Genomic DNA, 72,089 nt, shown 5'->3' with positions numbered 1-72,089 from the left:
ATGGTAGGCAACATTTTCCAACCGTGATAGTGTATACACTATTAGTGTATATAAGATTTACTCTTATTTTATTAGTAGAGGTAAATAAATCTAAAATGTTGTAATCCCACGTCCTACTTATTTTGAAATAACTAATACCATTTCTCCTCATTGGATATTTCCTTGTATCCAGAATTAATTTGGTTAGGTGGGAATGCCTAATCCTATGTATAAAAGCACCCAAACATAGGATGGCATAGGATTAGTAATCTAATCACGTATTGTTCCATGAACCAAATAAACCTTCTTTATTGATTGAAGTTTTTTTTTTTTTTTTTTTGCTTTTTTGCGGATTGAAGACTTATATAGGGGAATGGAGAAATGTGAGGGATTGAGAGTCAAGCCAAGGACCTCAAGATTGTCTACTCTATATCTCTATCAATTAAATTGCATCTTAGAACTATATTTCTCCATTTGCTTATTGGATTTTTTTAATGGGTGTCTATTGGGCACTCGTTAATATATATATAATTTATTTAACCTACCATATATATACGTATACTAACAATTATTACCCTTCCTTGTATTTATATACTTTTGGGTTAAATACCAAAAACCTCCCTGTGGTTTGACTAATATTCACTTTACCTCCTTATGGTTTAGAAATCTACAATTTAACTCCCTGTCGTTTCAACTAAAGTGAAAGTCTAACAGAAAACATCTACAATAACGGTATTTCTGTCAGACTTTCACTTTAGGTGAAACGACAGGAAGTTAAATTGTAGATTTCCAAACCATAGGGAGGTAAAGTGTACATTTGGCAAACCACAGGGGAGTTTTTGGTATTTTACCCATTCTCAAATGCACGAAACATTCTTCCAAGGGTTTGACTTATAGAGGGGCAATTTTGACATTTTTCTTTCAGACGTTAGTTTAGATGTTTTCCGTCAGACTTTTACTTTAGTTGAAATGACGGGGAGTCAAATTATAGGTTTCCAAAACATAGCGAGGTACAGTGAACATTAGTCAAACCACAGGGGGTTTTTGGTATTTAACTCTATACTTTTTTTATTTAATCTTACCTACCATCTCTTGTATTTATTTTTTCTCTAATTAATCTTACATTTCTAAAACTATGACACCTAAAATATATCTTAACGAATGTCCAATGGGCATCCATTAAATAGACCTCTACTTATAACTTATATAGCACCAACATTGACGATTAGTCAAGGAAATTAGGTGCTTTAATAATAATGTTAGGAGACAATTAATGCAAATCAAAGAAAACCATGAAAAAATTGAAGTTTGGAAAAATGCTTGATTTTTAAGGGTGTCAGGGACTTTTCACCAATTAACCATTTCATTTAGAAATCCATGAAATTGGAGAAAATGCAAAAGCAAAATAATGAAAGTGTTGAAAACTCCAAATTCAAAATATTATAGTAAAGTGAAAGGAAATGCAACAAGTTAAAGTTCGCGCTTTGTCCAAATTTTTGTGACAACTAAAACACCAATTTACAAGACCAAAATTTCTAGGCATTTATGTGCACCTGTTTTTAAGTGTCTTAGAGTTTAAGAATCATTGTGTCGCTTCCAATGCAAATAAGATTAAGATCACCTATACATTTAATACTTTGGTTCACCAAATCTTGTCCATGTAAGGTATTATCCAAATTTTTTGATTTTGGACTAAAAGAAATAAACTTTTCCTTCATTTAATTTTGAGCAAAAACGTATTTTATAAATAATTTGCAAGAACTAATATATAAGGGAAAATACACACACATATACATATTTATACTAGGTTAGTTCTTCCCACACGAGGTGTGGGATCTTTAGACCTGTTGTATAAGATCCCACGTGGGATTTTTTGAATGTAGATGTGAAAGTAGTTCACGTGTATATAGTGTGAAAGCAGTTCACATGTATGCAGTATGTTTCTATATAAGGATCTGCTTTTGGGTTAATTTGTGGATATGCGGCGTGTGTTTACTATGGAGCGTGGGAGTAGAATTTTTTGTGGGGTTCATGAAGATTATTCGGAGCTAGAAGCTAGTTTTACGGGTCTGGGTATGAGTAATGGTGACGTTGAAGCTTAGATTGCTGCTAATTATGTGATGTTAAAGAATGAGATTTGTTTGTTGTTTAAGTGGTTTTATAGGTATGATAATTGGAAATGCGTTTTAGAGGATGTTTTGAATGTGCATGAGCCAATGCCTCTTCTTCAAGTTATTGCCAGTAGGATGAAGTTGGAGGTTGAGGAGGAAAGAGATGTCAGACAGAACTCTGTGCCTTTTTAGTAGCGTAAGGGTTGGAGATTTTTTTTTATTTTAATTTTGAGATTGTTAATTTGTTGTGTTTTATATAGATGCTAATTATTTTATTGTGTTTATTGTTTTGTAGGTTTTGGTTGGAGTCGAGATTGGGGAGTTATCTATTTGTTGTATGGCATTACTCATTTATTAGCATTGTGTTTGTAATCATTGTGTTTGTACTAAATATTTGTGTTTTTCATTTTCTAATAGTTGTTGTAAAGGTTTGTAGTGAATGGTTGTTGTGAAGGTTAAGTGATGTGAATATATTTAATGAAGAATGAGATCTATTGTAAATTTAGTATATAAATTTATTGTTCGAACTATTTACTAACTTACAACTACTTAGTAGTGCATAAAGAACTATTTACAAACTTAGTGATACATTAGGTTTACATATAGATGATGCATAAAGAACGATTTACTAACTTAGTCATGTATTAAATTTGAGAAGCTATTTACATATAAATGATTCAAAAGAGATGCCATAATTTAACCATAGTATAAGTTAAACTAATTCAAAAGAGATGGCATAACATGATAGGTATTTGGTACTAATTCAAAAGAGCTAGCTAGCTATTTCGCAGCATGAAAGCTGATTCAGTCTTCTTTCTTGGATGTTGTAGCCCACTGTTTTTTGTGGGGCTTTTTGCTATTTTGGGCGAACTAAGGAGGCTATTGCGAAGTGTTTCTGATGTTGCCTTAAGTTGTGTGGCAGCCTGAGCAGATGGACCAGAAAATGTCAACTATCAATTCGTTTTGTGCAAGAATTGGCTAGCTACATCTTGTTGGTAGCTCTAGGATATGGAGGGATGAGATTTATGAGTTATGATGGTAGTGCATCTGTCATTGTTGAGCATGGTATAGTTTGTTAGTGCCATTTTATTGAAGCAAGTGATGATAGTGATGTTGATTGATTCCTCAATAGTGTCATAGAGGATAATATTCTATATGATCAGGAAAGGAGTTAGCTTGTACAGTAATGGGTGTATGCATATACTGGTTTTATTATTGCTGCAGTTTTGGTATGATGAATGGAAGTTGTTGTTTTGCATCTTCTCCATAAGGTCGAGTGTCAAGCTTCTTGTGTTGTCTGTGAGCTATATTGTTAACTTGCACCTGTAATTAAGGATTTAAATTGTAGCTGAGTTGGGTGATGACATTGATGTGTTTTTGACAAGATATGCAGATAATTGGCCAGTTAGGCTGTGATCTAAGGGATTTGTGACATTGGAGACAAGCATAGTACCAAAGTCTTTGGCTTTTATCAAGTAGTGTTGCCCTTCCTTGTACCCGATCGGCTTTTTGCTATGAAAGACTAAGAAAATCCTTGATTGTAGTTATATTTTTTTAGGGTCAGGAATAGGAAGCAACTTTGTTCTATTAAGAAAAGCTTTTTTTGCTGTAAGATTTTCTATTGCATCCTAATTATTTTCAACCTTGTTGATTGCGAATGTTAGTGATAGAATGAAGGGAATAATGGTTGTGATTTAGTATTTATTTATAAGATTTGAAGATTTGTGCTGATAAGGTGCTTACTTACTATTCATTTAGTGGAACAGATTCTTCAAGTGGAGAATTGATAAGAATTGTTGTTGCAAATTTAGTGGGCATGTTCATTGCTATAAGTTTTATTTGTTAGTAGAATTATTACAAATATACTAATTAGTTATAAATTGAATGCAGTAGAGTAAAGAGTGAAGCAAATACTATGACAAGAAGTGACTTTAACTCTGATGGCTGCTACTATTGGGTGAGTGTGGACTTTTTTAGCTAGTATCTGTCCTTCTTCTGCTTCATAATCACCCCACATGGTTAGTGTTGCAACTGCCATGGAGCTGCACATAAATTTGTTGGGTGATAGATAGAGAGTTTGTTGTTATTATTGCTAATAGATGATGAATATGTGGTAATTCTTACTTGTGATCAAGCAGAACGATTTCTCTAGTAGAGATTGGTCCCCTACTGTTCTTTGGTTCAACGTGAATAACAATGCATATGACATTTTTTTGAAAATTAATATACATGTTAGTGTATATATAACGAATAGCTGGTTAATAGAAGTGGTTAAAGTATTTAGTTACTTACTTATCTCAGAATTGTCATCTATATTGGCAGTGAAGTTTCTTAAAACTTGTGAATATGAAAATTAGTTGTAAGACTGGTGGCTCTAGTTCATTCAGTACCTGAACAACTGATGAGTTGTCTATTATCCATGTGCATTCATTTTCTTTAGTGGAGTACTGATGGTTAGTGTATTGGATTCTGGCATTGGAGATGATGTATCTTTTTCCTGGCGTGAAAAATCTCTTGAAAAAGTTGATATCAGAGCTATAAATGAGGGCATTCAATGTGTTTCCCTATTTCAAAGTATTATGATTATGTTATGTGTGTTTTTGTTTAATGCAGTTGTATGCATTCAAATTTTTCATACCTCAGTGTCAAGCAATGTCATCTTCTGATATGGGTTCCTTATTTTTGACGTTTGGTGTTTTAGCTTTTAATAACTTGTATTATTGCTGTCCAGTTTTGTGTTCCTGGTTTGAGGTTGTTGAGGATTTTAATTAGGATTGTAAATTTACGATCCAGTTTTCTACCGAATTTCCCTAAAAAAGATTGGTTTAATACTTAGCATATTTTGGAGTTGAAAAAGATATAGTAGAATGCTTGAGATATAGTTCCCGTACCTAGTGCAGAGAGAAAGTATAGAAAGTGGTGAGTAGATAGTGTTCGTAGAGAGAAGGCATAGAAAGTGATGAGTGGATGGTGTTGGGTTAATGGCAGCGGTTGATATTAAGGGGGTATTAACGTCAGTATGAGGTGAGGTAGAAGATCTAGTGCTTATTTATTGAGTGGCGGTGTCAGATGTAAAATTTAAAGTCATGATTGAGTCAGAAGTAATAATTTTGTCACATGCTTTCACGTTAGTGCTTGATTTGGATTTAGTTCAAAATTATATCTATGTAGATAAGGATATTTGTTATTAAAGGACTTTAGTTGTATTTAAACATTTTGCCTAAGGTAAGTTATCAGTAAGCATATTTGCTAAGGATGAAGTTTAGTTGTATTTGAAGTCTTTTTGTTGTAATCTTATGCTTTTACTTTATAGGGCCTTGGTTCTAGAGTTTCACGTACATCCAGAACTTTCTCTTGCTTTGAGGATCTTTTGTCGCAGAGTTTCACGTGTATTTACTATTCATTAGTGCTATTATTCTAAGTCTATAATCTATAGTCTTGAGAGGCATATATTTGGGTAGTTGCCTATAACTGTTTAGTGTATTAAGATAGCTAGTGCAAATCGCAAATTTCCAACTGTTCAGCCGTATTATCCAGAGATGGAGAAAAAGATAAATCAATTGGTAGTTGTTCATGAAACAACTTATCCCATGGGGAATGGATGTCGAAATCGTGCGATTGACCCTGTAGGTCAAGCTTAGGTCGCAAATGTTTTGTTGAAAAATGAAATATACGACTTGCTTAAAGAATTTTATAGGCATGCTGATTGGTGTTCAATTTTGGAGGCTGCCTTGAGAACTGGGAGAGGTTATCCGATTTTGGGGTTGATAGCTGGAAAAATGAGGTTCGAAATGTTAGAAGAAAAGTTTTATTTCCCTAGTCCACCATCTTCTGATAGCTTTGGTAGCTAAAGAGATTAAGATGAATTATCTGTTTTTAGTATGGGTTGAAGAAATTATATGTATCTATTTTTGGTATAAACTAAAAATCTTGGTATTGTAGATATCATCGCTGTCTTTGTGTGTTTGCGAAGAATATCATGAGGTGGTTGGATTTTTTGTGTTGTAGATGATGGTTATTTTGTATATGCTGTATAATGTAGTAGAAGTTTTGTTTGTATCAATACTATTAAAAAAGTCTTCAAATAGCTCTTGCTTTGAGATGTTAACTATTTTTTCATGATTGATATATTTTTTAGGCTAACTTAGAAAATTGTCGATTAAAAAATTATTCAATTCATCAACAAACTAGTTCTTTGTAGTTAGGATTGTTCGATTTACTGATGAAAAATTATTGCTAGAAAAAGCATTGAAACCTGGATATAAAGTTTTGATGAGTTCAAAAATTGATTCTATTTCATTTTTGTATGGTATAAGTGGTGAAGAAGGAATTCTTACCTTTAGTCCTTGTATTGTTGGTTCTAATCCATTTCTGATGTAGAGAAGGTAATATGTGAAGTTTGTATATGATATTACCTTCATATTATATGAGAGGTGTAATTTATGGAGTTGAGACCAAATGTATGAAGCTACTAAATTAGCTTGTACAAAATTCTCTTTTGAACCTTTTGTGACAATAGGGAGTACTTTCCTAAAATCACCGTCAAATACCGCAACTTTAGAACCAAATAATTCAGAGGAATCCATCAAATTTTTTAACAATGCATCTACTCCTTCTATATTGGTCTTGTGTGCCAATGGAGTTTCATCCCATTAATAAGTTTTGCTTCTTGGAAAAGAGTTGCAAGTACACTCTGTTTGCTCATCTTACACATGTTGGTTGAGTTCATATCAATTGAAATCTTAAATCGTGAGTGTGTTGTCCTGCCTCCTAGTAATATCGATGCCGCGACACTGCAAGAAGCTGTTACTAATGCTATATAACCTTTTGATAGTACTTCAACTAATAATTCTCGATAAAGATTTGTCTTTCCTGTTCCACCTTGTCCATCTATAAAGAAACATCCATTTCCTTCAATATATAGGGCTTGCATTATGGTATTAAAAGCTACTTTTTTACCAGAATTAAGTTTAGTAATTGATATTAGGTCAACTTCTGATATGTTAATGTTTGTTTCACTAATTGTATCTCTTGTATCTTTGTTGAAATTGTGGAATATTAAAACTCTCAGCACCAGCCCATTACTGTTATTATTGTGACCCATAGATTCTAAAAAATCACTTATTTGGTGTAGTACATTAAATTGAATATCATTCTTGCTCAAGTTTGAAATTTTGCTATAATCTTCAGACAATGATTCTTTAAATTTCAGTCAAAGGTTTGTTGGATTTGATGGAGTAAACTGTACTAATAGAGCTGTAAATAGTCTCCTTCAGTTATAAGACATATGATATAAGCTAGCTTCTTCTAGACACTGTTCTTATGAATTATTTGATTTTAGATATCCTTTAAATATTATTGTTTCTTGGAATGTACTAATATAAATTCCATTGACAGTTTTTAAGTTATCGTATGAAGTTGAAACTCTAACATGCAATAAGAGAAATCTTAAGAAATGTTGTTAACTTTCAAGTGGATTTGCTACAACAATCCTCCCTATTGAATCATTTTACTTTCTAGACTGTCAAGATCTAGAATTTGGATACCACACAAAGTGTTCAGGGAATTCCTTATAGGTGCACTTGAGGCTTGCAAGATCATCTGTAACATTTATTCGAAAAAATTTTGTATGCATAGTTTTTTGGTGAAATTTTTATTTAGTATACTGTCGAGACTATTATTTGGTCGAAAGAATATTGATTGGAAGTTTTCTAAGTGAAATTGAATCTATATTACAGTTGGTTGCATTTTATAGAAATGAAATCGATATATGTTCCACGTCACTTCAACTAGACATATCCATCGTGCTGACTAGTACTCTTTGATTTCATCAACAACATTTTAGCCATCATTTGTGTTTATTTAAAAATGTATCCTTATGTGGCTTTTGTGTATCTGTGTGTGTGTGTATATATATATATATATATTTGTAGACATACTTGACAGTCTTGATTGTGGAGTATATTTCTATATTTACATGACAGTTGAATTTAGTTAATAGATAAGTATTGTACAGCACCGTCCATTTGTTGTCTATTTCATGGCCACGGACCAATATCTTTTTCCTATAGTATTTTCGTCCGTATGCTGGGTATGAGTTTTCATAATGAGTAGTTTTTTCGCCCATACCTTTGAATACTTATTCTTGCAAGTTTTCTTGACTGTTTCTTGCATATATATATTATCAGGTTTTTTATCACCACATGGACCATGCATCATGTGCTTCTTGTCCATTTTGAATAAATGCTAATTTTCTACTTCATCAGGTATCTCTGCAGAAACTATTCGATCGTAATCTTCTGTTGTATATAATTTGAAAGCTGGCTTGAGGATAATCAAAAAGTGAGTGTGAGGTAAACCATGTTTTTTAAATTCTATAACATAAGTATATGCTGCCAACTCTCTGAATATTTATTTTTTGAATAGCACTTCTTTCATAAGTTATAACTTTGCATGAAATACACAAGCAATGAGATCAGATTTTCTGTGCTTCGTCTGATTATAATAGATTTTCTTTAATTTCAAAACATGATTGGTTGCACGTCATAGTTATAAAGAGATCTTATTTTTTGAATTTTTAAACCAAAGTCATAGCATCAAGATATCTCTTTTTCATATTTCTAGGACCACCGATGAATGATGCAGGTAGTATTACTTGTTGTCCAATTTGAGATCCATTTTGTTGTCCCTACATAACACTATCCATAATTCCTTGCAGCTGCTCTCGGTGAATTTGTTGTTGCTTGCTTTTGTAAAAATTTGGTCTCTATGTTTTTATTTTTACATACAGATCAATTGAATATTGTTGCAAAGCTCTTCTGCAGTTTAAACTATTTGGTCTAATTTTTTTCTCATTTGGAATCTATATGCTTAATACTTTCTCATAGATACATATTCTTTGGAGTCTTCATATACTTTATAAATTATAAAATGCAAGTGTATTTGTTAGATAGTAAATGCACATAATAGGATGTAATCATACAGAGTAAGTGGTACACATTTGTTACCTTCTTTTTCAAGATTTATCATTTCCTCTGCTGATTTAAAACTTGATAATGAAGCTATACATGCATCCCTGGTAGTCTTTCTCTTGCGCTTTTTTGGATTACCCTTTGCTGATCGCTTTATACCTAGGTGCCATCCAATTTCTCCGTATGGAAAGAGTAATGGATATTGAAGAGGATCATAGCAGCCGTAGTAATACTAGACTCGGTGACTACGCCCTTTGTTAGTATAAACCTATACATGTCTTGAATAGCTTTGAGCACTATTTTTTCTTCCACCCATAATGCTGCAACCTGTGATACCATGGGTTTATTAAATAATCTTTGGTCATTGTCGTCGTGAGACTTTAGCGCTATTTGATACGAGTCCAAGTTTGATACATTTCTCAAGCTTCTGAAAAAGCAAGCATATGGATTCTGTTTTATTACTTCCATTAGCTTGACTACAATACTCTGTTAATTTTTTTGATATTGCTAGTCGATTTTGAACTTCATGTTCTGTATCATGGAAATAAAGTTGAAAACACATTCTTGATCCTCCCTGGGGGATTAACTCATTGATGAAGTGGTAAGTTTGGTCTTGTATCTTGAATGTATAGATTCCATTTGTTCTCTTGCAAAGGGATTTGTCGTAATGAACTCCAAAGGAACTGAATTCAAACATGTTGTTATAAGTTTGACATAGGTTCTGAAATGTATAACCTCTTCAGTCTGAGTAGTAAATAATTCAATGAACACATCAAGGAACTCATTTTCATGAAGAAGAACTTCACCATTAGAGTAACAAAAGTTGGCTATTTTTGAGTAAAATTTTTTAGCGCCACAATATTTACAATCCTATACATCAGGCAGATAATCTAGTCTGCGACTAATAAAGTTTAGAGTCTCTAAACCAGTTACACTTTCAGATGTTGTAGCACCTTTCTTTCACATCTGTGTTTTTCTTATTCACATATAAAGTCTCCTTGCTGAGGTTTTGGCTATTAAGTAAAAAATTGATTCGTCAGAAGGCAAAGCAAGTAATTTTCATAATAAGAAACATATATCCTTTGCAATAATTTCAGATCATTTTTTTGATATGCATACCTTTTGCAGTTTTCTCTACATTATGAGATGCAATGGCTACTGTTGGCTAAGAAGAGAGTACTATGGAGATATCTTATTGCAGAAAAAATAAAGTGTAAAAACTCAAAGAAGACTTGTCGAGTATACTATAGTCACTATATTTGTAAACATACTATATGCAACTCTAACCTGTTAGATCATTAATAGTTTGGTGCAGAAAGTTACAGCAATTGTCACACATGAGAAGGGTACCTAATAGATTAAAGCATATAAATTGTTAGATAATGTGTATATATATATATATGTACATGTATTTATTTAGCATCTATACCTAGGACGGTTCCACAGCTGTAGCTTGAAGGTATATTTTAGAACATAAAGTTCTTAGACAGGAGCCTACGTAGATGTTAGAAAATATATTGATAAGCAAAAACAAGCAATAAAATTTTGTAGAGGAATTTATAAGAGTAATCAATAAATATCAATAAACCTTCTTCAAACGTCGAGGGCAACGATACATGTTCATTTATTCTGGCTTCTGATTGAGGTTCAATTGGTGTAGCAACTAACAAGAAAAGCGTGTAGAGAAGAATATAATTTTATCCGACTCGATGAAATGCAAACTAAGGGTTACCTTTGCTATTTTAAAATCCAACTGGTTTTATAGAAATAGGTCGCTGGCTATTAACCTCAGCTTCTTTAATTTGGTGCACAAATGGCTCAGTGAGACTAGGATGCTGCTCAATACGATTACTGCTATCTTGTTGATTATTACCGTGAGCTATGCATCATTGCATACTTGTTACAGTTGTTGGTACATGTGTTGGAGAAACATGCATCTGCCGAGGAATTTGGCCTGAAAATAATATGGGCAAAGCAATAAATAACTACAAAAATGAGAATAAAGTTGACTGTTCATAGAAAAAGTACATAGCAGAACATTACTTTGCTATCCATTCATGCAACAAGCTGATGTAGTCACTTTTGCAGCTTTTCTTTTTTTGATAAGCATCCCTTTGCTTAGCTCGACAAGCTTCTTTATCCTCCATTGAAAAAGAAGCATATTTTCCCTTAACTTATAATTGCGCAAAATCTTCTTAACCGCTATATTTTCTAAGGTACCAATCGTAGACAATGGATGGCAGCTATCGGTAGCTAGCATGAATCAGCAGAATAAGGGAGCAATTGAATTCCAAAATGTAAGACAATTTTTTTATTATAACATCCTCCGTATTTTTATTTTCAAATATGGCTTGAATTCATATACCAAATAATTCCAACAACTGTTGAAACAAGCAAGTTATAAAACTGATAGAGACTAAATTGCATACTGTTAGTTTGCTGTTCATTTACACAGCAGGTTAATGTAGCAGCTTTCATCACCTTCCTTTTTTGATAAGCCTCCTTCTGCTTAACTGCAGGAGCCTCTTTCTCTTCTATTGATAACGAAGCATATCTTTCTCTCATTTTCTGATTTCGAAGAATATTCTTGTTTGCTAAATTTCTCAAGGTATCACTTGCAGACATTATGCATTGGATAGAGAAGCCAACATTAATAGCTATGAATTAAGCAAAAAGCTAACACCAAATTGCAACACAAATAATCAAGTAAAATTTGCATAATGTTCAATCAATTAACAAAAAAAAAAATGCAATAGAACCAAATGAAGCTAAATCTGCAAACATAAAGGCAAACTTGATAATAAAGTTGCATAAGGCAATAGGATAAGCGGCAGAATAAAGCAGAAACATATAGATGTAGAGAAGACAAATAAAAAAGAAGAGCAGCTATGAATACACGCAGAAGTGCTCCAATAGCAGAAGTGAGAGTCCGGGGGTGAAATAACTGTCTTGGACAACAATCACAAATCACCAATCCGTTCAAAAAGCATCTCTGAGGGTAAATACGTAATTAAATAACACAAAACACTATTTGCTGATTGAACATGAGCATCAAATCTCATTAATGTTATATAAGCACAAATGGGCAACTAATGTCAGCGGTAAGCCAATAAGGAAAATATATAAAATTATATATATAGTATAACAATAGATAGTTGTATACAGGGCATAGAATCCAGTACAATGATATATAGTAGCTTCATATGAAGGGCACAAAGGACATATTGCCCAATACGCAAGCACAAGGTAGATGTATTACTCGCAAAAGAAGCACCAAGCAGCAGGATACAACGACGGAAATAACTCCTGCAGGAAGCAGATAAAAAAGGTATGAACAGTCCCCGAAACATCTTCTTATAATGCATAAGGATGTATCCACTTAGTTCATATCTAAAATTGAATATTCTACTTGATATCACTATGGAAGAACTCATAGTCTCTCGCATTTTACATGTATATATATATTTTTTTTCACCCTCAATTTTAAAACAATGTAAATTCATTCAGTACATACACACATAATGCAACAAGTTGGTCCTAAAACCTATCTCAAAACATCTTTTGGTTTCAAAAAGTCATGTGCCCGTTACATGATAATAATTTCAAGAATAGGAAAAGGCATTATGCAATCATTCCCATCCAAATACATCACATCCAATCACATGTCAAATTTAACTAAACAATATAAAAATGTATTTTTTTAAAGAAAATAATATGATAATAGGGGTACAATATATTGTACTGTAATCCTTAAAAACAAGATTCAAAGAATCTTCAAATGTGAGAAAACTTACAACAATTGGAAATTTTAATGAATAAATTGATTAATAGTTGATAAAATATATAAAAGATTCTAGACATGTCTTTTTAGAGGCTATAAATTTGTAAACTAAAAAGGAAACAAAAATATCATAGAAAACCCTAAATGAACTAAAACATCATATCCGCCATAAGGATCTACCCACAAATCTAGTTGGAATGGTACAGAATTACGGAATAGATTCAAAATCTCTACTCCTGAGATCCGTGAACAAATCTGTTTGATCAATAAGAAAAATATCTGCGCAACTTTTCTTCTTCCTTTGTCCTTTTCTACATATAATTACAATTGATAACAAAAACAATAATAAACTTAATAAAAATAATCTAATTTAGAACCCAAATATCTTCTTAGGAAATTTTATTGATATAGATGATAGGAACTTGAAACTAGGGTTCCTTATTCTATATATAGACATGTTTATCAATATGCCAATTCAGGTCAAAATTGATTTTATTAAAATTTGGGACAGCTTTGATGAAAAGCTTAGATAAATAATAGTGGATGTAATCTACAAGAAGGGTACTATTTATGTTTCCAATATTAAATTAGATCTCATTTGAAACCTCACAAGCAATAGCTAGTTCAAAACTCTATTTACTAGTCATATGAACAATTTCATTACACTCAACAACAAGATCATACCTCTTATTATGAGCTTGTACACATTTTTTCTAAAATTATTTAATTTGCTACAAAAACTATTGCATTATACGAAAGATGTCCCAAAGTTCTTCCATTGAATTGCAATATCTCTTTAATTACTTGAGATTTGGGAACATTTAGGAGATTCCTTAAAAAATATCTAGGAAACTATGTAGGGATTTTCAACCCATTTTAGTTGAAAAACATTATATCTTGGTGACTCTAATTCGAGGATTTTGAATATTTGTTTCCTAAAATATCATAGATAAAAATTAGAATGTTCATAGATTTCCTCAATAGTATGTAACAAAAGGAATATGGGGCCTATTTGGAACCTCAATTTTTTTACAAGTTTGTTTGTTACTAGTTTTTTTAACAACTTTTGGTACAGGAACCCCAAAAAATTTATCAAAATTTTTAATCTACACACTTCAAATCTAATACACAAAAAACTTTCCCTTCAACTTTTCTTCTTTTTCCTCCCCAACCCAACCCACCACGTCCTCCGTCGCCGGCCACCACCTCCACCACCGCTTCCGGCGCCGGTCATTATTCCGGCCGCCAGTGCAGGCCTTCCTCTTTTTTTTTTCTCTCCCTCTCCCTCACCCTCTTTCCTCGTCCTCTCGCGCGACCGATCTGTTGGTGCTTCTTTTTTTTTTCTCCCTCCCCCCTCCCTTCTTCCTCTCTACCTTCCCTCTCCCGCTAGTTGCGATCTGGTCAAAGGGGGAGGGGGAGGAGGGTTGCGATCTGGTCGCGCTAGGGGAGGGGAGGAGAAGGGGAGGGAAAAAGCAAAAAAAAAATTCCATGGCTGCAGAGAAGGAGAGGGAGGAGAGGGCAGAGGTGCAGGGGAGGGGAAAGGGAAAGGTGCCGGGGGAGAGCAAAAGAGGGGCAGAGAGGGAGAGGGAGGAGAAGGCAGAAGTGCCGAGGGAGAGAGAAGGGAGAGGTGCCGGGGGAGAGAAAAAAAGGGACAGAGGTGCTGGTTCTTCAAAGCAGGGGGCAGAAGTGGCGGGGAAGGGGGAAGGAAGAAGAAGAAGAAGAAGAGAGGAAAGAAAAGAGAAAGGAAAGAAAGAAAAAGAAAAAGAAAAAGAAAGAAGAGGAAAAAAAATGGTGACCATCTGCTGGTTCTTCAATGGCGGGACAGAGGTGATGAGGAAGGGAAGGGGGAGAGGAAGGAAGAAAAAGGAAAAGAAAAGAAAAGGAAAGAAAAGAAAAGGAAAGAAAGAAAAAAAAAGTTTTTTATCTTAAAAAAATTTTTCAAAAACTTCTACAGTGTACTATAGTAAAGTTTTAAACAAAATATCAAAAAACTCAGGTTCCAAACAGGCCCATGGTTTTGATGTCTTTTTAACCGTTGAAAATATCATCATACTTTTTTAGGTTAAAAATGGCTTGCGATGGGTTTTTACGACCAAAGTCATACATACCTTGTATATATGTCAGACACATTGTATCATCTCCAAATTAAAGGTTAGGAAATTAATAAATGAAAAATATAGGGTACTATTTGCACAATTTCTTCAATCATCATTAGTCTTCTTATCTTTCTCTAAATACAATTATACTTTTCCTTTCATTAGAACTAACTATTCACCCGCGCATTTTCACGGAAGCTTATTTATCTTCAAAACAAGGTTTGTTCTTAAATGGATATCAAGAAAACACTAAAGTAATATATATTTAAAATTTAAAATACTATATATACGACGAAACCAAAACAAAATAGAATCACATATTAGCTTTTAATAAATCTATCTGATAGGTGTAAAGTAATGTAGCAAAAAAAAAATATTAGGAAATCTATCAACATGTGATTACATTTTAAAAAAGAAATGATAAGAGAAGAATTCAATAACCAAAAATCTATAATTTGAAAGAGAACCAAAAACTATCCAAATTAAAGCCATGTGCACATGATTATAGAGATAGTTAAAGGATTTTGCAGTTCTTAATTACAAGGAAAAAATGTTTTTTTCATAATTTCTTGAATTGGAGAATTACTGATATTGTTGATAATGTGATTGATTTATAATTGACTTATTATAAGGAAAAAGGTATATTTCTTTTAGCTTTCTTTTATTGGAAAATAGACAGCCTTAAATTTTGTTAGGGATCGATTACAGAAAAATAAAAAAAAGAGACAAAATTTCAAAATTTGTATGTGAAAGGAACAAGTAATAGAATGTAACTGCACTTAAAATTTGGTGTGTGTAAAGAACAAAAAATTTTAAACTAAATAAAGGAATTTTCACTACTCAAATAATAAAAATAAAAAAGGAAACTAATTGCCAATCCACTTTCAGGCGTATTGAGAGTGGAAATTTGGGCAGCAATTTATAATTGGGTTATTATCACTTTACTCTCTTAAACTATATCACTACTACAGTTTACTTCCTAACGTTATCTTTTAGTCACTTTACCTCAATAAGTAATTAAACTCAACATGTGATCGATCTGTTGGTGCTTCTTCTTTTTTTTCTCCCTCCCCCCTCACTTCTTCCTCTCTACCTTCCCTCTCCCGCTAGTTGCGATCTGGTCAAAGGGGGAGGGGGAGGAGGGTTGCGATCTGGTCGCGCTAGGGGAGGGGAGGAGAAGGGGAGGGAAAAAGCAAAAAAAAAATTCCATGGCTGCAGAGAAGGAGAGGGAGGAGAGGGCAGAGGTGCAGGGGAGGGGAAAGGGAAAGGTGCCGGGGGAGAGAAAAGAGGGGCAGAGAGGGAGAGGGAGGAGAAGGCAGAGTGCCGAGGGAGAGAGAAGGGAGAGGTGCCGGGGGAGAGAAAAAAAGGGACAGAGGTGCTGGTTCTTCAAAGCAGGGGGCAGAAGTGGCGGGGAAGGGGGAAGGAAGAAGAAGAAGAAGAAGAGAGGAAAGAAAAGAGAAAGGAAAGAAAGAAAAAGAAAAAGAAAAAGAAAGAAGAGGAAAAAAAATGGTGACCATCTGCTGGTTCTTCAATGGCGGGACAGAGGTGATGAGGAAGGGAAGGGGGAGAGGAAGGAAGAAAAAGGAAAAGAAAAGAAAAGGAAAGAAAAAAAAAGTTTTTTATCTTAAAAAAATTTTTCAAAAACTTCTACAGTGTACTATAGTAAAGTTTTAAACAAAATATCAAAAAACTCAGGTTCCAAACAGGCCCATGGTTTTGATGTCTTTTTAACCGTTGAAAATATCATCATACTTTTTTAGGTTAAAAATGGCTTGCGATGGGTTTTTACGACCAAAGTCATACATACCTTGTATATATGTCAGACACATTGTATCATCTCCAAATTAAAGGTTAGGAAATTAATAAATGAAAAATATAGGGTACTATTTGCACAATTTCTTCAATCATCATTAGTCTTCTTATCTTTCTCTAAATACAATTATACTTTTCCTTTCATTAGAACTAACTATTCACCCGCGCATTTTCACGGAAGCTTATTTATCTTCAAAACAAGGTTTGTTCTTAAATGGATATCAAGAAAACACTAAAGTAATATATATTTAAAATTTAAAATACTATATATACGACGAAACCAAAACAAAATAGAATCACATATTAGCTTTTAATAAATCTATCTGATAGGTGTAAAGTAATGTAGCAAAAAAAAAATATTAGGAAATCTATCAACATGTGATTACATTTTAAAAAAGAAATGATAAGAGAAGAATTCAATAACCAAAAATCTATAATTTGAAAGAGAACCAAAAACTATCCAAATTAAAGCCATGTGCACATGATTATAGAGATAGTTAAAGGATTTTGCAGTTCTTAATTACAAGGAAAAAATGTTTTTTTCATAATTTCTTGAATTGGAGAATTACTGATATTGTTGATAATGTGATTGATTTATAATTGACTTATTATAAGGAAAAAGGTATATTTCTTTTAGCTTTCTTTTATTGGAAAATAGACAGCCTTAAATTTTGTTAGGGATCGATTACAGAAAAATAAAAAAAAGAGACAAAATTTCAAAATTTGTATGTGAAAGGAACAAGTAATAGAATGTAACTGCACTTAAAATTTGATGTGTGTAAAGAACAAAAAAATTTTAAACTAAATAAAGGAATTTTCACTACTCAAATAATAAAAATAAAAAAGGAAACTAATTGCCAATCCACTTTCAGGCGTATTGAGAGTGGAAATTTGGGCAGCAATTTATAATTGGGTTATTATCACTTTACTCTCTTAAACTATATCACTACTACAGTTTACTTCCTAACGTTATCTTTTAGTCACTTTACCCCAATAAGTAATTAAACTCAACATGTTAAGAAATTTTGAACAAAAATACCCTTTTATTTTATAGCATTACTACATTGTTATTATCACTTTATTCGTTTGGATTATAGTGATATAAACACTTTAGTTTCTAACATTATTTTCTAGGCATTTTACTTCATCATTAATCTAACTAGTATGGTCAAAAAATTTTAAATATATTTACCCTTTTTTTATATATAATTGAAATGAAAAAGTCGAAATGGTTATCCTACCCTTTTTTTTCACTTTAAAAGATCGAAAAATATAAAATAAAAGAGTTTTCTCAAATTTCTTTTTTCACACTTATTTATACTAGGAAAAGAAAAAGAGATAGGAAAGAAGGAGACAAAAAATTAGATTTTGCCAAAAAAAAGTCTAACATTATCGTATTGTTTTAAGGTTGTCGGGATTAGAATTGGAATTTGGTGATAAACAAAAAAGTGAAATAATTTTAAAATAATAAAATTATTTAATTCTTTCTTATTTGTAATTTTTAAAAAAAGAAATGATCTCTCTCTCTCTCTCTCTCCCCCTCTCCATCTTTCTATTTTTTTTCAATATTAATAAGATTGTTAAGAAGAAAGAAATTAATACTTTGACTTTTTTTCTTGATACTAAAAAGGAGAAAAATCACTCTAAATTTTTTATTATTTTTATTATGCAAAGAGGAGGGTATTTTCTTCTAAAGTTTTTTAACTTGTTAAATTGATTTAATGGTAGGATAAAGTGCCTACAAAATAACTCCAAGGGATAAATTGATAATAAAATTATATTTTATGGGAGTAAAGTGATAATAATTTTAAGAGTTAAACATGTCTTTTCATTTTAATTAACAAATTCCGTTAAATTTAATCGTTAGTCTTGGGAGTAAAGTGACTAAAAGATAACGTTAAAGGGGAAATTGATAATAATATCAAACGTTAAGGGGGTAAAGTGATAATAACCCTTTATAATTTGTTTAAAAGGTTTAATAATGAAAAGAGAACTTGTTCAAATCAATGTGAACAAAACTTTTGCCCATAACAAGATGCAAAAACAACAGATTTCAACTCACCATTTGCAAGTAACAAACTAACATAATTTCAACTAACCATTATCCTAAAAAATCTTAACAAACTTCTACTAGTAAATCTTAACTAAATCTTCTACTAGCAAAATCTTAACTAAATTATTTGTTAATAAATCAACATCAATCGGTTAACACATATCATAACAACAACAACAAAAGTAACAAAAAGATTTATTTACCTGGTAACTAAATTACCCTAATATAAAAAATAATCTACTATATAAAAGATAATTTAAAAACATGTGTAGAAAAAGTTAGCATATCTAAAAAAAACAAAAAACTTAAAGTTAGCATATCTCAAAAAAAAAAAAAAATTAAAGTTGATATATCTCAACAATAAATTTGTCTAGTTTCTCATAGGGTTTGAAAATGTCAACTTCCCCTTCTTGCCCCTAGCCCTTGAGTTATTTTTTGGCTCTCATCTTGTCAATTCATCAATGAGATTCTTGGTGAAATTTGAAACAAGGTTTATATCTTTTCTTGGGGCAGAAACAAACATTCTCAAATAAAAAATTGCAAGGAGAAAAATCAACTTTTCTGTGAGTTTAGTGTGTTGATAAAAGTTGAGCTTCCATTTGGGAGAGTTTGTGTTTTTGATCCATCCAAGCAAAGGAGATCAGTAAAGCCCTTTGAGTTCTGTGAAGGTTAGTTTTGTTTTATTTATGGGTTCTCAATTAAATTTTGGCATGTTTTTAGATGAATTTTGGTTTCTGGGTTCTGGGTTTTTTTGGTTTTAGGATAAAATGGAAAAATTTTAACAATTTGTCAGCCTAATTCTATGTTTTAACAGATTAGCAAAACCTTGAGTCCTGTGGAGTTTAGTTTTTTTTTCCTTGCTTTATTTATACGTTCTTGAATTAAGTTTTGGCATGTTTTTAGCTGAAATTTGGTTTCTGAGTTCTGGGTTTTGTTTGGTTTTTGGGGAAATATTGAAAAATTTTAAAATTTTCATTCTAATTCTGATTTTTGAAGGTTTTGGCCCCCCTTCATAACAATGTGGCTCCGCCATTGAGTCTTCACTCTGAGCCTTTCTAGAGCTTCATTGAATGTGCTTGTAGTTGTTTTCTTTCTGAGAAAGTCTTTGGCTAGTAATATTGGTGCAGTTCCACCTAGTCCTGACACAAATTGAGATGAGGTTGTCTTGCCTCAATGAAAAGAAATTTCTTGTGCTTTGGTGGGGTCGCATGTGGTGATTGCAGTATATGTCAAGACTGTTGATATGTGTAGATTGCTTAATTGGTTTATAGGTTTGGATTTAGTTAAAGTTTTCCTTAAGCATTTGGTCTGATAGGCTTCATGAAGTTGCTGGGCAATTGCCTTGCCTAGTTCTTTGCAGAAATGGATTCATTAGTTTGGCTTCACTACTTGACACTTTGCACTTCACTGAATTATTTTTTCAGTGACTTAGGTATTATTTTGATTGTCCTTGATTGTGATTTTGTATGTCTACTCTTGTCAATTGAAGAGTCTTATCATCAAATTTCTGGATGTCGAGCTTAATATTAGTATTTAGGTGAAGTAGGAGATCCATTTTGAAAGATATGGAACCTATGTGTGGTAATACTTGAATGATCATATTTTTATACCTTGATATTGAATATACATATACTTACTATATCATTGTTGGTCTACATAACAAAAACATTGACATCTGTTTAGTGTAAGTTTTCCCGAGGTTACTTAGGCTGTGGATCATTTTCGATTGCTTTCTGAAATTGGGAGCTTAGAATGCTGCTTAGATGGAAACTGAAACACTAGAAGTAGGCTTCTTTGGGATACTGAGAAGGAGCAGAGTTCAATACATTGGAAAGTTACTTTGGTTAATGTTAACAAGTTTTTTCCCCCTTCTTATTCCTACAATTTATGTGAAACAATGTAGTGAAGCAACAAATAAGATATAAATAGTCATTTGCACGAGTTAGTTTCCGACCTCAGAATGCCAAAAGTAGCAATAAAATTGGCAGTTATTCACGTTTCAGGTTGTCTGATCAATCCCAAATTTGCTGGGTGTCTAGCGATTTATGGTAATACATTGATGCAAACAAATGCATATATATATATGTGTGTGTGTGTGTGTGTGTAACATGCTGCGGGTTCAGATTTGGATAAATTAAACCAATATATATGTGCCAGTGTTTGTCTTTGCATGAATTTTAAGTTAATGAGTGAGAATTTTATGATCAGTTTCCTTCTTCTTTTGGAAATCTTTACTACTTGCTAGTTTCTCAATAGATACATGACTTTTATGTTTACCTCATGCTTTTATACAACAATCCATTTAATTACCCTCCTAAACATTTATGTACGCCTAATGAAACACAATTACATTCGAACATTGTTTCTTATTTAAGTGAAATAAATTTTTATTAAAATAAAGCAAGGAAGTTTACATAAACAAGGCACGAAACAACAGCAAAATCAAACTCACGCTAAAACGCAAAACTACACTGAAAGAAAACTAGGCAGTAGAAAAGATAATAATATTAAACTTCCAATCCAATTCTAGCTCCCAATTAATTTGAGTGCATGGATGTTTCTCCATCCAGCCTCCGTTCCACAAACCACTTCCACAGTACAATTAATCGAAACTTCAGCTGGCCTAGATTTACACTTGAACTGCCTGAAATTTCTCTCCTGCCACAAAGTATAAACTGCATCAGCAAATGCCATCTTTCTAACAAGGTTCAAAAAGGTATTCTGTTGGAAATGGGCAGCCAACCATTGTACCTCATCTTTCCAACAAATATACCCCTAAAATAACAGATATTTACTCTGGATTTGGGACCAGGCGTTAGGCCAAATAGACACATTCAAAAAATAAATTATCTATAGTTTCCAGTTCAGAGCAACATAAATTACATAAATGATACATTATTGAATGTGATGCTTGCCGTTTTTGAGTCTTGCTGCAACCCTTTTCGCATTCAATTTTGTTAATCGTCTTTCTTTGGAACTTTTCAATTTTCAGAATTATATCAAAACATTCTGATTAATTGTGGTGATCAGAATATTCCAGGCAGCAGGTGTAAAAGTAATTGATTTGGAGCAGAAGATCAATGCGAGAAGAGTGTGTTGATTTAGTCCCTCAAACATTCAGGCTCCATTGTGTAGGGAAAGAATCTGAAGAAAACAAAAATTCAAGTGCTTTAAGTGCTGGAAATTCTGGCACAAGTGCCGTGGATGAAGAACAATCATTAGTTGATGACTCAAGCCTTTGTTCAACATCACCAATAGGTTCGGCGCCACTTTGTCGCCAGTTCTGGAAAGCTGGAAGCTATGATGACACACTTTCTACTAAGCCCAGCCTTCAAAGTATTTCTGCTTCAAAACTCTCTCTCCTACTTTCTTCTCTTTATCACTCCGTCTAGGTGAAATGGTGGAGATGGATATATTTAGGTTTGATTTGACATATTTTCAGCTCTAAGCAGACTGATTCTGAAGCTTAGACTTGTTTGTAGCTCTTTCTTTGTAATACCCTTGTTCTAATGCTCAAAGACATGCCTTCTAACATGCAAATTACAAAACTAACACTTTTTTTGGGTGGTGAACAGAAGGTGCAAATTACCTGCATATACACCCCAAGTTCCTCCACTCCAATGCTACTTCACATAAATGGGCCTTTGGTGGTATGTGCATCTTTTGTTATTTAGTAGTCAATATGGTAATAAGAAGTTTAGATTTTTCTCTGTACATCACCTTTTTTCCCTAATTTCTGATATTACTTTTATCGTTGGCTCATGTCAACAGCAATAGCAGAGCTGCTTGACAATGCTATTGATGAGGTAAGTTTCCATGAATGGTTCCAAATTTTCATGCCTCTTCTTGTTTCCTCTTTCATAGATATGTGCAAAAGTATCATGATAAGTGTTATTTCAGGTTTTTATGATGTTTTATGCTTCACACTGTTGTATGTCAATCATGAAGTGATGATAAGGATTTCCTGCTCTGCATAGCTTTCTATGACAGCAGTTATAGATGCTCTGTGTTGTTGACTTCATATTCCTTTTTAGATTGGAGTCTCTTCCATCCAGCTGTTGTGTAGTTTTTGAAAGGGTTTTCACTGCTTTTTGGGTAAAAAAAAAAAAACAAAAGTCTATGATGTTCTATTTTGCCAAAACTGCGGACCATAAATTTGGAAAGGTCTATATCCCGAATAACTGAATAAAAAGAAAAGAAAGCATAGTGTTGACGGAGGATGGAGAATGCTGTGCTCTAGGATTTCTGGATGTTTAGTTGTTTTACTGCCCTATGAAAATAGAATGCCAAAAAGGTGTGAGGATGAAGTTTTGTATTACAACTTGAGTTCATTAGAAACCAAGCCGTCGTAGTTATCTCATGCAACATGCTGATGCATTTACTTGTGTTTGTCCTTCCTGTCACATCTATTGGTTAGATCGAAAATGGGGCGACTGTGGTCATTGTAGATAAAATATTGAATCCAAGAGATGGAAGTTCAGCTCTGTGCATACAAGGTATTCCATATTTTCCATTAAGTACTTCACTGTTGTTCCTATATAAGTTGCGCCATTGATATAAAATTGGTTTCTATTTCAGATGATGGTGGAGGAATGGATCCCGAAGCTATGCGGCGTTGCCTGAGTTTTGGCTTTTCAGATAAGAAGTCAGACTCAGCTATTGGCCAGTGTATGGATGTCCAGCTATCATCTTGCAATTTCTACGTTACACTTGTGATTTATAATTTTGCAATGGAGATGGCTTGATAGCTATCGTCTGGCAGTCTGTTCCTTTCAACTTATGTTTAATAACAAGTTGTTGACTTTCAGATGGAAATGGGTTTAAAACCAGCTCTATGAGACTTGGGGCAGATGTTATCGTGTTCAGCCGTTGTAAGAAAAACAGGTTCGTTGAGATGTGCATTCTTTACATTTTCAAACTACCCAAGTGGTGCTTGATAAATTTATATTGTCGACTTCTTGGTGTCCAAGATATGCAATACCTAATCTATGTTATGATGTTGCTTAAATACATGCACAGCAACAAAATATGTTGAATTCTTCACATTGGACAACAGAAAGACAATATACAGGATTGATTACCTAGTTGTATCCATCAGCTGAGTTCCACCCCCCACAAAAAAAAAAAAGAGATATGCATCAGAGTAACGGTGGAAGGGAAGATACATTTGAGGGGGTATAAGTTTGAGTAAATCAGTGGAATTTCTCCTCTTGTAATCTCTCCTTGTGTTTCTTTTCAAGGCTTATAGGCCAGAAAAAAGTAACTTTTGTGTCTCTGCTGGGTGAATAATAATTTGACTTTCAATTTTCGGTCCTTTTTCTCACTTATCTTTCATTTGACTTGATACAAGGGACTTGCAATGTCATTTGTCAATTATCCATTATCCAAAACTTTCTGTGGTACATGCTATTTGTTACCGGAAATTGCAAAAGTGACACCACTGGGTCTTCTTGAATATGACCTTCTCTTAAGTTGTGCAATTTAATAATGCTATGAATGCTTATATAGGATTGTTTGCATTATTGATATACTTCATGTGTATTATCTGGAATTTGGTCATTATTTCAATCAAAATATCTGGAGTTTTGGTTATTATCTCAATCACATTGTGTAGATTAAACTATTTCTTGTATTTTTGTATAGTTCAGTCCTTCCATCTCATAATCTTGTTTTATCATGTCCAGGAAATTGACACAAAGCGTTGGGCTTCTATCTTATACATTCTTGACACAAACTGGCCATGACCGAATAGTGGTGCCAATGGTTCGCTTTACGATTCTGTCATCTGCTGCCAAATTTTGATCTACACACTTGAATTGTTTTTCTTTCCTTCGTCTTACCTATGGTAGATGTGAATGGCGCCCGAAGTTTATTATTTGATATTGAAGTTCATAGTCTTGAATTTTCACATACCAAAAGTATATTTCCTTGCAATTTTTTTATAAATTTCCTTGCATTTCTTAAAACCCTAAAGCAATTGTTTTGCATTAACTCATGAATTACATTGACATCTTTTAAGCCTTGGCTCACCAAAATCTAGATATGAGATAAGCTCATACTGATTCCATAGTCCGTGAAATATTTTGTTTCAATGGTTCTGCCCTCCCATGTCCTATTTTGAACAAATGTAATAGATGCTTGCTTTTCTGTTATATGGAATTTATGGTGATTCTCCACTCATCAATTACGTAATTGTATATGTGCATATAATGTTTCTGGAGGCTCCTATCATAGGGACACATGTCTGCCGGGTGTTTTAATTGTTTAAGGAAACTAAGTATTAGAAATGTACGACTTCCTCCAGAGAATCTGTCAAGTTTGTGCATTTGATACTGTGAAAGTTATTAGTTACTCCAATTGTTAATTTTTACATGAAGGAGGGAATAGAATATGGGGAGGAGAGACAAAGATATCAGGTTCGTGAATGTTTAAGTGATAAGAGTAAAACGTCTGGTAGCAATGTAGCTTTATTAATTTAGTGATAACTTGCAAATTGCCCTTGAGTACTATAACATGTGTATTTGCACTAATAGCACATTTGACGATGAGGCTATCACTTGGTGTTGATAACTTGTTAAATGCAGGTAGATTATGAGTTTAACACGCAAAGCAACGTGTGGGACAAATTAAGCAATACACAATGTATCAATAATCTTCCATTGTTGCTGCGCTGGTCTCCATATTCAACAGAAGCAGAGCTTCTGAAGCAAGTGAGTGGAAAATTTAGGCAGTATGTTTTTTTGTCATTGTTCTTTCTCGGTAATTCCTGTTCAAGCTTCCCCTTTTGTCTTTCTAGTTGATGCCTTATTACTTTTTGTCTATGTTTAGTTCTTCCTGGGATTGTGCTGTTCCATGCCAGGAAATTTTCTTTTAAACTTATAGTTGATATTCTAATTTTGAAAGAAAGGTGTTGATCATTTTTAAGTTTTTACCCTTTTATCTCCTCCATTTCCTTGGCCAGTTTGATGACGTTGGCCAACATGGCACAAAGGTCATAATCTTTAGCTTATGGTATACAGATGATGGCCAAATGGAGCTCGATTTTGAATCAGATCCTGAGGTACTGTGCACAATTCTAAACTGTCATTACTATATCAATTGCAGTCTTTCCAGTATCATGACTTCTTTTTAACTAACTCTGATCACAGGATATTCGTATTTCTGAAGTAGCAAATACAAACAAAATAAGTGCAAGAATGATGGTAGCAAGTGAGCAGCATCTTGCTAACCGTCTTCGCTTTTCACTCCGTGTAAGTTTTAATGTTTACTGATGAGTAATTAATTTTTCTTACTCTCCCCCTGAACTAATAATTAGTAAGTTTTTTCTGACCTTTCCCAGCCCTCACTGTTCTAGCATCCTTATAATGCTAATGTGTCTAAGACATCAATGCTTGCTTTATTTTAATGCAACAGGCATACCTGTCCATCTTGTATTTGCGAGTCCCAGAAAACTTCTGCATGATGTTGCGTGGAAAATGTGTTCAATATCATAGTATTGCTAATGATTTGAAGTTTCCAGAATTCATCTTATACAAACCTCAAAGTGGTGGATGTAAAGAGGTACAAAATTATTTTTCAATCTCCTTTCTATTCCTGTGAAAATATGATGACCATATTCAACTAATTCCATTTGTACGAAGACTTTGACATGCTTCCTGGAGCTACCACAATTTCTTCGATTCTTTAAACACTTCCTTTCAATGACACAGCTGTTATGTTTGGTGCATTGGATCATGTGGGGATATTTCAAAAATGTGATATTCAGATGTCTTGCTACTACTACTATCTCAGATTTTATTCTGAATGCTTCTGCAGAATCTTTAAGTCACCCCATTTTGACTCCTGTGGTTTCTACCTATATTTTTGTTGCATACTCATCTCAAATTATAAAACACTTTTAATCTCTAATATTTGGTCTTTCAGACAAAGTCATTATTTAACCTGTTTGAAATGTCACTATCAGTCAAAGAATTGTAAACCTTATATGTATTACACGTGGACAATTACCATTTTACTTTGCTGAATACAGGGAACGGTTGTTACTGCAATTGGCTTTCTTAAGGAAGCTCCACTGGTCAACATTCATGGTTTCAATGTCTACCATAAGAATCGGTTAATATTGGTGAGTCTCACTGAATTGATTCATTTGATAATTTGTAGGCGTAACATATATCTGCTTTTAACGTTGTCTAAAAGTTTTGTTAAACAGTACACTCATTTATGGGTTCTGGAGTGGGCCTTGATCTGTTTGATAAATAAAATACTGAAAATATTAGAGGGATCCAATTGATTTGTTCCTTGAAAATATTTGAAGATATAGAGGGTATGTGAAACTTTTTTTTTTCTTTTAAAGGAATCCAAATTGCAAGAGGGACGGGATCCACTACCTTTTCATACATGCTATTGAATATAAGAAATTAGAAGAGCACAAACTAGCTGATTAATTTTTTTTCTAAATGTTTTAATGAATAAGTTTGTCTGAATTGACCTGAATTTGAAGATGAAATCACTGAAGCTTTCTGGTCATGGGCACGTACATGTAAACACACAAACACGAAGGGTAAGCTGTATTTGCCACACTCTTCTTTCTTGTCATCATTCCACGTGGTCAAAAGGTTAAAGGAACATCGTCAATTGCTTATCTGAAGTTATATCCTTTTATTCATCTTAAAGTGCAACTTTAGCCCGGGTTTGCATTATTCAGATTTGTTTCACTGGCATTCTATAAAAGCATGTTTCTTTTCATTAGAAGATGATTCTGGTTCATGTGTCAGAAGTTTGCTTTTATATATAATGTGATGCTTTTTTGGCATAAGTTTCTCAGAGTGATCTTTGGTACATCCATTTCCATTTCTGTCACAATGTCTGGGCAAGGAGGGCTACTCACTTTATATTTTACTGCTTAGAGCTTAATAATTGTTCATTGAAATACCTTGAAATGTTTGATTATGAGGTAAACTACAGTTTGAATAACTAAATTGATCCCTTGCACATTGCATGGGTAAAATCAGTATTTTGAATTACAGTCAAGCATAAATGATATTGTCTTTTCTTGTTCTGGTGTCTATAAATGATATTGTCTTATGATCTTTGCAGCCATTTTGGCATGTGGTTAGCTACTCTGACAGTAGAGGCAGGGGTGTTGTTGGTAAGAATCCTCTATATATCTTGGCATGTTGGAAGGCTTATATTCTCAGGATTCTATGAATTAGGTGCTAAATTACAATGTTCCTTCTCAGGCGTTCTAGAAGCAAATTTTATTCAGCCAACACACAATAAACAGGACTTTGAGAAGACTCCTGTCTTTCAGAAGCTTGAAAGCCGTTTAAAAGAAATGACACGGGAATACTGGTAAGCTATTTTATTGACTTATGTGCTTGTAAGTTGTTAGTTCAATAGTGGCAAGTAGGCAATTTATCTAGCTCGCTGCTATGTTATCTTACTTTTTTCTGAGAGCATTTTCTGTTAGAATTGGTAGAGATGGCACTTATGCTTTCTCTGCATTTGTTTCCTAAAAGGTGATAGGCTTGGCCTGTAGAAACTTTTCTTACAATTTGTGTATCTGCAGCTGTAACCTAGACCACTGGAGCATCCCTTTGGTTTTTTGTTTTTATTTGGTTCAGTATCTATTCCTCATATTATGTAAAGGTTATTAAAGATTACTTCAATGGAATTTTGCATCCATCTTCTTGCATGGAGCCATTACATAATACTTTCTGTGTGCATGAGGGATGGTTAGCATTGACCAACCAAGTTCTTTTGTCTTGCAGGGACTATCATTGTCAACTCATTGGCTATCAGCCAAGAAGAGCTAGGGCAATGACCTTTCAGGCTTCATCTGATTCAGGAAAGCATCATGGAATTTATCAACCTGTACAGTTAACCAGAGATGACTTAGCTAGTGATTGTAACTTACAAAAAGGTGAGGGTTCTTAAGACATGCAATTTGGGTTTCCAGTTTTGACCTGTTAATGGGTAAATATCATGCCTTGTAATTCTGTAGGAGCACCCTCTAAAAGGAAAGAGAGCAATCATCATGTGGAACCTGACAGGGTGAGAAGAAAGGTTGGTATAGGAGCCAATGCAACAGTATGCAATCAGGAAAATCTGGTAAATACTATATCTTTAATTTTTCTTTTTGGTGGAAATTATGTGCGTCTTGGCTTAATCAGAAGGAGATGATTGGCTTCGTATGTATATTGAAAAAAATTGCAATATCATACTTGGTTTTATAGTGCTAAGATATCAGAAGAAACTAACTGAGAAATTAAAATTATAGACTTGTTTCATGTAGCCTCTGCCAAGAAATTGGATGGATGATACCTTTAAATATACTGTATAAAGATGACATTATGATAGTGTTGACAGGTTTGACAAATTTGGGTTGTCTGTGTTTTCAAGTTGTTTTGGGAGTCTCTAAATCTCTCTCTCCCTTTAGCATATCGGTGAAGGTTAGAAGTGGTTCCAGACTCTAAGAATCATACACTGAACTTTTGTAGCGTATTAGAACTCGGTAAGGTGTAAAGATATGGTCTTCTAGAGTATTATAAAGATAGGGCTCTCTTTTGGATATGTTTAAGAGTACACTTGAAAAAATGCCTCGTGAAACAAATCCTAATTACTAAAAGCTTACGAGGACAAACAATATTTTGGGCTTTAAATTTTTAAGTTGTGCTGCAGAGATAAATTGAGTAAAAAGGCCGTTTCATTTTTAGATTAATGAGTTATGAGTCTTTAAAGAATGGTGAATAAATGCGTGAAATGGTTCCTAGATTGGCATCCTGAACTTGATTCTAAACTGGAGTTAATTATGCAATCAAGAAGGTGAAATTTTTTGCAAGGTCATAGTGATCATTCGCTGCAGCATAGTATTATGAAGTGAATACTGTTCTTGGTTTCTTTGTTACATTGAGTGTGCAAGTTTATGCAGCGTCCTCAAAGTACTATGTACTTGCAACCTTCACTTGAAATAAGTATCTTATGCTGTCCATATCTCCACCTTCTGGAGGACAGCTTTTGTAGAGGCTTTAGTGCTGTCTTTATTAAATTTAGTGCATGCATCAGGAATACAATGGTCTGTGGTGCACTGGAACTTTTTCTTTCCTTGGCTTTCTTTATCTGTAGCATAGACATCATGTTCTCCTGTACTTCTATGAGCACTTATTCATGCTTCTATTCCACATTCCCTTTGAACGCTGTCACACCCACGCTCTCTCTCTCTCTCTCTGCTGCTTTTCTCTTCCCCCTTTATATTTATTTTTTTGCCTCTGGAAGACCACTTGGACTTGGATGACAGGTGATCTGACCTTTATCTGCCATTGTTACCATTTTTTTGTTGTTTAAATCCATATGTAATATGTGTGATTAGCTGCTAATATTTATCTTTGTTTTGTGTAGCGTGCTGGTGCTGCAACAGATGAGTTAAAAAGCGGGGAGGCTGCTAACTTGATTCAAGAAAACAGAAAGCTCCAGGCTCAGTAAGTCTGTTATTGATGAATTTCCATGGTGTCTTGCTCTTGTTTGATCTCTTCCTCTATTCTACTACCCCCCCCCCCCGGCCCGGGGGTGGGTCCCTTGGTAGCCCTTCCTTTTTCCACACTCCCCTTTGAGCGGACGTTTTCTGATTTCATCTTGTGCTGTTTGCAACTCTTCCTTGTACCTTTGTAAATGGACAATACGAATTATGGCTCTCATTTCCATTGTTGAGGGGCAAAAGAGCATGTGTGACAATCTATAGTTGTTTCTTCCTTGGAGCCCTGTATTTCTTGAAATTATGGAACTTATTAAGCATGCACACTGGAGGGCATATCTTATTTGGGATATTTAGCTTTCGCATCTTTTTCTATGCAGATGCTTGGAGTTTGAGAAAACGGTGGAAGAACTTAATCTCAAGGTAATTCAAATGACTAAATGTCCCTTTCAAACTTATATTCTCCATTTATAGTTCATTATGAGTAAGAAAATTGAGCCTTTATTACATTTAATACTCAGGTTGCCTCAATCCAGCATGATCCATTTAGGAATAACTAACCTAAATAACGTCGTTTTTGTTCTCAAAGTGTCTTGACGCTTTTAAAATCTTGTTTTGAAGTCGGGGAAGATTGGAAGCCCATATGCAACTGTACACTGTTCTGCATTTTGGATCACATTAACCAACAATACTTGAATGGATGAATCACAAGTTTTCTTTCTTATTATGTAGTTATTTGCCACAAGCTATATCATGGATCCACCTGCTCATTTGTTCTTATGTGTGACAGGCGGCTCGCCTTAGGGTAGATTTGGGAGAGGCGCGGCGCGAGCATTCTCGCTTGCTGGCTGAATTTAAGTTGGTAGAGAAAGTCAAGGAAGAAAAATCTAATGCACATTAGTTAGCTCGTGATTTCTTTGTAAGTATAACTGGTATTTTGAGCTTCCGGCCTTAAGTTTGTTGGGATCTTGTTGTAACATGTATAGAGGCTGTTGATCAAGGATGCAAATGTTGTTAAATTTTTACCGCTTTGAGCAAACTGGAGATTGTTGCAAGCCATGACTCCAGTGTGTTCAGACTTCAGATTGTTATGAGAATTTTTTGTATCTGATTGTTTTGCGACTGATGTAGATAGGGACGTCAACTCAAAAGAGTCTACATTAAAATCTCTATAAATTAATACTCAATAAATTAATAATTTTTTTCGGTCTCGATTTGGATTAATGAGTTAAATTAATAATTTTGATAAAATAATAAGATAATAATTTTTTAAAAATCTTTACATAACATGTGGGTTCGATTCATATCATAAATTAATAATTCATTAAAATTACATACTATATTTTTTTTTAATGTATCAGTCTATTGTTGTTTGTTTTTTCAGAAACCAATTACTGTAATTATTTTTGAGTGCGCGTGGGATGGTTTCTACTATGTTCACATAATGTAACCACATAATGTGTTACTCATTTGATTCTAATCATGGTTAATTTATGAACACTTTGTAGATGGGAAGCCATAATTTAACAATGAGATATGTAAGAAAACTTTGTGTTTGTTTATTATAAATTTCCTAATACCCCTAAATTTTGGATAAAAAATTTCCTAATACTTTCTAAATTTTGGATCAAACCTCATGTTGGCCTTTGAAGTATGAATTCAAGTAATTTTGAAGTCTTCAGTTAGACACTTCTATTTTCTTTTGATAAAATTGTTCAAAATTTATTTTCCAAAAAAAAAAAGACAGCAAAATGTATGTTTATTGATAAATATCCAAACATGGGAAATGAAAAGAAAAGTTGATCCTGGATTCCTGGATACCTATCAACACAAATTGAGGTGCATCTTTGCAAGAAAAAATTTGTAGATGGATGGACTTGAAATGTTTACCATAAATTAGTGGAAACTAATGCACCAAAGACAAGGCCATCACCAAGAAAGATGAGCAATATACTATGAGAAGCCTTTCCTATATATATACTGCTTTTATCATTTTAAAGTACCATACATGTTGTTTCGAGTTATGATCTTCATGTAATCAACAATCTTCCCAATGATGCCCCCTCTTCTGAGAGTTAGTTGCCAATTCTAAAGATAATGATATTGAATATCATGACCTTATAGTTTATGATGACTTTCATTGGCATTTTCATAATAATTTTTAAACACAACTCTATTCTTCTGTTAACTGTAATGAGATGAGCAAATTTTCCATGATAGTTTACTCTTGGAGAATTTTTCCTTTTAATTGTGATAGTGATGGCTTGTGCTTTTGGAGCACAAGGGAAAATGGCTTGTATATGAGCCATGTTGATTTTGATGGAAACAATATAATCGTTATGATATTAAAAAAAAAAGAGTGAAAGTGGTAAGAAACAAGGGAAAATTTGTGTTTCCTTGTATTGCTATATAATCTATGTTCTTTTACGAAGTAGATAATTGAAATTGAAAATCAATATCTATGAGATTTTTAATGGACAAAAATTTTACCTTTTAATTTCTTGAAAACACAGCTAAAAATTTCATTAAGAATACTTAGAAACATGAGTCAATAACAACTGTTGTAAGCAAGATTTTTTTTTTCAATCCTCTTCCCCCTCCCCTATTCCCTCCCTAAACACGCCCACCCCAAACCTACTCGGCTAGGAGTTGAACTCTTGATTTGACAGGCGGGTGTGTAGCTCCCTGGCCAGCAGCCTGTTGGGCTCATAGTTAACTATTGTAAGGAAGTTCAAACTTCCTACTGCTAAAACGGTGTTTTGGCAAAAATAAGTGTTAACCTCAACTCATTAGAGGAGGATTGGGTTAGATAGCAAAATGAGAGAGATTGTAAATAAGAGTTTCTATATTCAAGACCTTCCGCCCACAAAAAAGGAAAAAATTTAACTCATCAAAATTTAAAAAGATATATGCAACAATTTGTAAGTTGGATATAAGAAAGTAAGTGTAGAAAATCCATGTCTCTGGAGCTTTTATATTTGTCTAGTTTTGACCCTACAACTATTGCATTTCAGCCATTAAAGCTGATTGAAATACTAATTGTGCAATGCACAGTTTAAATGAAAAAAAAAATACTATATGTTTTGCTATTAAAAAATGGGCAACTACAGGACCTAAAAATTGCAACTTTAGTAGAGAATATCTATATATAGGCTGTATTTCAGTTTCATTTAGTACCCTTGAAGTTTTAAAACTGTCACATGCCTCCCCTATTTTCAAATTTTTGTAACATTCTAAACCCAAATTCAAATTATATGATTAAAATACTCATTTTAGGAAAGAGAAAATGATTTCTTTCCAACAGTACCTTTTAATAGCCTTACTTTTTTAAAAAAAATTGTAAGCACTATAATCAAAATTTAAAAATAAGGCTGAAGGTATACGTTTTTTTAAAAGGACCAAATATAGTAACCGCAACCATAAGCAATATGTTTTTCTCAATTACAAACAAATAATAAGAGCTTATTTAACATGTTTTGAAATTACAAAAGAATTTTGTTTTCCTTTAGAGTTTGTTTATTTGGAACTCTAAGGTTACATAATAAGAAGTAAATCCAATATTATTGTTAATTTTTTTTTTGTCAAAAGCATAGATTTCTTCTGCAAAAGTGTTGCAATTCAGAAGGTAGCAATGATTTTAGAACTTCAATATTGGGCTATATACATATTGTATGCCCTTAGATTACCAGATGAAAAATCCCTTTCTTCTTATGTACAATGTTTTGAGCGAATCTAATAAATTTTATAAATTGTTTAGAATCTTCATTTTTTATTTATCTAGATAAATGGCTTGAAAAATTAGAAAATGAGAAAATATTTAAAATTACATTTAAAACTTATTTGAGATGTTTAGACTGTGAAAAAAGTTATTTTCTTCATCTTTACAATATAGAATTTTTAAAGGATCTCTCAACCCCAAATTTACAATCTTTTTATTAAATAAGTTTTCAAATATCAAGAGATTTTAAATTAATTTGTCATACAATTAATGGACCACAACAAAAGGCAATTTTGGAATGAAATAATGTTCTCTTTCCTAAATATAGTAGTTTAATCATATAATTTGAAATGGGTCGAGAATGTTATAAAAATTTGAAAATAAAGGAGGCAAATAATGTTTTAAATTTCAAGAATACTAAGTGATATTGTTAGAAACCTAACGGGAGATTTATGAAATTATCCCTATTATATGATGATATGAATAATATAATTATAGCTCTAAGCAATTATGCATTGCACACCATTAGGGATAGCAATAGGGCATGGCCGCATGGGTAGGTTGGGAGTTCGTTCCCTTATTCCCTGGTTCCCTTGCCTCTACCCCCTCCCCCACCTTGGCCATGGGGGAAAGACAAAAGCTTGATCCTATGGCTGTTTGCTTCCAAAAAAAACTAACAAAAACTTCATATGGAACAATTCACCCACAGGACCAAAAAATCCAATAGCAAAATGAGACATAGGTTAAGCATTACAGAGAAAGCAAATTCCAATTGACTCATGTGGCAAAATTCAATTTGACTCATGCTCTACATTCTAATTTCAAAAGTTAAGCATATATTTTGAATCTATGGATGTGAAAATTGAGAATGCTGACCTTGTCAGGAATCTGCGTAATTTCTTTTAGTCTTTATAGTAATGTAGTGGTCAACCTAATAGTCTAATTGACTAATTCCCAAATTAGTCAAATATAACATTTATACAAAACTAATTACTTAACATTACACATAACTAATTGCTAGTTTATTCTAATTTAAACTAAATTTATAATTAGTAGACTTTATGTATGGTTATTAGTTATTTAGATATCTGTGTGTGTGTGTGTGTTAATTGAAGTGGGGGTTGGGATAGGGGAACACCTATTTAAGGTAGGGGCAGAAAAATCCCCACTATCTCTGCCGAACACATCATGAAGAGTGTATTGATTATTCCTTTGTGTAATATATATATATATATATATATATATTCCTTTGTGCAATATATATATATATATACATATATATATTTTGAAGTGGAAGTTGAGGTAGGGGAACACCCATTTAAGGTAGGGGGAGAAAAATCCCCACTGCTCTCGTCCCATTCTTCCTCTGTTCCTCTGCATGAATAGGGGTGCTATCAAGCCAAATCGCTTGTGAGTAGCTTGTGAGCGGCATGGTCAAAAGTTTGGCTGAAACGCGGTTTGACCGAGTTCGACCTTGAGGTCGAACTGCTCGTTATATGTAACGAGTCGAGTTCGAGATCAGAAGTAAATACTTGAGTACTCGATTAGCTTAATTGAGTATTTATATTATTTATATATTATATATTTTAATTATGGAATGACAATGATGGGTTTGTATTTTAATAAATTTACATGAAGTGAAATTTAGTAACAAAAAAAAGTGATGGATATCAAAATGGTAATTTGATAAATCTAAAGCATAAAAAATTAAAAACAAGAAAAGAAAAACTCGAATTTGATAAGGCTTGCAATTTACTCTTTTTCGAACTCAAACAAGTCGAGTTCAAGCTTGATTTCCATTATGTCGAGTCGAGTTCGAAATCAAATTTATATACTTGATTGAACTCGAGGTCGAGCTCGAGTAACACTATAGTAATCGAGTTTGAACTTGAGCATGGTGCTATTCGAACTCGACTCGGCTCGATAGCACCCCTATATGTTAGCACTGGCCTCTATTACATTCTAACACACCATGAAGAGTGGATTGATTATTCCTTTGTGCAAATATGCACATTGGTAAAGTTCTTTGACCTTTGTCGATATGGCATAAACTTTTAGTGTTATCAATACAATAATCATTTGGACAAAAAAAAAGTTTATGGGAGCAAAGTGCTGATCACAAATAGTTTAGGGGTGAAAAGCGTAAATTGCTCTGAATGAATTATCAATTTGGGGTTTGGTAATATCTTTGCTGTTCATCCAATGTTGCTGCCAGGTTATCCAATTTACTCACTTTTTATCGTCCAATTGCAGCATTTTGCAGCCATTTTATCCATTTTACTCACTTTTATCATCAAAGTGCAGATTTTCTAGATACTTGAAATATTATGGGGAACTGAAAATCACTGAAAAAAGTGGGAAAAAAAATGCTTGCTTATACATCAATGGCTGCAGCATCACTATCATCATCACTGCCAATAAACTTCCAAATTGACAGAAAACTATCCTTTAATCTTCAGCTTATTAATCATCAGCAGAGGGCCATGAAAGTTAAGATGGTGGTACGAGCTGGTCGATACACAAGATTGTCTTTGGATACACCAGGGGCTTATCAGCTTATAGATAATGAGACTGGGGAGAAATTTATCGTCTGGGGTGGTGAGGAGAATGACCCTCCAAATTCCCCCATTCCTTCCCAGCAAGTTCTTTCCTGGGAACCCTTTTCATCAAACAGCAAAAGGAGGGGGAATTCAGATGGTGCTGATGATTCAGTTGGCAGCCCAGGTGAGAGCTGTGCATTTCTTTTTTCAATATTTTGGGTTTAAAGTTTGTTTTTGTCACGTTAAGGAATCTTAATTTTGGTAAAATATTGCTGATTTAATAGAAAAGTATAGTCTTTTGTACTAAGTTGAAAGCTGTAAGGTGAGTTTGGTATTTAAATGGAGCTCTCTTGGAGGGAATTTTTTCTCTTGATAAATAAATTAGGAATATTTTATATGTAGCTAAAATTTGGCAAGAATCAATTTGGGACCATCGGAATTTGAAAAAATTAGTTAATGCAGATTTGGAATATCATGAGAAATGACAAATTTGTTGTGAAATTTGGAATAAGTTGAGTCGTATTTTAGTGCATAACATTCAGGACTTCGTTTTAGTCTTGTCAAGAAATGGTATTTATTTATAAGAACTTAGCAGAGGGTTATGATTTCTTTTGTTTCTTGCACTATTTGCATTTCACGTAATAAAATGGGTTAACAAAAGGAGGCTTGTAAATTTAACGAGATACATCCATGAATTGAGACAAATTATTACCAACTTTTCAAACCATGTGGAAACAGTTGAAATAGCTTTTGGAGACTGAAGCAATTAATTTGGAGCTAGGTTTTGGCTCATTAAATATGCTAGTGTAATTGGTTTATGAAGGGAGAAGCTGAAGTAAACAGCTTGCAGGGTATCTTAAATCTCACTGAAGTAGAATGAACTACCCTTAGAATAGCTTATCAATTGGCACCTAACTAAAATGTTCCGCACTAAAGGTTTGGGTCCATAACGATGGGTTGCAATGCATGAGATCTTGTAGCACTTACCAATGAGGCCCTATTTCATTAATATTACACAGAAGAAATCAATTATAGACGCTAATGGAATTCGTGATATACTCCTGCTAAGTTTTTCACGTGTCTCTGATCTTCATTATTGATCATCAGAAAATAAGTTGTGATTTACTGTTCATATGTTGTATTAAGATCCTTGGAATGTGGCAGCAGAGGATGCATGAGAAGCAAAATAAAGACTAGAGCACAGCATTGTTAAGTTGGTACCTAGTACATTTGTTTGTTATATACGGAATCTAGCAAACTTGCACGGAGTTATGATATCTTGAATATGAATTTCCTGCATTTTGATGCTGCAAAAATTCAATTAATGCTTGAAGTAGTTTCTTGTTGATTAGACATATCATGCTTAGAGAATTAACGCTTGGCAAACTTAAAATCTTTGACTTCGTATTTAAATTCAAAACCTCTAAGCTTATGAGCATTGAACTGCAGATAGTGCTGTATATGATGGATCATGCGGCTATGCAATAGTACATGTAAAGGAAGAAGTTATTATCAGTCCATTAATCTGCTGCTTCATGCTATGCCAGATAAAATGTTGATCACATTTGTTCTGCTGGTTCAACAGCAGGTAGTGGAGGACTGGCTAGAAGTTTTGGGAGATTAAAAGCTCAGAGAGTAAAAGCTCTTGTTAGGAGAAGTCACAGAAAGATTCAAGAAACCAATGACCTTGATCACCTAGAACAGAATGCACATAACACGCGTCTTCAATTAGCTGTAAGTTCATTATGGCATCAATACTAGATAACTAGTTTAGCTGATTTTTAACTGAAACAGCCTGTTACAGGAAAGCAAAGACATACTGCAAAATATCTTGACTAATGATCATAAGGAACACCATGAGATATCATTTAGACGTGAAACTGGACAACTTCCAAAGGATCAATGTACACCAACAGAAGATCAGCTGTCTGATTTTTCATCTGCTGAATCAGATGTTTCTGTGTCAAGGGCTTCTTCTACCACTTTACGGGGATGGGGTAGTAGGGAGTCAAGGGACATTTATAGGCAGGCCAATAATTCTGCCAAAAGGAGGAATATGAATGATAAGCATAACTTTTTCAGTAAAAAGTCCTTTAAGGATCTAGGATGCAGAGATTATGTTATTGAATGTTTGCGTGGCCTGCATTTCCTACAGCCTTCTCATATTCAGGTACGTCAATATTTTAAAATAGATTCATTACTATTTCCATGACTGAGACTAGTAAATTGTATGTGGGAATAGATATTAAAGTTATCTAAGTATATCAGATTAAACTGATGGTCCCAAATATACGAGTCTTTTGGGTTAGCCTCAAGTTGCATTATATGCTATTATTAGGTATTGTTTAAGGATGGAAGAGTCTTATTACTTCCCGCAAATGTCCTTAAGGAGGTTTTTCTTGACATGCTATATTGCATGGATGATCTAGCTACTGTAGAATCTTACACTGAAAATGGAGCCATAAATCGAACCTATAGGCAGAATATACTTTTCTCAGACTTCTTATAGCAAGGACATATGGTATTTGTTTGACTGTGCTCTGGTAATCTGGGGCATGGATAAATGACATTAATTACTTTTAAAGTATACTCCTGCATTTGGGATGATGAATAGACCTTGTCCTAAGCCATGCTAGTTCATTAGAACATTCAGCTTAACTAATATCTGTTCTTGTTGGATGTATTGCCTGTACTCCATAATCTTGATCAGCTGCATGCTCTATATTCCTCATCTCATTTGGTAGTATTATTGTTGTAGTGTACTAAATATTTGGAAACAACCATCTGTATGAGGTGTCGCTTTAGTCTGTATTCCTAATACAGTAAATTTAGCATGTGCTAATTTCATAAATCCTTCAAAATTGTCCTTTAAGATCATTAGTGATAATTTCAGGCCATGGCATTTGAACCAGTTATTGGGGGAAAGAGCTGCATTGTAGCTGATCAAAGTGGATCAGGAAAAACTTTGGCATATCTTTTACCAATTGTTCAGCGTCTTAGAGAAGAAGAGCTTCAAGGCATTAGCAAGTCAATGTCTAATAGTCCTCGAGTTGTTGTACTGGTGCCCACAGCTGAGTTAGCTTCTCAGGTCTGTTTGAACTTAACAGCTGCTTTTCCTATTTATATTCCTTTGCGTTCTATATCTTCTGTGCTTCACCCTGTTGGCCTTTATGCGTGTCTTAACTCGAACTTTGTCTTATTAAACTCACCTTGATACTAGCCAATTTTAACTTCATTTCTGATTTTGGAGGAAACTGAAATTGCAAATGCCCCTTATTTTCTCTTATTTCCATTTCACTTTCTTAAAACTGAAACTGGAAAGTGTTCATGTACATTTTTAAGTGGACTGGATTTGCTGTTTGTCATTGTAATTATAGAAATAATAGTGTAGAGTATTAGGTTACAAATGCATACTGTTCATAGATCCTGCACTGCAGATTATCTAAGCGGTCAAGTGCGCATTTAATTCTTGTCTTGATGGACTCATGAAGCGTGGAAACCCTTTTGGACAATAACTTCCTTAAATATGCATGTGATTTAACACAAAATATTTATTCTCTTCATTGCACAATACTCTGCTCTTATAGTGCATTTATCTCATGCTATCGTCCATTTATCAAAACAAATTCCCATCCCAGTTACAGGTATTCTCTCTCTCTCTCTAACTAAGAACTTGAAGTTGCAGAAACTGTTGGATTTTGAACCCTTGTTGATTTTCAAGTGCAGGGATTTTGACTTGTCAGTCAAATTTTCATCTTGTTCTGAAGACATTTATTTATTTGATCTCCTTACTTTGGCAGTCTATCTTTTGCAGGTTTTAAGTATTTCCCGATCTTTATCAAAGTTGGGCATTCCATTCCGCTCTATGGTCGCGACAGGTGGATTTCGTCAAAAGACCCAATTGGAGAATCTAAAACAAGAACTAGATGTTTTGATAGCTACTCCTGGAAGATTTATGTTTCTGATGAAAGAAGGCTTCCTGCAGTTAAAAAATCTCAAATGGTACACAAAATTTCTTCACTAGTTTTGATTAAAGGCTTTTCATATGATCTCTTATTTACCGCAGTTAGACGTGCCTATATTCAAAGTTTAGTAGCATAGGTGTCAGTTGAATCATGAGGCTAATGTTTTGCTTAATGGTCCTATACGTGGTGACTGAAAAAATATATAAGCCAATGATATAGATAGGTCCTATCTTAATGTCTTGATTAAATAAGATGCCAATATGAGATGAATATGAAAACATGTATTATATGGTTGGATCTTGATATTGTATTACTTTAACTGTACAAATGGAAGTTTTGGGATAGAGCAAAAAATTTTAGCAGTAAAGCATAAAATATTCATTTTCAATGAAGAAAGGATCACAAAATTTTAGCATAAAATATTCATTTTCAATGAAGAAAGGATCACAAAATTTTACTTTCATTCCCTGGTAGTGCTTTTAGCATGCCTGAAACACGTTAAAAGCTTTAGCTTGTAAAAGAGAAAGGAGGATTAAGTACGACTCCCTATACGCCCAATGGCTCCTTTCCCCTCTATCTATATCCAAATTAGTCAGAACATCACTCAACAAGTGCATTGCTGCAAGACCTTTTTGTTGTTTACTTTTCGATTTTGGTACCATTCAAGGAGAATTTTGGATGCTTTGCTTGCTTTTAAAGGATTCTCTGCAGTTTATATGTATTCCACCTTATGTTTTCTATTCTTTCCTTCTCCATTTTTGGTAGTTTAAATTCAAGGGATCTCCTTTACTGCAATTATCATTCAAATGCAATCTCAAGCAATATATAATGAGTTACAAGAAAAACTAATATCTTGAGATGTCTTTTATGTTTACACTTTGCTCTTTCGCATCTGTCTATTCTATAAGGACATGGATTTAGTTGCATTTGGCCATAATGATAATAAAACTCGAACAGACAATATTGCTCTTCTTCATCCCCGTGGAACAAAAGAGGTGTTGGCCTCATAGTGCTTGTTGTCAAGTTATACAAAGAAAAATGTATTGATCTTTTCTGAAGCCCTAGTGGGTTGTTTAATAGGAAGAGGGAAGTACAAGAACACTGAATACAGCACAAGTAGGCAGATTATAGCATCACTTTATGGAGAAATAGATTGTTAGGCATTAATAGATGCTAATATCACTCATAACTTTGTCTTTCAGTGCTGTATTGGATGAGGTAGATATACTCTTCAATGATGAAGATTTTGAGCTGGCATTACAATGTCTAATGAACACCTCACCTATCACAACACAATATCTGTTTGTGACAGCGACTTTACCTGTTGAAATCTACAACCACCTTGTTGAAGCCTTTCCTGATTGTGATGTTATAATGGGGCCTGGTATGCACCGTACAAGCCGTGGCCTTGAAGAGGTAGGTGGTTATTCTTGTCCAACATCTTGTGTGTCCAAGCATTTTTTGCTAACTTTTAACAAATATATGGATTTCAAAATTTAAGCGGGAGCGTCATGATTTCTATTTATTGATTGATTCATCTATTCAATTTTCTTTTTGGTTCTTTCCCTTCTAGTTTGTCATCATGGTTAGAGGTTCCTGCTTGGAAGTTCCTGATACTCTTCATACGTTTGACCATTTTGAAGTGTGCGCAAACCATGGGTACATTTCACTTGGAAAATTAATAATTAAAAATTTGATCAATTTCATGTTGGAAAGACTGAAATGGAATTTATTTGGATGATTGGAGTCATCAATGTAATCAAGTTATCTTGTTGCATCTAAAGAACAAACTAACCAAGTCCATGACAAATGAATTATAGAAGGAAAATAGAAATGAGATTCTTTGGTTTGGTTCAGGAACTAAAAAGATTTTGCATGGGTCTTTAGGTATTATTATTCGTGCTGTCTTGATCATGGTTGACAAGATGTCAAACTCATTAGGCCGTTTGCTGAAGTTTAGGAAGGCTTATATGAACAAAAGATGTGGGTATATGAGACAAGAAACTAAGTTCTTGAGGAAAAATGGATGCATACCAAGAATAGAATTAGAATTACGTTATCACAGAATTTCATAGGCTGCTGTTTTCTTGCTGTCTTGCTGGATATATGTATAAATGGTTTTCTGATGATGCTTTTGGAAGTCAAGAGCAATAGGTAATATGGTTGAATCGTATCTGGCTGGAACTGAAGGCTTGATTACTCTAGTGGTCTTGCTGTCCTTCTAAGATATTCCTTTCTTAATTGTTTTGTGCTATTTTTTATATCAAGAGTATTTGGTATAGTGGTCTTTTTGTTGGCCAGAACTGATGGCTTGATTGGCATAGAGATTGCTTTTTGAGTTTTAACCTTAAAAAGACCTGAATTTTTTAGTATAGTTAATGCATAAGTAGAGACTTCTCTATTGAGTTTTCTAATACTGAGTAAAATTAGGCTGCTTATGAGCTTTTACCTAGTGTCATTTGGGGATAAGCAGAGGATAAAAGTCTTTTTCTACTGTCAACTGTCAAATGCTTGAAATAGTGATGTGACAGGTGCTTACTCCAGTTTTCATGTGAAGGTGGATTTTGGCATTCCAGTAATTTAATATGTTTTTGAAATATCCTTTTTGTGCCAGTTTGCTTTTCTAAATTTTGTCTGGAGAAATCATAACATATTTGGTTTTTTTTTTCCTAATTACTAGCTAATAATTGATTCAAATTCTCAGATACTCGTAGATTGCAGTGGAGAAGACCGAGCAGAGAAGTCTCCAGAGACAGCATTTCTGAACAAGAAAAATGCTCTTCTCCATTTGTTGGAGGAAAATCCAGTAAATAAGACGATTATTTTCTGTAACAAGGTAAGTCTACAGTTACTAAAGTCATCAAGTGCTTGATGTGTCTTTCTATAATGAAGAATTTCTGTTTTACAAAATATGTGATGCAGATTGAGACATGTAGAAAAGTTGAAAATGTGCTGAAACGATTTGACAGAAAAGGGTCTATGATTAGAGTATTGCCATTCCATGCTGCTTTGGATCATGAAACACGGCTTGCAAATATGGAGGAGTTCCGTGGCTCTCAGATGAAAGACAGTGCTTCATTCTTGGTGTGCACTGACAGGTGTTCTTTTAATTCTTTGAGTTCTAGATATGTTTTGTTTTTGAAATTTCAAATATACTGATGACTTGTTGAGAGTCTGTGATAATGTTCAGTTACTCTCATAGAAATCAGAATAGGTTTATGTTGCAAACTGATTTTATGCTATTGCATAATATTTTGTAGAGCATCCAGGGGGATTGACTTTGCAGGCGTGGATCATGTAGTGCTCTTTGATTTTCCTCGTGATCCCAGTGAATATGTACGACGTGTTGGGAGGACTGCCAGAGGTGCAGGAGGGAAGGGAAAGGCTTTCATCTTTGTAGTTGGTAAACAAGTTTCTCTTGCACGGAGGATAATTGAAAGAAATAGAAAAGGTCATCCATTGCATGATGTGCCATCTGCATATGAGTTGATGACTTAAGACTCAGCATGTACAAGACAGAACGGTTCTTTAAATGCAAAAATCCTTTTCTTTTCTATCTGCCTGAGGGTTGGAGTGGATTGCGACGTGCACTAAGAAACATAGGCGTCGACAATGGAAAGTTAGGAAGCACACATACACCTGCAAAGAGTATTCTTATGATCTAAAATTGATCTCTTTTGGCATTTAGGATTTTGTACCTCATTTTGGTTCATGCGTGTCAGCATTGTTGGAATGCTATAGCCTTGACACATAAGCATGCGAGGTGCTGCAATTGTTCATGATTACAATGGCAGCACAAGTGCCGTTTTCCTTTCTTGAAAATCTGTTGGTGTTATTCCCTTCGGACTCTTTAACGCGTTCAACTTCTGTTGCAATGCTGAGTGCTGTTCACCCTTTTATCGAGTCCTGTTGACATCATAGTTTTCAATTCTTCCTCTCTTTTATTTTATTTTGAAAATTAAGAAAAAAGGAGAGAAAATACTCTTCTTCATATTCTTTTGGACTACACAATGTACAAATATATACATAAGTGTAACCTAATTTAGATTCTAAAATCATGTTAATTTAAATCAATCTATTATCTAATTAATATTTGATGTTATAATCAAAGCAAATCAAATCTAATCTTTTCTAATATTTATAATATCAAATCAAATCATATATTTATGATTTCTATAATATCAGATCACATATCTTTAACACTTCCCCTCAAGATGGAGCATAGATGTTAATCATGCATATCTTGTCACAAATATAATTAATTCTCGGACCATTTAGAGGTTTAGTGAAAATATCAGTTAATTGCTCTTCCAGTTGAAATCAGGTTTTACTGAATTTTTTCACGAACAAAGTGACAATCAATTTCGATATGCTTTGTTCTCTCATGAAAAACTGAATTTGATGCTATATGGATGGTAGCTTGATTGTCACACCATAACTTCATTGGAAGTGAATTATTGATTTTCATCTCACACAATAATTGATGTATCCATATAAGCTCAAAAGTGGATTGTGCCACAAATCAGTATTCAAACTCTGCACTAGAGCGAGATACTACATTTTGTTTCTTACTCTTCCATGATACCAAATTACTTCCAACGAAAACATAATATCCAATTGTAGATTTTCGATCAATTTTAGAACCTGTCCAATCTGCATCTGAGAAGCATTCAACATGAGAATGACCATGATTACCATATAGTATACCAAGTCCTGGAGCTCTTTTAAGGTAACATAAGATTTGCTCTAAAACTGCCCAATGGATGGTTCTTGGTAAGAACATAAATTGACTCGCAATACTAATCGGATATGTAATGTCCAAACAAGTTACAATAAGATAATTCAACTTCTCCACTAATCTCCGGTACATTTCAGGATTTGAGAATAACTCCTCATCATCTGCTGTAAGTTACATATTGGGGATCATTGGTGCACTACATGACTTAATACCTAACTTTCCTGTTGCTTTTAAAAGCTCAAAAACATATTTCTTTTGGCATAAGAAGATATCTTGTTTACACCTTATAACCTCAATGCCTGAAAATTATTTTAACATACCCAAATTCTTTGTCTGGAAACGTGATTGAAGAAAATTTTTAAGAGTTGCAATACCTGCATTGTTACTACTAGTAATAACAATATCATCAACATAAACAACTAATAAGATAATACCAATTTCAGATTGTTGATAAAAGACAGAATGATCAGAATTACACTTCTTCATACCAAACTCTTGAACCACCTCATCGAATCTTCCAAACCAAGTATAAGGACTTTGTTTTAAGCCATATAATGACTTTCGGAGTCTACAACCCTTACCAGACTCCCCCTGAGTAACAAATCTAGGTGGTTGTTCCATATAAATTTGGTATTGCAAATCTCCAAGAAGGAATACATTCTTAATATCTAACTAGTACAAAGGCCAATTATTAGTAGCAGTTAGGAAAATAAATAATCGAACAGAGGTGGGTTTTGCTACAGGAGAAAACGTATCTAAATAATCCACCCCATATATCTAAGCATACCCTTTTGCAACAAGATGAGCTTTGAGGCGAGCAATAGAACCATCATGATTGACTTTTATAACAAACACCCATTTACAACCAATAGGTTTCTTACCTGTTGGTAGATGAACCAAGTCCCATGTACCATTATTGTCCAGAATTATCATTTCTTTCTCTATAGCAGCCCGCCAATCAGGATGTTCCAAAACCTCAGATAAATGTTGAGAAAGAGATCTTGAATCTAAAGAAGCAGTAAAACAACACAAGGAGGGAGACAAATAGTCATATGAAGCAAATGATGAAATTGGATAAGTGCACTGTCTTTTATCTTTTCTTAAAGCAATAGGTAAATCAAGACTGGAATCTGGAGATTGAAGAAGCGGTGGATCAAGACTTGGATTTGTAGACGGAGAAGATGGTGGAGGATGTGAGTTTATGTGTTGAGAACGACGAAAATACACTTGAGTGATTGGTGGTCTTGTAGGAACAGTTGTTGTAACAGTGTAGACTAGAATATCATCTTCCCCCTTACTACTGTAGACATTAGACTCAACAAAAAATGGACGTGTATCAAAAAATATAACATCAGCAGAGACTAAATAACGATCTAAAATTGGAGAATAACATCTATACCTTTTTTGAAGACGTGAATAACCCAAAAATACACACTTGAGAGATTTGGAATCTAATTTAGACACTTGAGGATGGGTATCACGAACAAAATAAGTACACCCAAATATACGTGGCTCAATGGGGAATAAAGATTGGATTGGAAACAAAATTGAATAAGAAATCTCACCAGCAAGCATAAAAGATGTCATGTGATTAATTAAGAAATAGGCTGTTGAAACAACATTTGCCCAAAATTACTTAGGAACCTTTATGTGAAGTAGGAGGCTCTAGCAACTTCTAATAAATGCTTATTTTTTCTTTCAAAAACACCATTTTATGGTGGTGTGTCAGGACATGAAGATTGGTGAAGGATTCCATTTTCTGACATATACGAATTAAAGGGTTTAAAAAAGTACTCTTTTGTATTATCACTTCGCAAAATACATACAGACATATTGAATTGTATTTTTACTTCAGTACAAAAAGAACAAAAGATACTAAGTAAATCCGAACGACTGCTCATTAAATATAACCAAATAACACGAGAGTAGTCATCAATAAAGGTGATAAAATATTTAAAATCAGATTTAAATACTATTGGACAAGAGCCCCATATATCAGAGTGCACTAATTCAAAGAGGGATGTAACCCATTTATTGATTCTAAGCAAGTAAGGCAAATAATGATGTTTGGCAAATTAGCATGACTCATAATTTAAATTGGATAAATTCTGAAAATTTGGGCACAACTTCTTCAAGGTGGGTAGAGATGGATGACCCAAACGACAGTGAATTTCAAGTGGAGTCAAGGTGGAGGAACATGCAATAGGTTTCGGTACTTTTATTAAATGGGTTTCAAGTGTATACAGGCCTCCAGACTCACGCCTTTTACCAATAATCTTTCCCGTCATAAAATTCTGAAAAACACAATATTTAGGAAAGAATGAGACAGAGCACTTGAGAGCTTTTATAATTTTACTGACTGAGAGTAGATTAAAAGAAAAATTAGGTAAGCACGAGATTGAATATAAGGGGATAGATGACATAGGAATTGCTATACCAGAACCCACAACTGAAGCACATGACCCATCAACCAAAGTAACATTTGGATAATCTTTGTTAGGATTAAAAGAGGAGAGGATACCTTTATTACCGGTCAAATGATCTATTGTACCTAAATCGATGATCTATTTGTTAAAAGATGATACAAGACATGTAATAGGTTTACCTGAATGATCAATAGAAGGAGAATTGGTACTAGAAGATGGGTTAGCAGATTTTTGTGAGGCCTAAAATTCAGTAAAGCGGGCAAACTCATCAGTGGAGATGAGTATGGATTTGTCAGAAGACACATAATTGTTTTCCTAAATTGCGAAATTTGTAAACGGGAGATGCTATTGAGGTCTACCATGAAGGTCCCAACACGTACGTATGGTATGGCCTGATTTCTTACAGTGATAATAGACTCGTTGATTTGAGTTGTATTGTTCATGACCAGCAATCCAACTAGTCCCATTTTTACCACTGTTTCTACTATTATTTTCTTGACCAACTCCACTTCGACTCACAAGAGCACTAGTAACATTAAAAATAGATAAAGATCTCTCGATTCTCAACACTCATGTAAAAGTGTCATGGAGGGAAACAATATCTGGGTTAGAGAGAATTTGTGTTCGAACAACATCAAAGTCAATTGGTAATCCTGCAAGAAAACTCATTAGAGCCATTTGTTCTCATTGAAAGAGTTTTTACATCAGTACTAAAAAGGAGAGAATTCAATTCCTCATATACTCGTTTAAAATCCATAAAATATCCTGTAAGGGATTTCTGCTGTTTTTACGGACGGTAAAATTCCTTGTAAATATCATATATATGATTTAAATTACCCTTACCAGAATACAAGAAAGCCAAATAATCCATAAGATCTTTAACAAATTCACGATGATTGATGAGACTGGCTATCTCATTATCAATAGAGTTTCAGATCTGCAAAAATAGTTTTGCATCTTCCCTTAACCAAACCTTCTTTTCTTCCCCATCAATGGGTGGGTTATCAGTGAGATCTATCGATGCTGCGCAGATATATCTGAATAGTTTTACTCCAATCCAAAAAAAAAAAATTCACTCAATTTGTATTCAGTAATTTTTGATGTTGTAGAAATAATATAAAAAATTACTGTTTTTATTTCTTTCCTACTACCTTTCATATCTGTTATTATAATTCATACAAGAAAAAACTAAAAGTGACTCAATAAGGTTGCGTTAAAAGACAAACTAATAACAAAGCCTAAAACTCTGATACCATGTAAGCTAAGAAAAAGAGAGAGAAAATACTCTTCTTCATATTCTTTTGGACTACACAATGTACAAATATATACACAAGTGTAACATAATTTAGATCCTAAAACCATACTAAACTAAATCAATATATTACCTAATTAACATCTGATATTATAATCAAATCAAATATTTTCTAATATCTACAATATCAAATCAAATAAAATCATATATTTATGATTTCTATAATATCAGATCACATATTTTCAACATATTTTATTTGTTATTTTTTGCTTCGAGTTTTCCTAGACTCTGTCATAATTCTTTGGCACCATATTCAGACTGATAAGGTCTTGAGCAGTCCATTCTTTGGTAATTTTGTCTGGGATTCAAACACTAGATGGATAGTTTAAATCTATCTAGACTTAAAGAAGCTAGCTACATCATTGTTGACCCCTCTGTTATCGATCAAGGTCGACTAGTGAATCATCTCTTTCTAGGCAACTGGGTTGTTTTGTGCTCTCTGATTGTATCTGCAAGGCAAAAGCTTACCTCTCATATGCTGATTCATGGTGATTTCGTTTAAAGGTTCTAGTTTTCTTGAGATTTAGTGCAATTGCCATGGAAAGTGATAGGTCATAATTTGTTGCTAAATTTATAATTATTTTCCCTTGATTTTAGCCAATTATTGTTTTAATTGTCAGATTCTACTCATATTTGGTGTTTTATGTTAATTGTAGGGCATTGGAGTAAAAAGTACTAAAATGGGTGATTTTCTTGGGGTTGGTTGTCAAGCGCAAGTTTTCCAATTCAAAATGGAGTTTACGTGGAGTATTGGTTGAAAATTAGGAAACTGTCACTTTTTATTAGATGTCTTATTAGGAAACAATTGGCATTATTCTTGTAGTTACCTTAGTCAATTAGAATTATAGTATCAGTTGACCAATTAATTAGCAGTCATTAGGTTTCTTCTCATGACTTTTGGAAGAGAGCCGCCACTTGCTTTTGGCTTGTCAGCTGGCCTTTTCATTAGTTTTAGGGAAAAAGACAATTGCAAGCTCCCAACAGATTTTCTTGTAAGCGTGGCTTGTTCTCTACCAATGGAGAACTAATTTCATACTTCTAGTCAAGGGGACAACTGAAGATTTGGTTCAACAATAACTGTGAGATTTAAATTATTTTAATTGCTTCTTTCATTCATTAGTATTTGTATGTTTTCTGCTTTTATTGGCTATAACTATTGTGTATGATTGAATAGTTACGCAATATTTAATTATTCACGTAGTCCATTCGCTAATTGGGGGTAGTTGAATCCGTAATTGTTCGATTACTCTCATTCCAGTAGCAACTGACATAATTAGGTTTATGTTAGGTAAACGTATAATCTAATTTAAATAAACCCTCGTAGCATGTTTATTGATTAGAGTAGGGTTTCTTTAGTTTCTAATGCAATTGAAAAATTAAATCCTATAGTCATACCTAGGGTTATTCCTAAATTAGAGAAATGGTCAATGATCGTACATTGACTATCGAGACAGTAAGGAGAGACTGACTGTCAGATCGTATCGACAGTTAAAAACCTACTTATTAATGAATGTTGGAATTATATTTGAATCAATGATCAGTTGCATAAACCATCTCTGAAGTGTATCCTTGGCTAAAGTTTTCCCTATTATTCCTCTCTATTAATTATTTTTCGCAGTTGATTAATTTAGTTAACAATTCATTAGTATTAATTCTCAAACCCCCCCGTTTCGTCTTGACTTGAAAAGAAACGAATTTATCCCTAGTCACTGAGGAGATGACCTTGCTTGTGCCACTATCTACGAGTTAATAATTTTCTGTCAGCTAATTAATTCTGGTATATCGGATTAAGTAAACTTTTCTGAGTCAGGGTGAATCAAGTAACCCATTGCACATCCAGAGTCCCTGCTCCAGTACTTGGAATTGATTGTTGACTGTTTTTTGTGATAGTTAAGCTTTTATTATTGCACAGACTCGGCACCTGTCAGAAAGTGTTATGAGATGGTAAGTTTGTCCATGGATCAGTTGTCAAAAGTTTACATGCAGCATTAGAGTAGGAATCCAAGCTGTGCAGAATCAATTGTAGAAAATTGTTTAACGAGTGGGCTTAGATCTTCCCCTGGTGCATAATAAATTATATTTGATATTATTAATAAAAGATTTAAAGATGCAAAGCTAGCAGGTGTCCCCAGTTTCGACATATTCTTTTTAGCCCTTTGAAAATTTTGAAGATTTTCATTGAAAGTTTTTCTTTTATCCCCTAAAATTTTGATAAAGTTCTATTGTACCCTCTATAATGTATTTGAGTTTACTATTAGTTAATTGATTTATAAAATTCAACTTCTTATTAATTGTTTTAGCATTACATACTGACTTGTTCAGATTTAATCTATTATGTCAAGAAAAATTTCTTAAAAGTTAAATTGTGTATACCTTTCAATTAATTATTGCATTCAAGTTCATTTTTGCTCTACTAAATTTCGTGTTTAAGTACTTAGTTTTACATACGTACAATCTTTTAAATATAAAATCTAAACTAATAAAATTGCATATTTTTACAAAGTTCTCTATGTAAACATATAAAAACCAAGATTTAGATTCAATTAACAATGTTATTTGTGTACTTCCAATATGAACTAAAAAAAAAAGTCATTGTTTTTTCAAAATTTGATACTATGAAATAACTAGTTATATTTTTTCCCCTAAGTGTTCAACAATGAGAAAATAGAGAATCGAGTAGTTATGTTAATAAGTACATTCACTTACATATTGATATAATAATGACTATATAGCTTGATTATTATGTTTCATACACTCAAATTTACTATTGATTTTTTAAAATAATCTAGTGAGAAAAAATATAAATTTAATTAAAAGCTTTTCACTTTGAGTTACTACTAGACATAATGGTGTCAAAATAAAACCATAATTCTAAAAATACACTAGTAAACTAATAATTTTCTACACATATAAGTTCAGCCCCAAGTAAAAATCCTGACTCCACCACTATTTAATGGAAAAAAATACAAGTTAGTATATCATCTAGAACATAAAGTGTATGAAAAACAAAAATCTTTCCAATAAGTTATTTGAAAAGCAGGCTAGACCACACATTGCCTTCATCATTTATCTCCTAATGTCAAATTAGTCAATGCAATTGCAATTGTGGCTGCAAAAAGAATGGTGTCTAGTGGTAAACTTGTGAATACTGAGTACCTTGCTCTTTGTATAGCTGAAGTTTGTTTGAGTTTTTTTTTTCCAAAACAATACTCTTTTCAAAAAATTTCCCAAATGATTCAATCCCAAGTTTTATCCCCACAATGATGCTTTTCTGAGTTTATTTCCAAAATAATTCTGTTTTGAAAAAATATACACAAATTGATCAAGTTTCACATTTTATTGCTTTTTTAAATTTTTTATTTGCTACAGTGGAGAAAAGGAAGCAACTCTACTTTCTCTCTCATTTCTTTTCAATTGCCCTCTGCATCTTCTTTTTTTTTCTGTTTTTCTTTTCTTATCTTTTCTTCACAGCATCTCAATCTTCAGAACAATATGTCTCGTAATGTTTGAGTAGTTGAAGATCTTGTTTTTGTACACACAATGTCACGTTAGCCAAAGGTTATTCTCCATTCTTTTTTGATTGATCATGCATGTGTTTGATGTAATATGGAGAAGGAAAATAATAAGAAATTTTAAACATAGATGATGTTCAATACCAATATTTAAGCATTTAATTTTCATTCCATAATAATTTCTTAATAATCTAATTGTATCAGTTGAGCAATTAAGAAAATTCTTATATATTTGAATGCATTTTGGCTAAAAACACTATTAGCACTGTATATCTTGGACATTTTTAGTATGTTGATTGCATTTTGTAATAGTACTTATTGAAATCCAGCTCAAACACTCAATTCAGTGTGTTGATTTTTAAAATTTAATTGTGCAAATTTTTTAAAAAGTGAGAATATACAAAAATCCCGAATAACCACTTGTCAGAGTTTGTTGAAATTTCTTTTTTGGAGTTGGAAAGAAAATATGTGCATCAAGGCAAAATTAATTTTTTTAGAGCTTTTTTCTTGTTATTATTTTTTTATTTTTGCTTTCAGTCAAAAACTTTGTATTTTGACTAAATATATAATGACTACTTTTGAGTTGGATGTAAGCAACATATTTGAGTTGGATGTAAGCCACATATTGGATAGATTCAAAGAATTTGCTAAGATTGATGATAACAAGGTTGATAATGGTAGAAAAAAAAAGTTTGATAGTGTTAGAATTTAAGTTTTAAATAAATTATATTGGAATAATAAAAGCTATGCTTTTTTTTTACCCTTTCTATAAACTAAAGAATAAATTTTATATTCATTGATAGTGTATATACTATCACTATTGGATACATGATATGTATATAAAAGTTGAATTTTAAATTCAAATTTTGCATAGTTATTATTCATCTAACGCCAACAATTTATACACTATTAGTGTAGAAAAGATAAATCCTAAAATAAGATACACATTTTTAGAATAAGTTTATAAATTTACTTCTCAGAATGACTAGATTGAACTTTCTTTTTCCTGTGATCTAGTGGGAAACTGGATAACCATATGGCCGAAAAAAATCATTGTGGGGATAAAATTTGGGAATATTTTTTTAAAGAGTATTGCTTTGGAAAATAAAAACTCAAGTTTGTTTTCCTTTTTCTGGTTTTTTATTATTTTTATGCAACCTCAATTCTCTGAATTGAAACAATAATTGAAAACACAATTAATGAGTAAATCAAACTCATAATTAGGTTGCTAGCACTGTTTACTTCAAAAAAAGCACAATTTGATGCTATTTGAATAGGAAAAATCGTTCAAAGCGTCCCTTATATTTTGCAAAATGACTTTTTTCATCCCTCACCTTTAAAAGTGTAACTTTACGTCCTTACAAATTCACAACGTTCAAGTTCGGTCCCTAATAAAATAGCATTCAAACTTTTGACAATTTTGGAAACTCCTTATCCAAAACCCCTTCTGCCATACATATAGATATAGATATACAGTCCCATGAGAAGTATCATTGGCCCTACTGCTGCTAAGTCCAAATAAACCTCCTCCGATGGGAGAATTCCCATGAGAAGTATCACTGCCCCTACTGCCACTGAGTCCAAATAAACCTTCTCCGAGGGGAGAAACCGTAGATAAACCTCCCACAAGTGAGAGATTTAATTGACCACATACATTTTCGATCACATCACCAATTGGTGTTCTGAACGACACTCCAATACCCACAGTACCACTTTTGTCATCACGGGCAGCATCAAATTCCATAGAAGTAAAGTTTCGAGCCAAATATCGCAGATGCATAATAATGAGTTGATAGAGCAATTGTTGGGCACCATTTGCGATGTTATTTGGTCATAATTTTGGTTACTTACTGTGCTAAGTATTGAGATTTTGCTCATATTTGATATTTGTGTAAATTACAGGTGGTTAGTATTAAAAGTGGTATCTTGGGGAGAATTTCTAAAAGACTTTTCATCTCAGGGCGTGCCCACGCTAGAAACTGTAGAAGGATACCCAAAAGCCAGACCCGCAGGATTGGTAGCAGCAGGACTAATTCGGAAATCAGGTTCACGTGAACCGCGGAGATGCATGGGATTAAAACCCCTAGACAAAGTCTTGCTCCTGGACGTTTTCTTTGCATCTGCTGGCGGCGGCTACCTTGAAGATATAAAAAAGGAAAAGCCAGATTCACGTGATATGAATTAGATTAGCTTTTAGTTTTCTTTGGGTCAGACGTTTTCTTTTCTTTTCAGCAGCCAATAGAGGAAAGGCCAGAATCATGCGGGCTTAGTAGATTAGCTTTGTTTCTTCCTGGAGAACAATTGATGCTTCGCCCTTGCTTTTGCTTTTGTACGAATTTCGTAAGACTTTTGCTTGATTCTTTTTCTTCTCCGGACAGACACGAAGCAAGAAAAGAGACTTAAAGATTTTTCCTTTTGCTTTCTGCGTTATTTCACTTTTCCCAATTCTTCGGCAATTGTTATCAATCAAATCAAGCGAGAGTGACACGATGAGGAGCGGCTAGGTTTTCCCTCTACCCAAAGGTCGATATGAGGGCGCGGTCCATAACATCTGTGAGATCTAATCGAATTTTCATTATTTCTTAATTGTTCATGGGTATTTTATTAATTGAGTATCAACGGTCGGATATTTAATTTAATATAATAGCCTACTGCCACGTTAACTGAATTGAATCCGTAATTGTTCGTTTAGTTGACACTTAGTGACAACCACCATAATTGGATTTATGTTGCGAAAACGTAAGATCTAATTTAAATAAACCCTCTTAGCGTGTTTATTGGTTAGGGTTGGATTCTTCTAACTTTAATGCAACTGGATAATTAAATTCCTACGGTCGTACCTAAGGTTATTTTCTGGTTAGAGAAGTAGTCAATGGTCGCAGCTTGACTGTCGAAAAAGTAAGGAAGAACTGGTTGTCAGAACTTGTTGATAGCTATAACCAACCTAGTGACGGATGAATGGAATATTTTTGCATCTATGATCATTTATTTGAACCTTGCCTGAAAAGTTGATCCTTTAGGTAGAATTTTCCTAATTGATATTTTTAATAAATTGTACTAGTGGAGTTATCTTTTGAATTTTATTTATTTCATTTTCATTTTCATCCTATTAATTATCCCCCAATTTTATTCTGTTGACTTGGAAAGAAACAACTTCCTACCCGTTTCCTGTGAAATCGACCATACTTGCCATTGTATGCAAATTTAATATTTTTATAGATAATTTCGGTATATCGGATCAAGCAAACTCTTCGGGAACAGGATGAATCAAGTAACTCATTGCACACCTAGGGTCCCTGCTCCAGTATTCGGATTTATTCTATAATTAATTGTGGTAGTAACTAGGACCTTTTAGTAATTATTATTGCACAGATTCGATACCTGTCAATTTTTAGCGTCGTTGTCGAGACACGGTGTTTTGGTTAATTTTGTTTCTTTCTAAGTTGTTCTTTTCGGATTTGTCTGGCATTTTTCTAGTTTATACTCCATTCTTCTCGTACAGGCGAATTGATTTTTTACCCGGAAGTAGAGAAGACTGCGCGCCGAGCTAGGAAAGAGACTAGGCAGCTCAGAGAGGAACAATTTAGCACTGCATCTCAGGGACTGGATCCTTAGATTGAATCAACGGATTCGAGTGGTGAAAATTCAAGTGACACAGGTCAAGAGGACATCCTTATGGAGAATGCAAGAATACTAAGGGAGTTAGCTGCTTCGGAATTGTCCCAACATCCTTTATGCATCATATTTTCAACTTTAGCTGAGAATACCTTCTTCGAACTGAAGTCAGGATTAATTCATCTATTACCCACGTTTCATGGCCTCTCGGGTGAGGAATCCCATAAACACATACAGGAGTTCGATGTGGTATGTTCTAGTATGAACCATCCAGGGATTACTGAAGAACAGATCAAACTTAGAGCATTCCTTTTCTCCCTCAAGGATGCAGCGAAGAATTAGTTATACTACCTACAGGTACCTACCTGTAGGTAGTATCACAACATGGGCCCAACTGAGGAAAATTTTTTTGAAAAAATTCTTTCCTGCATCCCGGGTTGCGAGTTTGAGAAAAGAGATATGCAGCATTAAGCAGTATCCCGGGGAGTCCCTATATGATTATTGGAAAAGGTTCAATAAGTTGTGCACTAGATGCCCACAGCATCAAATTAGTGAACAACTATTGATCCAATACTTCTATAAGGGATTTCAGTCATCTGACAGAAGTATCATTGATGCTGCGAGTGGTTGAGTATTGGCGAACAAGACACCTAAAGAAGCATGGTTGCTTATTGAAGCAATGGCAGAGAACTCTCAATAGTTTGGCTTCCGTGAGAGTAACTGTACCCGTAGGATCAATGAGGTGGAAACGACATCCATTCAGCAACAGCTGTCGGAGCTAACATCTTTTGTTCGGCAATTAGCTGTGGGGAACGTGCACCAAGCAAAGATCTGTGAAATCTGCACAAACGTGGGCCACCCCACTGACTCATGCCCTATGTTACAAGAGGATGGGGTTGAACAAGTAAACATGGCCGGAGGCGTGCCCGCGCCTCATAGGCAATATGATCCATAATCCAACACGTACAATTCGGATTGGAGAGATCACCCCAACTTCAGCTATGGGAACAGGCCACAAAATTCATTCCCAAATCATCCACCAAGATTTCAGCAACCATGGCAACCAAAGCCTCAACTTTCGTCCTCCAATTCAGGAGGCTCTTTGGAGGATATTGTCAAGAGTCTGGCCACGAGCACTACTCAGCTACAGCAGGAAACTAGATCCTTGGTCATGAGTAATGCTCAGTTCCAGAAGGAAACTAGATCGGGCATGAAAAATCTGGAGACTCAAATAAGCCACATGGCGACTGCAATTAATCACTTTTTGCATCAATTAACTATTAGTATGAAAATCAGTATTGGTGGTTTAATTAACTCTGTTGAGTTTTGTGGAGTTGATACTATAAAAAAATGTTCAGTGATACCTGTATTTTTTAGAAATGAACTTGTTGAACCTTTTTAAAATATTTCAGTGGAATCACCATAGTGTAAATTCGTTTTGTGATCAGTTATTTTTTTCTTTGTAATCTTGCAGATTTGGAATTAGGATGCCTCCTCCGAAGGGAGAATTACCATGAGAAGTATCACTGCCCCAATTGCCACTGAGTCCAAATAAACCTCCTCCGAGAGGAGAAACCGTAGATAAACCTCCCACATGTGAGAGATTTAGCTGACCATATACATTTTCGATCACATCACCAATTGGTGTTCTAAACGACACTCCAATACCCACAGTACCACTTTTGTCATCACGGGCAGCATCAAATTCCATTGAAGTAAAGTTTCGAGCCAAATATCGTAGATGCGTAATAATGAGTCTCCTATGTTTGCCATTAGAAAACTTAGATGTATACATTCTCAAATCAGAGGCGGCAATGCGAGCATAAATACTTGCTACGCATACATTTGGAACTTTTAAACAGCTTCATGTCAAAGCTTCAGGGCTAATAAAATTGAAATTATTATCATTATCCTTTACCTTTAAACCAAAATCATTCAAGTACTCTGGCTGATCAATTTTGGGGTGGGTGCGGGTAGACAGGGCATATACAAATTGGCGTAAAAAAGGCTCATGAACTACTGTGATGGAGTTTTCTAAATCACTCTTAGAGGTAGGCATCAACCAATAAGGATGGCCTGCTAATGCTGTAATAACTGCCAAACAAAACAATAAAAATGAAAAACTTGGTAAATAAATGATAAATTCCTGTAAAGATGGATGCGTGGTGAGAAATAAGTATAACAGTGCGAAAAGTGGCAAATAAATGAGAAATTCTAGTAAAGATAAGATAATGTTGTAATAACTTCCAAACAAAACAATAAAATCCAAAATGTGGTAAATAAATGATAAATTATAGAAAAGATTGATGCGTGGTGAGAAATTAGTATAACCGCATGAAACATGGTAAATAAATGAGAAACTAGTGTGAATACCCGTGCGACGCACGGTGCTTACGTTATTGAAATAAATTAAAAGATTATACCAACATAATTTGGAAAAAGGTCAAAAACTATACCAACATAATTAAAATATAAGATTTGTCCAACAATAGTTCAAAGTATGACAAAATTTGTAGATCATTCAAGAATTGCGTTTCTGCGGAAGATGGATCTTAAAATAATAATAATAATTTATATTACAAAATGATTGATATACGGATAGAAATAAATGTAATTGCATGTTTTATTTTTCCTTTGTAATCTTATAGGTTTGGAATTAAGATGCCTCCTCCGAAGGGAGAATTCCCATGAGAAGTATCACTGCCCCTATTGCCATTGAGTCCAAATAAAGCTCCTCCGAGAGGAGAAACCGTAGATAAACCTCCCACATGTGAGAGATTTAGTTGACCATACACATTTTCGATCACATCACCAATTGGTGTTCTGAACGACACTCCAATACCCACAGTACCACTTTTGTCATCACGGGCAGCATCAAATTCCATTGAAGTAAGGTTTCGAGCCAAATATCATGGATGCGTAATAATGAGTCTCCTATGTTTGCCATTAGAAAACTTAGATGTATACATTCTCAAATCAGAGGCGGCAATGCGAGCATAAATACTTGCTACGCATACATTTGGAACTTTTAAACAGCTTCATGTCAAAGCTTCAGGGCTAATAAAATTGAAATTATTATCATTATCATTTACCTTTAAACCAAAATCATTCAAGTACTCTGGCTGATCAATTTTGGGGTGGGTGCGGGTAGACAGGGCATATACAAATTGGCGTAAAAAGGCTCATGAACTACTGTGATGGAGTTTTCTAAATCACTCTTAGAGGTAGGCATCAACCAATAAGGATGGCCTGCTAATGCTGTAATAACTGCCAAACAAAAGTGGCAAATAAATGAGAAATTCTAGTAAAGATAAGATAATGTTGTAATAACTTCCAAACAAAACAATAAAAACAAAAAAGTGGTAAATAAATGATAAATTCTAGAAAAGATTGATGCGTGGTGAAAAATTAGTATAGCCGCATAAAACATGGTAAATAAATGAGAAACTAGTGTGAATACCCGTGCTACGCACGGTGCTTACGTTATTGAAATAAATTAAAAGATTATACCAACATAATTTGGAAAAAGGTAAAAAATTATACCAACATAATTAAAATATAAGATTTGTCCAACAATAGTTCAAAGTATGACAAAATTTGTAGATCATTCAAGAATTGCGTTACTGCGGAAGATGGATCTTAAAATAATAATAAAATTTTATATTAAAAAATGAATGATATATGAATAGAAATAAATGTAATTGCATGTTTTATTTGATTTCAAAATGAAATACTTACAAACATTATGCACTCGATTTGATAATCTTGTACAAAGGTGCGAACATTTTTTATACCAATCAACTTTTAGCATGAAAATTAATATTTGTGGTTTAATTAATTCTATTGAATTTTGTAGAGTTCGTACTACAAAAAAAATGTTCAGTAGACTTGTATTTCTTGGAAGTGAATTTGCTGAACTTTTTAAAAATATTTCATTGGGATCACTATGGTGTGAGATTCATTTTGTGATCAATCATTTTTTCTTTGTAATCTTGCAGGTTTAGAATTAAAATGCCATTGAAATCAATGATAGAACCAATGGGAGCTAATGGGGGCCATAACACTCCTCCCAAGTTTTAAAAATTTTAATTCATATTATGTAAATATTTGTACAAAATAAAGTTGGCCCTCCAAATTTTTTACAATTTTAGTTTATATTATGAGAATATATATATGTATATATGTGTGCATGTGTGTGAATTAACTACATTTAAATTATTTATTTACTTTAAAATGTTATTCATTTTTTACATCCCTTTGTAATTGAATTTAAAAATTGATATGTTTAGATGTCATATATTTAAATAGATGAAAATTATTTCAAAATGAAATACTCACGAACATTATGTATTCGGTTTGATAATTTTGTGCAAAGATGCAGACATTTTTTGCATCAATTAACTTTTAGTATGAAAATCAATATTGGTGGTTTAATTAATTCTGTTGAGTTTTGTTGAGTTGATACTATAAAAAAAATGTTCTGTGATACCTGAACATGTTCAATGAAAATGTTTAGTATAATGCACCAAAAGAGTTTTTTTTTGTCTTGAAATAATAATATTAATTTTTTTTCTCGTTCTTCATTTACTTGTTCCAGAAGTACTAAATAGAAACAAAACAAGTCCTGAAAATGTTGAACTCACACGTAGCACATGAGAAGATGTCGTACTGCAACAACATTTGTATTCAAAAACAAACAAGCTGGAGTTTTCCCAACAAACTCAACAACCCAACACTAAGTAAGGAATGCATACAGAGAAAGAAGGGAATTCAAAGAGAATTCTGAAATATAGATTTTGTCATCTCATCATATAGATATAAGTATTCATTTTGCATTCGGTTTGATAATTTTGTACAAAGATGCGGACACTTTTTGCATCAATTAACTTTTAGTATGAAAATCAGTATTGGTGGTTTAATTAACTCTGTTGAGTTTTATGGAGTTGATACTATAAAAAAATGTTCGGTGATACCTGTATGTTTTATAAATGAACTTGCTGAACCTTTTTAAAATATTTCAGTGAAATCACCATAGTGTAAAATTCGTTTTGTGATCAATTATTTTTTCCTTTGTAATCTTATAGGTTTGGAATTAAGATGCCTCCTCCGAAGGGAGAATTCCCATGAGAAGTATCACTGCCCCTATTGCCATTGAGTCCAAATAAAGCTCCTCCGAGAGGAGAAACCGTAGATAAACCTCCCACATGTGAGAGATTTAGTTGACCATACACATTTTCGATCACATCACCAATTGGTGTTCTGAACGACATTCCAATACCCACAGTACCACTTTTGTCATCACGGGCAGCATCAAATTCCATTGAAGTAAGGTTTCGAGCCAAATATCGTGGATGCGTAATAATGAGTCTCCTATGTTTGCCATTAGAAAACTTAGATGTATACATTCTCAAATCAGAGGCGGCAATGCGAGCATAAATACTTGCTACGCATACATTTGGAACTTTTAAACAGCTTCATGTCAAAGCTTCAGGGCTAATAAAATTGAAATTATTATCATTATCATTTACCTTTAAACCAAAATCATTCAAGTACTCTGGCTGATCAATTTTGGGGTGGGTGCGGGTAGACAGGGCATATACAAATTGGCGTAAAAAGGCTCATGAACTACTGTGATGGAGTTTTCTAAATCACTCTTAGAGGTAGGCATCAACCAATAAGGATGGCCTGCTAATGCTGTAATAACTGCCAAACAAAAGTGGCAAATAAATGAGAAATTCTAGTAAAGATAAGATAATGTTGTAATAACTTCCAAACAAAACAATAAAAACAAAAAAGTGGTAAATAAATGATAAATTCTAGAAAAGATTGATGCGTGGTGAAAAATTAGTATAGCCGCATAAAACATGGTAAATAAATGAGAAACTAGTGTGAATACCCGTGCTACGCACGGTGCTTACGTTATTGAAATAAATTAAAAGATTATACCAACATAATTTGGAAAAAGGTAAAAAATTATACCAACATAATTAAAATATAAGATTTGTCTAACAATAGTTCAAATTATGACAAAATTTGTAGATCATTCAAGAATTGTGTTACTGCGGAAGATGGATCTTAAAATAATAATAAAAATCTATATTACAAAATGAATGATATATTGATAGAAATAAATGTGATTGAATGTTTTATTTGATATCAAAATGAAATACTTACAAACATTATGCATTCGATTTGATAATCTTGTACAAATGTGCGAACATTTTTTACACCAATCAACTTTTAGTATGAAAATTAATATTTGTGGTTTAATTAATTCTATTGAATTTTGTAGAGATCGTACTACAAAAAAATGTTCAGCGAGACTTGCATTTCTTGGAAGTGAATTTGCTGAACTTTTTAAAAATATTTCATTGGGATCACTATGGGTGAGATTCATTTTGTGATTAGTCATTTTTTTCCTTGTTATCTTGTATGCTTAGAATTAAAACGCCATTGAAACCAATGGGGGCTAATGGGGGCCATAACCCTCCTCCCTAAGTTTTAAAAATTTTAATTCATATTATGTAAATATTTGTATAAAATAAAGTTGGCCCTCCTAATTTTTTACAATTTTAGTTTATATTATGAGAATATATATAAGTATATATATATATATGCGTGTGTGTGTGAATTAACTACATTTAAATTAATTTTTTTACTTAAAAAAGTTATTTATTTTTTACATCCTTTTATAATTATAGTTAATAATTTATATTTTTAGATGTCATGTATTTAAATTGATGAAAATTATTTCAAAATGAAATACTTAGAAACATTATGCATTCGATTTGATAATTTTGTACAAAGATGCGAACATTTTTTGCATCAATTAACTTTTAGTATGAAAAACGATATTAGTGGTTTAATTAACTCTGTTGAATTTGAGGAGTTGATACTATAAAAAAATGTTCAGTGAGACCTATATTTTTTAAAAGTGAACTTACTGAACCTTTTTAAAATATTTTAGTAGAATCACCATAGTGTAAAATTCGTTTTGTGATTAATTATTTTCTCCTTTGTATTATTGCAGGTTTGGAATTAAGATGCCATTGAAATCAATGATGGAACCAATGGGGGCTAATGGGAGCCATAGCTCACCCCTCCCCCAAGTTTTAAAAATTTTAATTCATATTGTGTAAATATTTGTGTAAAACAAAGTTAGTTCTCCTAATTTTTTACAATTTTAGTTTATATTATGATAATATATATATGTGTGCGCACGTGTGTGAATTAACTACATTTGAATTAATTTTTTTCTTAAAAAGTTATTTATTTTTTACATCTCTTTATAATTAAAATTAATATTTGATTTTTTTAAATGTCATATATTTAAATAAATGAAAATTATTTTGAACATAACACATAAAAATAATTTCGCGACACTACAAAAAAGCATTCTGTGAGACCTGTATTTCTTAGAAGTGAACTTGTTGAACCTTCTTAAAATATTTGAGTGGGATCACCATAGTGTAAAATTCATTTTGTGATCAGTTGTTTTCTCTTTTGTAATCTTGCAGGTTTGGAATTAAGACGCCATTGAAATCAATGATGGAACCAATAGGGATTAATGGGTGCCATAGCTCCCCTCTCCCCAAAGTTTTAAAAATTTTAATTCATATTGTGTAAAACAAAATTAGCCTTCCTAATTTTTTATAATTTTAGTTTATATTATGAGAATATATATATGTATATATATGCGTGTGTGTGTAAATTAACTATCTTTGAATTAATTTTTATTAAAAAAGTTATTTATTTTTTACATCCCTTTATAATTAAAATTAAAACTAGTGTGAATGCCCGTATTACGCACGGTGCTGAAATTATTGAAAAAAATGAAAATAAAATGGTGAATAAAAAAAGGTTAAAAAATTGTACCAACACAATTAAAATGTAATATCTTTCTAACAATAGTTTGAAATATGATAGAATATATTTATCATTCAAGAACTGCCTTTTTTCAGAAGATAGATCCTGAAAAAATAATAGAAATTTATATTAGAAAATGAATGATATATAAATAAAAATGAATGTAATTGAATGTTGTTTGACGTGCGCGGGGTATACATATATAATTAATTTCATCCCAATCAAGTTTTACATTTATAAATTTCTAAATACCCCACACGCGATATATCGCAAATATACGAATCGTGAGCGAGTATAGGGTATTAAGGGTCGATCCCACAGGGAAGAGTGCAATTATCGATGTTTTTCAAACTCCTTTATTATTTAGACTACCGCAAATATAAAATTTATGAAAATAACACTAGAAAACTCCTAGAGATATGGAATTTCTTACCACTCTTGCAAATGACATTACCGGTTACTTGTATGTTATTATCTTGGCTAGTTATGGTGTAATTTCCTAATGTATGTGAAACCTACTCTCGTAGTGAATCAACTATACTTGTAACTAAACCATACCTACTCTCGTGGTTATGAATTAATTACAAGGTCATTTCTTCTATGAAATGACATGAAATAAGTCACTTAAACCACATAGGTGCACCTCTACTCTCGTGAGTGAACTCCCCATATTTATCGCTTCTTTGAACTAGTGTTAAATTCCAATTCTCATTGTCAATTTAATACCTTTAGATAATCACAACTAATGGCCAGTTAATTATGATTAGAAATCAAAAGTGATAAATAACTTGTTCAAAATAATATAACCAAATAACCAAATTAATATCACTAACATAATATAGAAAGTTCATCCATACTCTAGGCATAAACTTTAGAAACACATAAATAACATAAAATCCAGAACTTGTATATTAACCAAACTTAAGAATCTAATACAAAAGATAAAGAGTTGGAGAAAAAATAACCCATGTCACTTGAGCTTCAACTCCTCCTTCTTCATCTCCATCTTCATCTCCATCTTCATCCTAATCTAGCTAATATACAAGAAGGATGAACTAACTAGCTAAACTATCATACACTAAGGAAATGGAAGAACTACATTTTTGCACTCTTCAAACTCCTGCAAAAATTGCTAGCTCCAGAGAATATGATCAGCCTCAGTTTTTATCCTAAAATTCTGATATCCTCCATTCACCTACCGTATTTTTCTTCTCCCCTTTGATTCTCTAAATCTGGTGTTAACCAAGTCAACAAAACAAAGTTCCAGCCTCTTGATTCTACCGTATATTTTTGACTTGACAATAAGCTATTTTTCTTCCTTTGTGTATCAGAAACATGTGCAGCCTACGTTTTCTCTCCTAATCTAGCTGGAAAGTAGTGTGAAGATGAGAAAAATGGCCGAGCAAATTGCAGAAATTCAGCTGCCATACGCATTTTCACTTTTGACCTCACTTCAAATGTAATTTTCTCTATGATAACCACCAAATTGGCTGTTATGCAAAACACAAAAGTTGTAGCCCTTTGAATTAGCGTTCCAATGCCTCAAGAATCATCTAATTTTGAGATCGGTGGACGGAGATATGGTCGAAATACCATAGACTGATCAATTATGGGCTTCAGCTCTCGACCATCCAAATAAGTTTCTGTGTTTCGACTTTTTGACCAAGAAAACAGCTGAATTGGACTTTGATATCTTCATACCAAATGTAGATATATCTCTTAGCTTCAAAATGGTACCAAGATCACCTCGATCTGATCATTACAGCTCGAGATATAGCCGAAATACCAAGATATGTCGAAACTGTCTTTACTCGAATTCTCTCAATTGAATGTTTTGTACTTCATGCCTTCTTTAAACCACTTCAATTCATCAATTATCATCCAATTTTCTTCTCAATTCACTCCAACTGATGATTGAGTCCTTAAACCTACAAAAACATAAAGTTCTTTCTGTTAAAATCTATATAAATGTAATTTTTGCCAATTAAACCGCAACATAGATATCTTGACCAAAACCCTAGTTAATTAACTATAAAACTAGATAAAACACACCAATACTAACTAATAAAACATACTAAAAATATATAAAATATCCACTTATCAAATGCCCCCACACTTGAACCATTGCTTGTCCTCAAGCAATAAGAAATACTAACCAACAATGATTCAAACTTTTAAACATATGTGCGCCATTCAGTTTCATTTTCTCAAAACAAGGTAAATAACCATTATGCAATCTTTCATTAATCCTCAAGTACTCATAATATCAAGTAAAGGAGAGCCAATCATACCACAATTATAACAAATTCAAATCAATTTCTCATCGTTATCCAATTTTACAAGCAAGTAACTCATATGGTCAATAAAATGCTTCCTAAACTTATGATCATCTTTTTATTCTATTTAAAAAAATATTTATTCATATAACATATCTAAATATTACTTAAGACGTGAGAATGCTTTTTGACGCGAGAATCAACATTTTTAGATGAAAATCACAGGTTACTCAACACTTCACATATTCAAGTTGCTTTGCATACTCTTAATTCAAGTACCGTTTTACGTAAAAGTCGACATTTGTAGATAAAGACACCCGGTTACTAAGTACAAGAATCATTGGAGTAGAACAAATTTTATTTTATTTTTTTCTTCTTTTTTTTTCATTTTTTCTCTTTTTTCTTTCCATTTTTTTTCTTTTTTTTATAGCAAAGATAATAATAATTTTCTCAAAAGAATAATCATGAGAAGAGTATTACACTTAGTGACCATATTTATCACTTAACTTACAAAATCCAATTAAGAGAAGAAATTTCATTAAATATACAAAAAAAATAGGCATAATTTTCTCCACTTTACAAGATATATTTTCCTACAAATGCACAAATTATAATCACATAATAGTTATTTCCAAATTAAATGAGAAAAAAGTTTCCAAATCACATATATTTATCTCAAATATAGAAGAAATTTGAACTACTAATGATAAAGAACTTGTTACCCTTTAGATAAATTGAAAAAAAAAATTGAAACATTTTTGGGGTAACTTTGCAATTTTGGACAAGAAAAATTTTGAATTTTAACACATGTCCACTATTTGCAACTAATAAGTCAATCACATATAATGTATATAATCTCAATTCTTCCCCCCACACTTAACATGCACATTGTCCTCAATGTGTAAAAAAGAAAATTAAGATAAAGAAAATAATACTCCCCTATTGTTGTGATTGAATATGAAGCTTCAAGATACGTTGTCCATTTTTCTCCTATGCTTCATGAGTTCCATTTGATAACCATTAGTAATATTAACCTAAAGATGAAAAATGAAAAACAAAAGTGATAACAAAGGCTTAATAAAACAAAACGGCGATCCGTAACTTCAAAGCTTTGTTTTGGTGACGTACCTATATAAAATACACAATAAGCAACTCAAGGTATAAGAAAATATATGAGGAAAAGAAGAAAAAGAGAATCAAGGAAACTACGGGTGTGTTTGGATCCCTTGTTTTTGGGGCTGTTTTTGAAAAACTGTTTTTCACATTCCAAATGCTACAGTAAATGTGTATTTCCAAAAACACCATATCCAAACATTATATCAAAAACGACTACATATGTATATTTCAATTTGTATATTTCAATTATGTATATTATATATATATTATATTAATATAAATTGAAATATACAAATTGAAAATTATATATATAGTATATATTATATAAATATTTATATACATTAATATTATACATAATATTATATATTATACATAATATAATATACATAATATGTAATATTGTATACATAAATGTGTAAATATTTATACATAATATATTATGTACATTATATTATAATATATACATTATTAATGTATAATATTATTATGTACATTATTGTGTATAATAATGTATAATAATGTTAGGTATAATATATAATATACATAATATGTAATAATGTAATAATGTATATTATGTATAATATATTATATTATGTATATTATATTATATATATACAATATTATGTATATTATACAAATTTAAAATTATATATTTATATATTATATATTATATGAATATTTATATAATGAAATATACAATAAATATTACAAATTGAAATATTATATAAACACCATATTTATAATATTATAATATTTATAATTAATATTAATATTATAAAAAAAAACGTGCTTAGAAAACGCGACTCATCAAAAGGCGCCATCAAGCTGCGTTTTGTGAAGTCGCGTTTCTTCACAAAATTTGCAGCATTGAAAACGCGGCTTAGTGAGAAAACGCGACTTCCATTCGCGTATTTAAGGCACGTTTTTGGTTTCTGATGCAGGAGTGAAAACGCGACTTAGGTGAAAACGCGACTTCATGTCGCGTTTTATTGGCGCGTTTTCTTCAATATGGGTGTAGAACTGAAAACGTAATTTGCTGAAAACGTGGCTCCTAGGCGCGTTTTTCAAGCCGCGTTTTCTTCTGCGAATTTTTGCAGAAATCCAACTTTTGAAAAATTACAAATGGTACCCAATTTCACAAAATGCATCATAGATCATTTGTTTGCTAAAATACTCAATGCATGCACATGTAAAATGATCAAAACATTCATTTTAACCCCTTCTAACGAATCAAAAACAACAATTACTCAAATCGAGGGGTTGAGTTTCTTGATCAAACTTCGCCATTTTCACCTCATTTGGTCACTTTTGCTTCTATTTCCAATACCTACAAATGAAAAATAACAAAATATCTCAAACTCATACTTTAAACATCAAATCACACCAAAATAACATAAATAGCCAAAACATTGGGTTGCCTCCCAATAAGCGCTTTTATTTATAGTCGTTGGTTCGATTATTGAACCTCATTTTTCAAGGAGGTTTGGTTAAAATATAATCCACCAGTTTAGGTCGTGGTGGATCATTAAAAGGTGACTTTATAGCAAAAGTCACATGTTCTAATGATATGAGAGATGGAAGTGACTTACCTATTTCAAGTGTTTCATAGATATTACCTTGAATATGCACCACTTGAGAACTCACCAAAGGAGATGTCATAAGGGTTTCTTGGGCAATAATGCCTTTAAAACCTATACTTTCAATACACTCATCAAAAGGGGTGAAAAATGAGTCATTAAAACTCACCTCTTGAGGTTCAAAATTAGCTCAAAAGGTACTATCATGTGAAATGAATATTTGCTCATTGAAACACAATTGAGATTTATCATTTTCATCAAAATGCAATCCATTTTCGCATATAACATTCCCACCATTCATGCTAGGGTCATTTTGCATATTTTTAGAAGAAATAACTTCACACAACGCATGCAATTGCTCTTGTATTCTACCAAAATGAGAAGTTAATTCATCTATTTTTTCCTCAACCCTATCAAAACGGTCGGAAGTTGCATTAGCTAATTTTTCTACAGCTAACTCCCAAGATGGTTTTGATTCATATTGGACACATTCGGATGGATAATCATAAAAATATGAAGAATCATTATAAGTACATTGATTATTCCAACCATAAGCATAAGAATTACTCAAATTATCACCATATTGATCAAAACACGGATTGTAATGCCCCAATTCATCATAATAATCCACATTTTGTGCTTGTCTACTTGTATTAGTAGCATGATAATCTCCACACAAGTCACAAATCATATGATAAGAGTTAAAAGCATTAGCATTCCTCCTTTGCTCAATTTCATGCATAATTGTGTCTATTTGAATTTGTAATGTTATAATACCAAGTTTAGCCTTTAAGCACCTCAAACCATCTTCAAATGACATACCTTCGGTAATTTCTGAGTTACCTCGATTCAAGGAGCTTTGCACGTAGTAACCATCCGTTGCCGATCTTCTACTCCTCATGCTTTGTCTTCTCATATTTTCTACTCTCCTTGAATCCCTAAACATGTTTTCAAAGTAACTCAAAAACAAGTTTAGTCAAGAAGAATAGATGACACTAAACATATATAAAAAAAAAAAACCCAAAGACTCAAAAAGACACTAAAAACAAAAATTAAAACACTAGATACAACAAACACAAGAAAAACAAGTAAAAATGTCTAAATTAATAAAGTTATTCTTAGCACTGATATTGACAAATCTTCCCCGGCAGCGGCACCAAAAACTTGACGTGCGCGGGGTATACATATATAATTAAATTCATCCCAATCAAGTTTTACATTTATAAATTCCTAAATACCTCACACGCGATTTATCGCAAGTATACGAATCGTGAGCGAGTATAGGATATTAAGGGTCGATCCCACAGGGAAGAGTGCAATTATCGGTGTTTTTCAAACTCCTTTATTATTTAGACTACCGTAAATATAAAATTTATGAAAATAATACTAGAAAGCTCCTACAGATATGAAATTTCTTACCACTCTTGCAAATGACATTACCGGTTACTTGTATGTTATTATTTTCGTTAGTTATGGTGTAATTTCCTAATGTATGTGAAACCTACTCTCGTAGTGAATCAACTATACTTGTAACTAAACCATACCTACTTTCGTGGTTATGAATTAATTATAAGGTCATTTTTTCTATGAAATTACATGAAACAAGTCACTTAAACCACATAGGTACACCTCTACTCTCGTGAGTGAACTCCCCATGTTTATCACTTCTTTGAACTAGCGTTAAATTTTAATTCTCATTGCAAATTTAACACCTTTAGATAATCACAACTAATGGCCAGTTAATTAAGATTAGAAAATCAAAAGTGATAAATAACTTGTTCAAAATAATATAACCAAATAACCAAATTAATACCACTAACAAAATATAGAAAGTTCATCCATACTCTAGGCATAAACTTTAGAAACACATAAATAACATAAAATCCAGAACTTGTATATTAACCAAACTTAAGAATCTAATACAAAAGATAAAGAGTTGGAGAAAAAATAACCCATGTCACTTGAGCTTCAACTCCTTCTTCTTCATCTCCATCTTCATCTCCATCTTCATCCTAATCTAGCTAATATACAAGAAGGATGAACTAACTAGCTAAACTATCATACACTAAGGAAATGGAAGAACTACATTTTTGCACTCTCCAAGCTCCTGCAACAATTGCTAGCTCCAGAGAATATGACCAGCCTCAGTTTTTATCCTAAAATTCTGATATCCTCCATTCACCTACCGTATTTTTCTTCTCCCATTTGATTCTCTAAATCTGGTGTTAACCAAGTCAACAAAACAAAGTTCCAGTCTCTTGATTCTACTGTATATTTTTGACTTGATAATAAGCTATTTTTCTTCCTTTGTGTATCAGAAACATGTGCAGCCTACGTTTTCTTTCCAACTCCAGCTGGAAAGTAGTGTGAAGATGAGAAAAATGACTGAGCAAATTGCAGAAATTCGGCTGCCATACGCATTTTCACTTTTGACCTCAATTCAACTGTAATTTTCTCTATGATAGCCACCGAACTGGCTGTTATGGAAAACACAAAAGTTGTAGCCCTTTGAATTAACGTTCCAATGCTTCAAGAATCATCTAATTTTGAGATCGGTGGACGGAGATATGGTCGAAATACCATAGACTGATCAATTATGGGCTTCAGCTCTCGACCATCCAAATAAGTTTCTGTGTTTCGACTTTTTGACCAAGAAAACAGCTGAATTGGACTTTGATATCTTCATACCAAATGTAGATATATCTCTTAGCTTCAAAATGGTACCAAGATCACCTCGATCTGATCATTACAGCTCGAGATATAGCCGAAATACCAAGATATGTCGAAACTGTCTTTACTCGAATTCTCTCAATTGAATGTTTTGTACTTCATGCCTTCTTTAAACCACTTCAATTCATCAATTATCATCCAATTTTCTTCTCAATTCACTCTAACTGATGATTGAGTCCTTAAACCTACAAAAACATGAAGTTCTTTCTGTTAAAATCTATATAAATGTAATTTTTGCCAATTAAACCGCAACATAGATATCTTGACCAGAACCCTAGTTAATTAACTATATAACTAGATAAAACATACCAATACTAACTAATAAAACATACTAAAAATACGTAAAATATCCACTTATCATTGTTAAAATGAAATACTTATAAATATTATGCATTCGATTTGATAATCTTACATGAAGGTGCGAA

General features: G+C 33.1%; 2 protein-coding genes and 1 non-coding gene across 5 annotated transcripts; 2 read left to right on the top strand and 1 right to left on the bottom strand.

Annotated features, from left to right (window-relative positions):
• The first annotated feature begins 19,211 nt into the window (after positions 1 to 19,211).
• On the top strand, positions 19,212 to 31,391 carry LOC113767986 (protein MICRORCHIDIA 6). Of its 2 annotated transcripts, none has more exons than XM_027312196.1 (20): positions 19,212 to 19,471; positions 21,844 to 22,139; positions 22,379 to 22,453; positions 22,575 to 22,609; positions 23,221 to 23,299; positions 23,382 to 23,471; positions 23,612 to 23,687; positions 24,488 to 24,566; positions 25,388 to 25,513; positions 25,765 to 25,863; positions 25,952 to 26,053; positions 26,217 to 26,363; positions 26,833 to 26,925; positions 27,900 to 27,951; positions 28,043 to 28,154; positions 28,574 to 28,725; positions 28,807 to 28,913; positions 30,201 to 30,280; positions 30,654 to 30,696; positions 31,064 to 31,391. In XM_027312196.1, exons 2-20 carry the CDS (start codon positions 21,884 to 21,886, stop codon positions 31,172 to 31,174), a joined length of 1,914 nt encoding a protein of 637 aa, XP_027167997.1. In that variant the 5' UTR covers positions 19,212 to 19,471; positions 21,844 to 21,883; the 3' UTR covers positions 31,175 to 31,391. The 2 variants fall into 2 exon arrangements, with proteins under 2 accessions (XP_027167997.1, XP_027167996.1); XM_027312195.1 differs by having other exon boundaries at positions 21,834 to 22,139.
• Positions 31,392 to 36,220: 4,829 nt separating this feature from the next.
• LOC113768778 (DEAD-box ATP-dependent RNA helicase 50) lies at positions 36,221 to 44,395 on the top strand. Of its 2 annotated transcripts, none has more exons than XM_027313255.1 (9): positions 36,221 to 36,715; positions 38,120 to 38,265; positions 38,336 to 38,701; positions 39,425 to 39,619; positions 40,346 to 40,533; positions 41,699 to 41,912; positions 43,201 to 43,332; positions 43,419 to 43,594; positions 43,757 to 44,395. In XM_027313255.1, exons 1-9 carry the CDS (start codon positions 36,358 to 36,360, stop codon positions 43,992 to 43,994), a joined length of 2,013 nt encoding a protein of 670 aa, XP_027169056.1. In that variant the 5' UTR covers positions 36,221 to 36,357; the 3' UTR covers positions 43,995 to 44,395. The 2 variants fall into 2 exon arrangements, with proteins under 2 accessions (XP_027169056.1, XP_027169054.1); XM_027313253.1 differs by having other exon boundaries at positions 38,117 to 38,265.
• A 12,146-nt stretch (positions 44,396 to 56,541) lies between these two features.
• Positions 56,542 to 56,648, bottom strand: LOC113769719. Its single transcript, XR_003468265.1, has one exon. It is a non-coding gene; the product is annotated as a small nucleolar RNA R71 (small nucleolar RNA).
• Positions 56,649 to 72,089: the final 15,441 nt, after the last annotated feature.

The sequence above is a fragment of the Coffea eugenioides genome, chromosome 4, assembly GCF_003713205.1.
Source record: "Coffea eugenioides isolate CCC68of chromosome 4, Ceug_1.0, whole genome shotgun sequence".
NCBI lineage: Eukaryota > Viridiplantae > Streptophyta > Magnoliopsida > Gentianales > Rubiaceae > Coffea > Coffea eugenioides.
This window is presented reverse-complemented; position numbering and strand designations above follow the sequence as displayed.

What these genes read in the sequence shown, in the direction of transcription:
- LOC113767986 (XM_027312196.1), top strand. Translation starts at nt 21,884, where the DNA reads ATGCGAGAAGAGTGTGTTGATTTAGTCCCTCAAACATTCAGGCTCCAT. An exon ending in TTCAGCTCTGTGCATACAAG is followed by an intron (nt 23,300 to 23,381) that starts GTATTCCATATT and finishes TTTCTATTTCAG; the next exon opens with ATGATGGTGGAGGAATGGAT. An exon ending in AAAGTGGTGGATGTAAAGAG is followed by an intron (nt 26,364 to 26,832) that starts GTACAAAATTAT and finishes TGCTGAATACAG; the next exon opens with GGAACGGTTGTTACTGCAAT.
- LOC113768778 (XM_027313253.1), top strand. Translation starts at nt 36,358, where the DNA reads ATGCTTGCTTATACATCAATGGCTGCAGCATCACTATCATCATCACTG. An exon ending in CAAGCCGTGGCCTTGAAGAG is followed by an intron (nt 41,913 to 43,200) that starts GTAGGTGGTTAT and finishes TCAAATTCTCAG; the next exon opens with ATACTCGTAGATTGCAGTGG. An exon ending in TTCTTGGTGTGCACTGACAG is followed by an intron (nt 43,595 to 43,756) that starts GTGTTCTTTTAA and finishes AATATTTTGTAG; the next exon opens with AGCATCCAGGGGGATTGACT.